Source organism: Corylus avellana, chromosome ca10 (assembly GCF_901000735.1).
Source record: "Corylus avellana chromosome ca10, CavTom2PMs-1.0".
NCBI lineage: Eukaryota > Viridiplantae > Streptophyta > Magnoliopsida > Fagales > Betulaceae > Corylus > Corylus avellana.
In genome coordinates, this window is record NC_081550.1 from 8234154 (window position 1) to 8305001 (window position 70848).

The following is a 70848-nucleotide window of genomic DNA, read 5'->3' on the forward strand; positions in this document are numbered from 1 at the left end:
AGTTATGCTATTCCGAGTTAAATCTCGGGTAGTTCTATTAGGTTTTTGAGTCTGGGTTATGTTACGTTTAAGAGAATGCTCCTTTCGGTTGCATCATTTTAGGGCTCGGAAGAGCCTTTTCAGCCGTCTTCTCCGAGATTAATAATTTAATTTGTACATATGAACTTTATATGCTGCATAACTCTAAGATATTTTTATTCATTGAAATGAAAATAATAAAGTGACAAATAAATTACATATCACAGCATTTAGACATAGTACTTTTTAAGGTGCTCAGCGTTCCAAGGCCTCGAAAGAGCCTTACCTTTGGAATCTTCCAAGTGGTATGCTCTTGCTCTTTTGCACACAATCACCCTATAAGGTCCTTCCCAATTAGGAGCCAGCTTTCCCTCAGCTGGGTCTTTGGTTGCCAGGGTAGCTTCCTTCCCAATTAGGAGCCAGCTTTCCCTCAGCTGGGTCTTTGGTTGCCAGGGTAGCTTTACGTAGGACCATATCTCTAACTTTGAAGCTCCGAGGCTTGACCTTCCTGTTGAAATGTCGAGTTACTCTTGCTTGGTATGCCGCCATAGTCACCTGGGCTTGATCTCGCTTTTCTTGTAGCAAGTTCAAGTGCAGCCGTAAACCCTCGTTATTAGTCTCGGATCTGAAGGTCTCTACACGATAGCTGCCCGAGCCTACCTCGGCTGGAATGACTGCGTCAGTTCCAAATGCTAAGGCGTATGGCGTCTCCTCGGTTGAAATTCTCTTGGTTGTTCGGTATGCCCATAATACTTCGAGAAGGTCTTTCGCCCAGTTTCCTTTTCGATCATCCAGCTTCTTTTTCAAAATCTTGAAGATCGTTTTGTTGGTAGCCTCTACCTACCCATTAGCCTGGGGGTGCCCTGGAGACGAGTAATAGTTCCTTATTTGAAGCTGGGCACACCAGGCTCGGAATGAATCGCAGTCAAACTGCTTGCCATTATCTGTGACAAAAGTATGAAGAATGCCATAACGGCATATGATGTTCTTCCATAAGAATCGTTCTATTGCCTTGGCTGTGATAATCACTAAGGCTTCAACCTCTGCCCACTTGGTGAAATAATCCACAGTAACGACCGCAAACCGTACATTTCCCCTACTCTGAGGCAATGGTCCTACTATATCTACCCCCCATTGAGAGAAGGATCATGGTGAAGAGATTGCACTCAGGTCTTCAGGAGGCTGATGAGTGATATTAGCGAATCGTTGGCACTTGTCACAATTTCTGACTATATCTACCGAGTCCCGATTCATGTTGGGCCAATAGAAACCCGTTCGGACTGCTTTATGTGCCAATATTCTAGCTCCAGAATGGCTTCCACAAATCCCTTCATGGATTTCTCTAAGGATATAATTTCCTTCTTCCTTCGAAACACACTTTAAGAGTGGCCACATGAAACCCCTCTTGTAAAGGATTCCATTTACCATTGTAAACCTTTCTGCTCTTACCTTTAACCAAGTAGCCAGCCTTTTATTTGAGGGAAGTACTCCTCTTTCCAGGTATTCTACGATTTCTAGTTGCCAATCAGGTATGGTCTCGGCTGTCGAGACCGACACCGTCTCGGTAACTGATGATTGTGAAAGAATTTGGATAGGAGTCTCGGCTTCAATCTCTCTACTGGTTGTTGAGGCTATTCGGGCCAACTGGTCTGCTCTCTCATTTTCTGGCCTCGAAATTTTCACAATGCTGAACTTATTAAATAAACTTTTCATTTCTTGCACTTTAGATAAGTATAACTTCATTTTTTCTCTTTTGGCTTCAAATTCACCTCGGATGTGCCCCACGACAACCTAGGAGTCACTCCGCATTTCCATAAATTTGGCTCCCATTTCGAGAGCTAAACCGAGTCCTGCTAGGACTGCTTCGTACTCGGCCTCGTTATTTGTGGTTTTGAACTTCAACTTCAAGGAACTACACAATTCTTCTCCATCGGGAGTAATCATTACTATCCCAACTCCACCATGCTTCTTCGTAGATAATCCGTCCACATAAATTACCCAAGTCTCATCACCCGGCCAACTAGTGATGTCTGGCAGATTAGTGAATTCTGCCAGAAAATCAGCCAGTGCCTGGCCCTTGAGAGAACTTCGAGGGAGAAATTCAATGTCGAACTCTCCCAGCTCAATCGCCCAGTTAGCTAATCTTCCCGATAGATCTAGCTTTCTTAGTACTTTTTTCAAAGGGTATTCAATCAACACCCTGATAGTATGAGCTTGGAAGTAAGGTCAGAGTTTCCTGAATGCTATGACCACGGCGAAAGCCAGTTTCTCCATCTGAGGATATCTTTCTTCAACACCTCTCAAACCTCTACTTATGAAGTATACAGGCTTCTGAATTCCTTCTTCTTCTTGGATTAATGCAGCACTGATAGCCGTTGGAAAAACGGCTAAATACAAATACAGTACTTCTCCGGATATTGTCTGGCTTAGCAAAGACGAGCTCACCAGATACTGTTTTAGATGCCCGAAGGCTTCTTCACATTCGTCCGTCCATTCAAAAACCTTTCGCAAGACTTTAAAAAATGGAAGACATTTATCGGTTGATCGTGAAATAAACCGATTTAGTGCCGCTATTCTTTCTGTCAATTGCTGAAGTTGCTTCAAGTTTCTTGGAGACTGCATATCCAAGACAGCTTGTATCTTCTCAGGATTGGCTTCTATTCCTCGGCTTGATACCATGTAACCGAGGAACTTTCCTGATGAGACTCCAAACGCACACTTTGAGGGATTCAACTTCATCCCGTATTTCTTCAAGGTTGTAAACGTCTCTTGCAAGTCGAGTACATGGTCCTGCGGTAGCACACTCTTGACTAGTATGTCATCGACATACACCTCCATATTGCGTCCGATCTGGTCTCGGAACATCTTGTTTACCAGCCTCTGGTATGTTGCCCCTGCATTCTTCAAACCGAAGGGCATGACTTTATAACAGTACAGGCCTCGGTCAGTTATGAACGCAGTTTTCTCACGATCTTCTGGATGCATGTATATCTAGTTGTAACCAGAGAAAGCGTTCATGAAGCTGAGTAAGCCATACCCAGCTGTTGAGTCCACCAATGCATCGATGCGGGGTAGTGGAAAGCTATCTTTTGGACAAGCCTTGTTGAGGTCGGTAAAATCTACGCACATCCTCCATTTCCCATTGAATTTTTTAACCAATACTACATTGGCTAACCAATCGGGATAATATACTTCTTCAATGAAACGAGCCTTGAGAAGCTTCTCCACCTCCTCGGCTATAGCCATATTCCGTTCAGGAGCAAATTTCCTTCTCTTTTGTTTCACCGGCTTCACACTCGGATCCACATTTTGTTGGTGGAGGATATCTTCAGGATCGATTCCTGGCATATCCTCATAGGTCCATGCGAAGACCTCTAAGTTTCCTCCCAGGAAGGTGACGAGACCATCTCGGATTATGGGACTGAACTGTGTCCCAATTTTCAAAACCTTGCCTTTTGCAACTATCACATCTTCCAGAGGTTCCGCTGGCTCTCCCTTCAGATCATTCCTGCTATTACCACCTACTGTACCAATGACTATAGGAGTCGGATCCGAGACCCTCTTGAGAGACGTAACATCTTCTCGCCTGGGTCTGATAACTTCACTCGTTAGGTGGTACGTCGAAGTTATGGCCATCAACTTATTTAAAGCGGGTCTACCAAGGATGGCATTGTAGGCACCTGGTCGGTCAATAACCAGGAAATCTACCATGACGGTCTTTTGTTTGGGCGCCGTTCTGCCGTTACAGAGAGTGAAATAAGGCCAATCGGCTGGACTTGCTCTCCTGTAAATCCAACTAGGGGAGAGCTAAACGGTTTGATCCTCTCACGATCAATACCCATTTGCTTAAAGACTGGCCAATATAAAACATCAGCCGAGCTCCCATTGTCCACCACAATTCGATGGATCATATGATTAGCCACCGTCATTGTTACAACTAGCGGGTCATCATGTGGCTGCATTACGCCCCTAGCATCTTCTTCGGAGAAAGAAAGGACCACTGAATCCTTTTTTGCAACTTTGGAGGGTCTTTGTACTGTAAAGACTTCCTCGGCCTGCGTTTTCCTGGCGTAGGCTTTTCTGGCTGAGTTAGACTGTCTTATATTAGCTATTCCCCCAGCGATGGTGTGAATTTCACCTACCACTCCTTGATCCCGAGGGGGTCTCGGATCCTCTCTAGGACCAGCATCCCGATCACGTCTCGGCTCTCGTCCCCCTGCATCTCGGTTTGCATCCAACAAGAGGGGCTGTTGGTAAACCGCGTCTCGGTTCCTTTCTCCGGCTAGGAATCTTACTAGCCTTCCATTTCTAATGAAAGTTTTGATTTCCTGTTGCAAGGTTATACAGTCTTCCGTCAAATGCCCGTGATCATTATGGTACTCACAGAACTTCGTCCGATCTCGCTTCCTCGGATCACCCCGCAACTTACTCGGCCACCTGAAAGCTGGGTCTCTTTTGATCTCCATAAACACTTCGTTGACCCTGGTATTCAAAGGTGTGAACCTTCGATCTTCACGTTGCCGAGGTTCTATCTTCGGGAATGATGGAACAGTCTTCTTCACTACTTTCTTTTGGAACTTCTCTTCCTTCAGAGTAGATGCTACAGGTGGCTCCTTTTTGGCGTCCTCCTTTTCTTGGTCTTCTTCCTCCTGACCTTTCATGAGAGCCTTAATCATGTCCTCCAGATTAATATACTCCTCTGTCTTGGCGATATATCGCGAAGAGTTATCTCTGTCGAATTCTTTGACACTTCGGTCATTAGAGGCCCGTTTGGCCTGACTCCGTACCATAATGTGGATAATACCGTTTGATCCCTCGGGTTATCCACCAACAATTTTTCTTTATTGAACCTATGCATGAAATCCTTCAGGCTTTCTTCCTTTCCCTGATGCAATGACAATAAGCAAGCCGAATGCTTCCTCCTCTTCTTGGTTGCCAGGAATTGGCTTAAAAAGAGGCATCCAAGTTCTTTGAAACTGTCTACTGACTTGGCAGGCAATCTGGCGAACCAGTCCTGAGCGACTCCTTCCAAAGTGAGAGGAAAGATTCTGCATGCTATTTCATCTGGAAACCTATGAAGGGAAAAGTGAGTACGGACACTTTCCATATGTTCAGAAGGGTCGCCACTACCGTTGAACTCCTTGACGCAAGGCATCTTGAAGTTGTCAGGAAAAGGGAAACCTAACACTCGATCAGTGAAAGGTAGGTCGGTGTTGTCCATAAACCCTGCAGTAGGGGTTTTTTCATCCTTTGCAGCCAACTTGCGAGTTAGCTTTTCGTACTTCTTCTTCAGATCTTCCATCTCAGCACTCATCTGGCCTTCATTCCGGCCGTGGAGTTGTTCCCGTCGAGACCTCATATGCTGAGACCTTTATGGGTTATGCTGCTCATGATGCTCCTCATTCTGGACAGTAGTATGATGGCTAGCTTGGACTGAACTTGCTTCTTCATCGCGATGCGAACCTGCAGTTCGCTTCCCATCGCGAATTTCCCTTCGTCTTTCCTCACGCCGTTCTTCGCGCCTTCTTGCTCGCTCTTGGTCCCTCTAGCTATTACGGCCCTCAGCAGCTGTGAGCCTTACAGCCAGGTCTTCATTCTGCTTCTTCAGAGCCTTCATGGATTCAAACATCTGCTTCAGGAATTCGGCTAGGTCGGATGGTGGCGGTGCGTTGGAGGCTGCAGCAGTGGAACGGGTAGTCACCATTTTGGATTAGTAGAGAACTAATGAAAATCAAAGTTCCCACAAACAGCGCCAAACTGTTCAAGCACAGTTTTCTGTATAATAACGTGGCACGCCCAACAAGCTTGATTTGACCAACGCAGGAACGATTTGAACTGCACAACAAAGAATAGAGAAGGATCGAAGTGACCGGGGGTGAGCCGGCGTGAGCACTCCGATGCCTAAGTCAGAATGGAAAAGAGAAAGGATATTGTCAACAACTACGAAACTCAGATAATCAGAGTTGTGATTACCTTTGCTTTGATAATATGACTTGTATTTATAGGCAGGGGGAGAATTTGATTTCCCACACATTCAGGAATCTTATCCCTTGATATCAGCTGATCAAACATTTGAATGAAAGATCATGTTTGTTAGTTGCTCCATGATTTCAGTGGCTTGAGATCAAAGGATCAGCTTTGTAATCTTTTAGGCCATGCTAAATTAAAGCGTCCGAGTAAGACTCGATCACTTTTGTGATCTTAGATATCAACTGACATATCTTCATTGATATATGCAGGATCTATATTTTAAAAAAGATATGATAACAAGATTACTTATTTATTAAAAGTAGCATCTTTCAGGATATCAGAGTTATCCCCTTTACCGAGACTTGCGTGTCCTGAGTTAATCTCGGACTTTACGGTCTCGGCTAGAGGGGGTCTCGGATTTCATGGTCTCGGACTCGCGGTCTCGGACTCACGGACTCGGATAAGCAGGTCTCGGATTCATGGTCTCGGATAAGCAGGTCTCGGATTCATGGTCTTGGGCTTGGGCCTTTTCAAGCTGGGCCTGGGAACTGCTGAATAAATAATGGGCTAGTCCATGACCCAACAATCTTAATGAATTGCAATTCCATTTCAATTCAACTATTATCCTATCTAATCGTAACCTTATTCCTATCCGTCTCTAAGATAAAGCAAAATAAAATGGGTCCAAATCTATAAACTCCAAGTTTAAAATTCCAACAAAACAAATAACTAACACTGCTTATTGAAACATCTACTTCTATTTTAAACTCCAAGAACTCACTCCAACATTAATAGGTACCTAAGTATGTTTATTAGGGGAACCACCTGCTTATTTTTGAAAATTTTATAAGAAATAAGGATGAGCTAACACACGGGTAAGTGGCAGTGTTATGAGAGTAGAATTCTACAATAGAGACTAAGCATATATTTTATGAAGCTCTTGAAGTATTTAAAGTTATCTTGTCTCTACCTTATCCTAGAGTAAAGTAGTTTAATAGATATTTTAGAGTAATAGTAGTTTAATTGCTTAAGGAGACTTAGGACTTGTTTGGGATTGCATTTGTGGACCTCAAAAATGCGTTTAACACCCTAAAAACTTGTTTGAACGAAAAAACACTCATTTGGTAAAAAAAATTCAAAGCGTTTTTAAAGGTAAAAAATCTAAAAATTGTCAAAATACACTTTTGGCAAACACTTAAAAATGAAGCTTTTGCCCAAATTTTTTTTTTTTTTTTTTTTACCTAAAAGCTCGATTTCTCAAACGCAATTCCAAACAGGCCCTTAGCTAGTTTCAATTGTTATCCAATAGTTAGTAGTTTTATTTGTATCTTTATCTTTTTATCGTATCCTTATTTGAGGACGTTCAATCAAGAAAGAAGGCATAAAAAAATTAATCTTAAATCTTGTGTTTGAAAAGAGTTTTTAGGTTTTCTTTAAAATATCAAAGGTTTAAGTTCTCTCAGAACTTAAATTATATCCTCATTATGTGTTCACGTAGCACATAGATAATGGGGTCAAGGGAATTTCAAGTTTCAAACAACATAATGTTTCATATTCCAAAATAATATGAGCAAACAAAATTCCCATAAAATAATATTTTTGCAAAAATTTATCCAATGTCACATGATGAGATAATCATTATTAGGAGTGTACATGCTGACGGATATTATCCATCCGCATTCGCTATTTATAGCTGTCTGATATATGCTATCTGCACATTCAGATGCAGATACGATTAGTAAAAGTCACTATTTATTAAAGTATATTGTGCGATATGATAATGTGAGATTTGATATTGTAATTCATTATAATACGATCAAATCAAATTGATCACTCATTCTATTTTGATTCGATCGATGAGTGTGGCTGGCCAACCTGTTTGGCCCAAAATAATCCATGATTTGGATTTTGGACCTCATCACTTAGCCCAAAACGAGTCTCTTCACCTCGGGCTTCGGTTAGGTGACAACTTGTATTTCGTAAAACAAAAAACACTGAGGAAACTTTACAAAAGACTTACGCGATTTGAAAACACCTTCCAAATTTTAAAACCTCACAATTGCACCCCATTGAACTTTCAAGTTGATGCAATCTACCCCTTTATCAATTTTTGGACATTAAAAATGATGAAATAACTTTTTATACCCCTGAAATGTTTATAAAATTACAAGTTTACCCTTAATTTCAAATTGAAAATTAAAGAAAAAACAAATTTTGAAGGATAATTTAGTTTTTTTTAGTAATTTTCGTTAGAGATTGACGGTAAAAACTGATGGAGAGTTGATTTGCATTAAATTAAAAGTTGAAAGAATAAAATTGAGAGATTTTAAAATTTAGATAGTGCAGCAACTAAGAGCATTGCCAATGGAAGAGCCAAATGCTATTTTTATCTAAAATGACTCTTCAAATGTTTAAAAAACTTCCTACGTTGGATTAGCTAAAAGAAAATGTAAAATAAATATATGATCGAAAGAGTTAAAAAAAAAAAGCTAAATGTAGCAGCACTTTTCAATAGAGCTATTTTATTTTTCATTGTTTCTCTCATTTTCTCTTTTTTCCAACTCCTTTCCTACTTTTTCTCTGCATCTTCTATTTTTTTCAAAAAATTTTCCATTTTTCCTCTCCATGTTCTTTTTTTTCAAAATTTTTCTTATTTTTAATAATATTTTAATAGAATAGATAGAAATATAGCTAATCGGATATAGAGACATTTAAAAATAACTTAACTAAACTAGATAAAAGTAAATTTTAAGAAACTATTTTACATAAAAGTATGACTCCTTTATAATGATCTCAGAGTTCTAAAGCTATCCAAAAGCATTGAGTTTGAATTATTCAAATCGATCCGCGTCGTACGATTATCAGTCATCCACATAAACCGATGAACGTCCCCCATCTAACCCCGACCGGGAATGAAATACCTTCACCTAACACTCTTTGACACGTTTGAAACAAATGCTCATCGATTCTTTCGAAGTACAAAGAGACATGTCCCTCTCCCACTCCCGCTCCCACTCCCATCAGCGCTTGTTTCTTTCTGTATACTCTGCTCAGACCTACCCCCACCTACTTTCTCTCCCTCCGTCTCCCTCTCAGGCTCATGGCGATGCCACGTGCTGGAACCTTCGCCCGGTTCATCTTCCTCCTCTTGGCCTTGTACTGCGCAGTTGACCCTTTCAGGCACAGCGCAATCTCCGACTTCCCGGACTTCGAAGCCTTCGCGGTGGACATGCCGGCTTGGTCCGAGGTCCCCACCCAGAGGGACACCCAGAACTTGCTCCAGAATTCCGAAATCAAGTTCCTCAACCAAGTGCAGGGCCCCGAGAGCATAGCGTTCGACCCTCTTGGCCGTGGACCCTACACCGGCGTCGCCGATGGGCGGATCGTCTTCTGGAATGGCCAGTCCTGGGAGGATTTCGCTTACACATCGCCTAATAGGTGAGTTCTTGCTGATCGGGGTTCTGGGATTTTGTGGGTTCTGTCCTGTTTGTGGGTTTTGAGTGTGAACTGGGTGAGTGAAGATGGCGGTTGATTTGTGGGGAATTTAATATATGAAACGTTTAGTAAAAACCATGCACTCCTCTTAGAAAATATAGGTGTTTCCCAAATAGGACTGTGCAGCCATGCACTTCACCTTTTATCCCTATAAATACCCCAATCCACTGTATTTGTTTTCAAATTTTGCTTGACATGTTTAGTGATAGCGAGTAGATCAAAGATTGATTCTTGACATAAGAGATCATTTGGCCGGGGAAACCCTGAATTTGGATTTTGAAAGAAGGAAATAGATATGAAAGAAATAGAAGCGCAACTATGTGAAAGAAGTGGTATTTTTGCTGTTTAGAAGCACATGTTTGTGAGCTCCAAAGTACACCTGCTGTATAATTAAGTTTTAGTATGTTTATGCATACTGGTTAATCATAACTAACTATATTGTTCTGGGAATAAATAATTCTTTCTTTTTTTTTGGTGGGGGGTGGTTATGGAATATAATATATGGATAAAATGTGAAATATTATATTTGTTGATATATATAAAAATGATGTCATTTTTTTCATTGTTTTGGTTATTCCACTTATCTCCAGGATGCAATTGCTTTAGATTTTGTAAAGGAACTATCATGTTTTGACTTCTTCAGTATTCTCTTTTATTTGCCATCAAATTGGTTCTGGGTGTTGCGTGCTCACTGTAAAAATTGATGATTGCATTAGAAATTTTCTCTTACCGTTGGTTGCTGAGAGAATTTACTTGCAGATGTCAGTAGTCTTCATCTTTTAGTTCAGACCTAATAAGCAAACAAATTCTGAAAACATGTCACACAAGATCAGCTAATAGGTTTCATCTGACAGCTTCCTTGATTGAATGAAGTGTCTGGGATCATTCTCTTGTTTTTGCTGGTTTTTAAAATATATCCCCCAGTTGTTTACTCGGTTATTTGATATTATCTTTTCCATCTTTTATTTGAATTCAGGTCAGAACTATGTAATACAAAACCATCGCCTTTGAGTTACTTGAAGAATGAGCACATTTGTGGCAGGCCTTTGGGGCTCCGATTTGACAAGAAAACAGGTGATTTATACATTGCAGATGCATACTTTGGACTATTGAAGGTTGGACCAGAAGGTGGTTTGGCAGCATCACTAACAACTGAGGCAGAAGGGGTGCCATTGAGGTTTACCAATGATCTAGACATTGATGATGCAGGGAATGTTTATTTTACAGATAGCAGCACCAAGTACCAGAGGAGGTAAGCCCTTTGATGCTATTCCTTCTGAGATGTTGATGATGCATTTTTTTTTTTAAGTTTTTACTTCTTTGGATGTGAGTGGACTGGTGATATGGGATCAGGCCAATGCTGAAGAGAGCCACATATTTTACAATGTCCCACCCACAGTTTAAGTGCCACTTTCCCTATACAGTGCAGAGCAGAATGCAGAACACCACTTGATTTGTAATGTAGCATCCTCTTATAATAGATGGCATACAGTGTCTATTGTCCTTTAGGGCATGAAAGAGAATGCAGTTCCCCTTTCTTATTGCAGTTTGACATTGTCTTATTATGGAAGGCATTCAAATGATACTTTGGTGCATGAAACTGAATGCAATTAGAAAGGATAATATTTCTCCATAGTGGTTGTGTAGACATGTGTTCTTATTACTCCAGTTTCCCCTCTCTCTTTGTTGGGATATGGTTAAATCCAATGTTTTTGACCTCTTAAATCAGTATATATGATAATTGAGAGAGTTAATACATTCTTTTACTATGAACCCTGAGATATTGAGCCGATTTGATATAGCGATTTTGAATATCTCCTTTCAGTCAAACTATTAATGGCTGATACTGCAGTGACCTGTCAGTAATTGATATGATTTGAGTTGTCTAAATTTGGATAATGTGTTTTACTTGTTTATTCAAAATATATCGCAATACTTTATAGGTGAATGATGTTGTGAATAAAGGGTCATAGCAGGCTGCATGCAGTGTTTCTTAACAATTGAAAAATAAATTTTAGCTATCAAAGATTTTTCAGAATCTTGAATTTGCAACATCGCCCTTTTTTCCTTTTTTCCTAACACTTGTATTTGTTCCTGGGATCTTTCTCTAGCATGTACTGAAGCTATTGCCTCATCTCCTTGTTCTAATAATTTTCAACTGTTTTAAGAACTGTCAGCTAGTTATTTTCTTGACTTTGAATACTACAATGCTTCTTTTGCTGTATACACCCTCCAAATATGCAGCATCATCCTTTTTTCTTTTTTCCTAACACTTGTATTTGCCCCTTAGATCTTTCCCCAGTATGTACTAAAACTCTTGCCTCAACTTCTTGTTCCAATAATTTTCAATTGCTTCCAGAACCATCAGCTACCAGTCATTTTCTTGACTCTGAAACATGTAGGAATAGTTTCGAAAGTCTTTTCTCTTTTCTAAACTAAAAATACACTTTTCTCGTAACATTTAACAAACAATTCACTTTTCGTTGCACAAAACCCGAAACACTCTTCAAAAAACAAAACACAACACACTTTTTAGAAAACCTTTCACACCTTATAGGAATATTTTGAGAAAATAGTTGTTTAATTTTGTCAAGTGTAGGGGCTAATTTATTATTTATAAAAATATTAAAGGAAAAAAAAGAAAGAGAGGAAGGTGGTCACATAGCCACCCCCCCACGGAGGAAAGGGGTGGCCACGCGACCACCCCAACCAGATAGGGGTGGCCCTGCGTCCACTTCTATCCTGGTCAAAGGGAATGACCATGTGGCCGTCCCTCTCCTCCGCTAGGGGTCACCCCATGGTGACTTTTTTATTATTATTATTATTTTTTAATTAAGAAGTTAGCTTCACACCTGTTTGTGTTTTCCCAAGATAAGTGTGTTTAGTATTGAGTTTCCTTGAAAACACAAAACACTTTCCAAAAAGTTTACCAAACAATTTTATTAAGTGGATCCCCCATAAAACATTTTCTCGAATGTAGACCCAACTCTTCTCAACTTTATATGCATCAAAAACTCTTTCAAATCAAGACACAAAAAACACTCTTTAAAACCACTTACAAAATTTACCCATCATATTCCAACGATTGTCTCAGTCCAGCAAATCATTGGTTTACAAGCCATTCAAAAGTATTGCTGTTGGTGGCCCTTGACAGATCTCTACTGCTCTTATCAAGCTATGGAGAACTCCTTGGTGTTTTCTGCTGCTTTTCATAATGATCACTGGGTTTCTTTTTTTAATAGAAGAGAACCATTATTCATCTGTTTTAACACGGTTATTTCATGCAGGAACTTCATGCAGTTGGTTTTTTCTGCAGAGAATAGTGGGAGGGTTCTGAAATACGATCCAACTACTAAGGAAACCACTGTCCTTGCGAGGAATATCCAATTTCCAAATGGTTTGTCCTTAAGCAAAGATGGTTCCTTCTTCGTCTTTTGTGAAGGATCCATTGGCAGGTGAGTCTATCTCTCTGAGTGTACCACAGTTAACAAATATGTAGGCCATGCTTATGTCTAGAGTCTACATAAAATAAGTTATGTCTAGAGTCTACTTGACATGGAGCCTCATTTTGATCAACTGTTATTCATCCCCTTGTTTTTCTTTTGCATTGATTGTCAGTGGTCACAACTCACAAATATATTAGGTTGACTTGGAATTGGATGTTGAATGACTCCCAGTAAATGCCAATATTTGTTTGCTAGTTTTGGGTAATCATGAGACTACTTTTGTTAAAAAAAAAAAAAATGTAAGAGTATGAGAATACTTTGGCATACAGATTGATTTGACGTCACTGTGAGACTCCTACACAGAGCAAGAGTTGCTTGCTTCTGGGACAGCTTTATAAAGAGTTCTTAACTCGGAAGTTGCAAGAGAGACGTTTCTCAGAATATATGTTCCCAAGCATTATACTCTTACCTTTGTATTTTTGTTCAGTATTTTGATCAATGCTGTATGTAGGACAAGAGTAACTTTGTACCATATTAGTAGAACTGAATGTCCAAAGTAATTTGGTGTGCTACGATCAGAAATTCATACAGTTGCAAATGAGATAACTATAGAGTCCATAGGGATATGCCCCAAATAGGCTTCCTGAGAACAATTTTGGGTCTTTTGAAGCCATTGTTATCTGAATGCCTTTTGCTATCGTTTCACAGTTATTAACGAGTTCTCTTATCATATTGATTATGTAGATTAAGCAAGCATTGGTTGAAAGGTGATAAAGCAGGGACTTCAGAGGTATTTGCAGTCCTACATGGATTTCCTGACAATGTCAGGACCAATGCAAAGGGTGACTTTTGGGTGGCGATCCACTGCCGACGATCCTTGTATACTTATATTTCCTCATTCTACCCTCAAATTAGGAAAATTATCCTCAAGCTCCCAATTCCTGCAAAAATTCAGTTCTTGCTTCACATTGGCGGCATGCCCCATGCGCTTGTTGTCAAGTACAGCCCAGAGGGTAAGCTTTTGCAGGTATTGGAGGACAGTCAGGGAAAGGTTGTCAAGGCAGCAAGTGAAGTTGAGGAAAGGGATGGGAAACTGTGGATTGGGAGTGTTTTGATGCCTTTCGTTGCAGTTTACAGCTTGACTTGAAGTGAAAGAATCCCATTTTTCCTGATAAAGAGCTTTGCTTGCTCATCCTAGAGGCAGTTCTTGTGGCATCCCCCTCCCCAACAAAAAACCAAAGAAAAGTTCTCGTTTTCCCCTTATTTATCCACTTAAAAGAATCAGACACGTTGAGAACCTGGACTACTACAATGTAATCTGGGATCATTTTGATATGTATTGATTTATGTTTTACCTTTGTCCTGACCATATTTCAACATATATTATCAGTTAAAACCCCAATGGGTTGGCTCAATGGTTGGACATGTGACTTTTGAGTATGCTCCTCAAGGTCTTAGGTTCGAAACCCATCGAGTGTAAATTCCTTCTTGGAGCCATTGGACTGTGGGTTCACTCCTTGAATTAACTGATGTGTACTTACGCGAAACTCCTTGCCGAGACCCTCTCAAAGTTTGAGGCGATTTTCAAATCGACTTTTAAAGTTTTAATTTTTGCAATGCACTCTTCAAACTTTTAAATTTTTGCAATTCGACTATTCCATCAGCCAAAGCCGTTTTGATTGACGAAAACAGTTTTCTTCTTTTTCCCCCAAAATGCCCCCACATCCCAAGTTATATACACGTTTTTTTTTTTTTTTTTTTTTAAGGCCAGACCTGTTTCCTTGAGCTTCTTGAAGATCTCCTCGGCATCTTACGGTGGCTGCGGAGTTGGCGATGTCTCCGCCTTTACTTGTTCTTTTTCTTCTTCTGGCTCTTGTTTCACACCAACTCCAACTTCAATTTATCCAGAAATTCAAAGGCGGCTTTGTTGTTAGCAGCAGAAAGTCTTTTGTTATTGTCGAATTTGGGATTTACAGTGCCTCTCAAAGGCCGGTTAGGAATGGGCTCAGAAGTTGGTGGCTATTGCGGTGGCTATAGCCTATTGTTGTCACCATCATCGTCAAATCGTCCTCTGAGGCCGACGGCCTCTTCCAGGGAGCTAGAGCTCAAACGGCATATTCTCATGGAAGTGGGCTAGAAACAAGCTTGGAAATCAATTAATTTGCTTTCATTGCTGCTTATATGATTATTATGTTTTCTTGTTTGCAACGCTCCAAAGTTAGAAAAGCATAAAAGTATATATATATATATATATATATATATATATGTTTTCTATTGTCAATGTTTTTTTCAAATTATAGTTTGTATCAATGTCTTCCAAATCTATTAAAATTGTAATATTTTTTCAATGACAAAAATACTTTCAATAAAAAAAATCAAAAAGTTTATTTAAAAAAATGTTGACCCTGCCATGGGTTCCTGCTCCCCTGCCAATCATTTGTTATCCACTCTCTCTTGGCCTCCTCCAATCCTTCAACTGAAAATTATGCCCCTTCTATCAACTTTCTATCAAGAACTTGAAATATATGGCACACCAGGGTCTACCCTAGCACTTGTTTCCTAAAACATAGTGAAGATAACAATTACAAATGAATGTATTAGAGCACTCACAATAGTTTATACAAATACACAGGAGCTTGTCTTGCGTATGACAGAGGCAGCGGTTTGCACAGAGAGAGATACCCATGTGAAATTGTGATATGCGGGGAGAGAGAGATGAAATTAAAAGGTGGGAAGAGGTTTTGGGAAAAGAGAGAGGAGCAAAGAGAAATACTATAAAATTAAATCAATGTGTGAACAATAACCGCTCCATGTAGTGGGATACTATTCACAAATGCTAAGAAAACCTATTTTACATATATTTTGGCTAATCCAATGTGGGGCTATTTTACAAAATTGGTTAATCATTTTAGATAAAAATGACGTATGGCTACTCTATTGTGTATGCTCTTGCAATCGTTTTGCATGTAATTTCATCTCTATAGTGTAATGTTGTAGGATGTAGAAAACAAATCGCGCTGCCATGGGTCTTCATTATTTTTCTTGTTTTAAAAGAAAATTATAGAATTATTTTTGTCTTTTTTTTTAAAAAAAAAAAAATTGTAAAGGGTATTTTTGTATTTTTGCTAAAAAAAAAATGAGGTACATTGACAATCTTTTATAATTTAGAGTAGACATTAAAGTAATCTATAATTTAGGAGGAAGATTGACAAATAAGATTTTAGTAGAAAGATAAGTTTACTTTTTCCAAAAAAAATACATGAATTTTGAGATACAAATAAATTCCGAATTGGCATTTTTTATTGCTACCTAAGTTTAGGAATGAAAATACAATTATGGTTATTAGCAATATCTCCATCCCCATCATGCAAGTACTATTTGCATTCGTGCAATTATTAAATATGGTTATTATCTATTATTCACATAAGAGGTAATAGGCGTTTTGAGCCTTGAAGTTGTAATTCCTACTTCTAATAAATATAAAAAGGCAATATCTATAGTTGAACTATCTCTTTCAAGCTTATTTGCTATAATATTACAAATCCGGCAAACATAAAAAAAAATTTAAAAAAAAGTTTGAAATTCAAAACATAAAAAGAAAAACATGAAGTAAATTTAAATGTAGTACATTCACAAGTGAATGTTTTTTTTTTTTCTAATACATTCACAAGTGAATGTTGATGGCAACATATCTATGGCACAGCATAACTCCAAATTAGCACACCTACAAATACAAATAATGAATCAATTAAATATAAAATATAATGACAATTGTATTGTAATTAAAATACGACAAAATAATAATCTTCATTACTAACGGACTTCTAAGCAAAGAGAAAAAGATAATTTGATCATTGAATTTGAAGCTTAAATATATATATTATATATAGAGAGGATGTATATGCAATGAATAAGTGCATCTGCACACTCTAAAATCACTATCCATATTTTTGCTAATTGCATAGCGGATGCATGCGATTATTATCGGCACGCATTTTCACTCATAACTAAGGTTTTTTTTTTTTCTTTTCTTTTGCCACTCTCATTTAATACAATAAAGTGGGAGAAGGGCTAACTTAATCCTGCAGCCCAACAGCTAAAGTCCTAATGTCAAAACTAGAAAAAAATAATACTTATGTGGGAATAATCCTATCTGTGTGCTAGAATAGAAATTCCCACCAAGGTGCAACCAAACAGCCTTCTTCTTCCACAAAATAAACGAAACGCATGTCTCCAACTTACGTTTTGAACTTCTCAAAATTGCAGCGCCAAAGGCAACTTCCCACGGTTGCACACCGCCGCTACCGGAGAGAACGCCGTCAGCCACCGGCTCAGCCCAGCGACACTGCTCCGACGTTGCAGCTCCGAGCAACCCACCGCTCAGCATTCTCAAACAGCTCGGGTCCACCTTCTGCCACCACGTCAGCCCGCGGAAAATCGCGCAGCACCATCGCACAGATTTACAACGAGCGGTCTACTTCTTCGCCGATTACCACTTTGCACAGGTAACCCACTTGCACGATGGCTCACCGCACCGTATTGAAAAACACCCAAAATAGAAATGCTCTGACACCAGATGGTAAGAACCGTAGTTCTTATAAACTAAAATCAGAGGAAAACAAAAGAAAAATAGGAAAAGAAACGGATTGATCACTTAGAGGGGGTCTGCCTCCACAATTTACTGAAGTTATTATTTCTTGAATAGCCTTATGGCACTAAAATTGAAATAAGATTGCTTGTTTTGTTGCCCAGGTTGTGTTTGAAACGTGACATTGAAAGAAAAAAATCGCGGCTTTGCGCTTTGAACCATCTACTGTGCAGACATGGTGAGTTAGGGTTTATGATTTTGTTCTTTTTCCTCTTATGGGAAATGACATTGGGTTCTTGGGAAAGTGAGAGAAGAGAAATACAATGCTTTAACCAAGGTTGTGAGTATAAACGAACAGAAGGTTAGGGTTTGATTGCGTTTTCATTAATCTAATACCAGAGTTTGTAATTTTGGTGTGTTGGATTTTTTGTTGGAATTATAGTCTGATAATAGGCAGGCAGATATAAGAAAGTGGTTTATGAAGTCCCATGACAAGGGCAACGGCAAGGAATCCAAGCCTGCAACTCCTGCCCCAGCCAATTCGGAGAGACAGGTGGGCATACTTACATTTTACTTTCTTAAGTTTAATTTTGGGTTTGGTTCTGGGTTTTGGAAAGATAGAATGATTTCCAGTGTTTTGTTAAGTTTTTGCATGTGCATAAAGCTTGAATTTAACTTTGGTTTCTGGGTTTTGGCTAAAAATTTCAAAAATTGAATGAAATCCAAAATTTCGATATTTATGTATCAAGCAGGCAAAAAAAGAAAAGTATATGTTTACATGTATGTGTATTTATGTATGTCTGCAAGTGTTAAATAAGGTATGAATAAGCTTGAAATCTTGATTCTCTTTGGGTTAAATTTCAAAGAATCAAATATAGTACAAGCAGGCCATTGCTTAAGGTTTCTATTTTGTGCTGTGATCCTTTTGTAACTTGCTGCTATTTTATTTGTGTTTTAATAAAGTCAACTAGTGCTATGTTTGGTTGTTGATAAAACAAAGGAAATGAAAGGAAGAAATCATCTGATTGTTTTGGTTCCTTAGAGCATTCACAATGGACTCCTCAAATAAAAGTTAAATTTGAGGTGAAAAATTAACTTTATCAAATTTAGAGAGCCACTTTTAAAATGAGTCAAACATCAAACTCTCTAAACCTTTCTCTACTTTAATTAAATATTATTATTTTATTAGTTTTAAACCAATCAATAGAGAGGATGGTAAAAAATAAGCTTGAAAAATTATATAATTTTTAACTTTTTGGCTCTTGGAATGGATGTTTTCATGAGTTTTATTAAATTTTTGGAGAAAAGTTAAATATAAAGAGCCCATTGTGAATGCTCTTATATCCGCCTTCTTTATTTGAGAAATGAGTTACTAGCTCAGGGAAGAGGTTTTATTAGTCTAAGTTGGCCAAGAGGTTTTATTAGTCTAAGTTGAACGGAGGCATTTATGCCTCGGTCTCTCAAACTTACCAACATACTCCCTATCTCTGTTCCCTATTCCAGTGGGAGTGTCAAATCGTCTCGAAAAACTATAGAGAGACTTCATGTTGGGTGGAATTGGGAATGAATTTAAGTATCATTTGGTTAATTGGTCACAGGTGTGTACACCAATGAAGTTTGGAGGGTTAGGGGTGTGAAAAACTTGATTAAATTTAATCAAGCTTTGATGGGTAAATGGTTGTGGAGGTATGCGACAGAAAGGAAGGCATTATGGAGGAAATTAGTGCAAATTAAATACGATAGTCATACGGGTGATTGGTGTTCTAAGGAGGTAGGGGGAATGTATGGAGTGGGAGTGTGGAAATGTATTCAAAGGGGGTGGGAAGGCTTTGCGCATCATGTGCGGTATGATATTGGAGACGGTACAAAAGTACTTTTTTGGCATGATGTGTGGTGTGGGGAACACCCTCTGAAACTTATGTTTTCGGCTTTATTCAATATTGCATGCAATAAGGATGCGTGGGTGAAGGAGTATATGGAGAGACCGAATGATATTCTTAATTGGAATGTCTAGTTTTTTTGGCCTGTGCATGACTGGGAATTGGAGGAGGTAACACACTTCTTTGCATTGTGTGGTGTGGGGAACGCCCTCTGAAACTTATGTTTTCGGCTTTATTCAATATTGCATGCAATAAGGATGCGTGGGTGAAGGAGTATATGGAGAGACCGAATGATATTCTTAATTGGAATGTCCAGTTTTTTCGGCCCGTGCATGACTGGGAATTGGAGGAGGTAACACACTTCTTTGCATTGTTGTACTCCCAAAAAATCAGACGTGGAGGTGAGGATAAAATGTGTTGGATTCCGTCTAAAAGAAATATATTTGAAGTGAAATCCTATTATCGGTCGCTCTCTACACCGTCACAGGCGTGTTATATGTGTTAACAATGTGGAGAGTCCATTGACCATCTACTCCTGCATTGTGAGGTTGCAACTGAGGTATGAAATGTATTCTTTCAACTCTTTGGAGTGAGTTGGGTTATGCCGCGAAAGGTGAGTGATAACTTGGAAAGTTGGAGGGGTCAATTGGGCAGTAGGCATGCTTTGCGTATATGGAGGCTCGTCCCATTATGTGTGATTTGGTGTTTATGGCGAGAACGGAATGCACGCAGCTTTGAGGATAATGAGAGCGGCATGATTGAGTTGAGGAAGTTGGCATTACATACTTTGTTCTCTTTGAGCGGGACTTGGTCGAACTCGCATGAGTCCACCTTTTCTGATTTCTTAGAGCTTTGTAAATATTTTTCTATTCAATAGGGGTTTCCCTGTATACTTCTTGTATACATGGGTTGCACCCCTCTGCGCATTTGATAATATACTTATTACTTATAAAAAAAAATAATAATAATAAAAAAAAAAAATTATTAGAGTTAAATTTCACTTTCTTTCCTTTCCCTTTTCTTTTGACAATCTGTTATCAATAGAGTAAAGAAAATGGATTGCCATTTGAATACTTCAATGAACAGAGGAATTGTTGTTGGTTTATTGTTTAGAGGAATTTTAAAAAATTATTGTTTCTATAAAGTAGATAGATATCAAAGGTACTGATAATCACCTAGTGCATATATGTAGTTGGTTATTTTAAATTACTAACCCACGAATGCTAGAGACAAAATAAGTGTATCGGAAGCATGTATGACTTGATTTGATTTTAGGAAAACTTCACTTAACCCTTCTAAACTCTTAGCGTTTTTTCAGTCATCTCTCAAAACTTCAAAATCTCTCAATTTAGCGTGTACAACTTTAAAAAGTTTGTAATGTAACCCCTATCGTTAGGGTTTCGAGTTAAATCAGACGGAATAGAGGTAAAATGTCTTTTATACCCTTGTATTTAAAAAATTATTTAATTTTAAAATAATTAAAAATTCTATTAAAAAAATGGAATCCCGGCATGGGTGTGGTCAGTTGTGGGTCACCCCGGCACCAAATTTCTTTCTTTTTTATTTTTTTCATTAGGGATATTTTGGGTATTCAATAGATTTTAACAGAAAATCCTAACGGATTTGTGACATGGTAAACTTTTTAAAGTTGGATACACTAGATTGAGAGTATTTTTTAAGTTTAGGGGGATAATTGTAAAAGCGTTGAAAGTTCATGGGGGTTAAGTGAAGTTTTTGTTTTGATTTTTTCTTTCCTATCTCCCCTTCTTTACCAATCTGGAAGGAGCTGAAGGAAGTTGATAATATATCTGTTTATTTACTTTTCTTGTGAAAAATTCAGGTGCATGGAGGCCAAGAAAATTCAGGCAGGAGGAAAACTAGCAAATATTTTGCTACTGACAAACAAAAGCTGAAAGAAGAGAAGGAAACAGAGGAGCACCTTCCAGCAAAAAGAAAGACTCAGAAGGATAGCGATGAATCGCTGAAATCCCCACCTTCAAAAAAAGTTCACAAAGTTGACGCTGATGATGACGATGACTTTGTCTTGCCTAGTTCTAGGAAGAACTCGGTTGATGTGACTCCTAGCAAGAAGTTGAAGCTTGGGTTGGGTAGGGGAGTCACACAGAAACCTGTAGATGTTGAAGAAAATGATGAGGATGATGATAAAAACATTGAAACTCCTCTGAGGTCTGGTGGAAGGGGTCGTGGTGGAAGAAGTTCCTCAGCAGCACCGGCTGGTGGAAGAGGCAGAGGTGGTGGACGGGGTGGATTTATGAACTTCGGAGAAAGGAAAGATCCGCCACATAAAGGAGAAAAGGTGAAAAAATGTTGATTTTTTTTATTAATTAATTGAAATGATTGTACTGTTCTCAATGTTAACGTTGAATCTTCTTTTGTGTCTCAGGAAGTCCCTGAGGGCGCTCCTGATTGTTTAGCTGGTTTAACTTTTGTAATTAGTGGAACTCTTGACAGGTACTTGTTTACAGCTTTTATTGTTCACAAGCCATTCTTTCAGAAATTAAATATGAGAAATCATTCGTATCTTTATTCTTCCTTTTTGTGGTCTAGATCAGATTTTGCTCAGAATGATGCTTTAAGTTTGTTAAGTGATCGAGTGTTTTATCTTGGGGCTCAAATTTACTTTCTTGAGGATGTTTTATGATGGATGGGTGCCTTAGGCAGCGGTTCAATTGCTTCTTTTTCTTGTTTTTATTGTTTCTATGAATTTTAAATTGTATTTCGGTAATGACCCTTTGGTGCAATTTCTATTTACTTGGTTGTTCCATTCTTGTAATATATATTCTTTTATATATATATATATATGAAAAAAAGAATCAGATTTTGGCCAAAGATATAAAAATATAATTGTCACTTGTAAATGTAATAATTTTCTGGTGATTATGGTTTTAAATTTGATGTTGGCCTAATTTGGTGATTACTTTTGTCCATTGCAAATATCTTTTATAGTTGTTGTTTACTTTTTATATTTTATTGGATTGAGAGTGTATATTGAAGTTTGGCTGGGTTTACAGTCTGGAGCGTGAAGAAGCTGAAGATTTGATTAAACGCCATGGTGGCCGTGTTACTGGATCTGTCAGCAAGAAAACGGTTATCTCATACTTTATCTTGTATATGCATGGATTGACATAACACTATCAGCACGTGATTAACATCTTCTTTTTGCAGAATTATCTTTTATGTGATGAAGATATTGGGGGACAGAAATCCAAAAAAGCCAAAGACCTGGGGTTTGTGATCTCAGATCCATGCATGTGGATTTGCTTATGAGTTCCTTATTTTGTTATACTTCAATAATTCCAAGCTTTTCATATCTTTATATAGTACTGCCTTTCTCACCGAGGATGGATTATTTGATATGATCGGTGCATCAAAGCCTGCAAAAGCACTTGCACAAGAAGAATCAAAGAAACCAGAAGATACGGTTGCTCCTCTACCAAAGAAAAGTCCCCAGAAGATAGAAGCAAAGAGTACGCCCCAAATACATATGTGCTTTTGTTGTAGATGAATATCTCAATGGTTTTTGTTGTTGGTTTATCTCTGTAGGTATGTGTCTGATTTTTTATGTGATTTTGTTGAAAGAGTCTGCTACTGGTTTTGACCTTGGCCTTGGCCTTTGAACTTTGTGTTCTGTTGTTGATGACATTCTCAATCTTAAATTATCAAATAGGTTTGAAGGGTTCTAAGCATGTGAAGTTACATCTCTATCTAGTCGCAGCTCTTGTACCATAATATTGTTTGAATCCCCTTGGGTGCAAACAACTCATTGGGGCCACACGCCTGGCAAAAGCCAGATTTAATCAATCCGTGTGGTGGGGGTGCGGTATACACGGGTTCGGGATTTATCCATCAGGGCTACGTAAACGAAGTGGCCATGCCTTGGGGTCCTCCCTGTCATAAAAATTAAATAATAATAATAAAAAAATGTTCGCATTTCTTAACTTCAAAGGGTTTATAGAAACACACAAACACAAACGCGTGCGTTTTTTGTTTTGTTTTATCTTGTGTTAAACAACTGGAAATTAACATCTGAAGATACATAATGTGGCATAGAGACCAAGAAAGCACTAGCAATTACATAATTGTTATTGTGTTTTTGCATAGGTTGAAAAGCTTTCCAATTATGGGGCTTTTTTTTTTTTTTTTCTAACTTATTGCGGCTTTGGAGGCTGGGTGTTGATGACATATTTTATATTCAAGGTCCATCTCTACATTGTTCTATTAAGTCTCACTAGTGTGAAAACTGTGAGGACAAATCGGAGATTTATGTGTGGCATTTGACCCAGAAGAGTTGCGTGGCCACAAGAGCAATGCAAAGTGATTCCAATATCTTTATGACATTTGATGAATACTACTTGGTTAGAATGTGTGCTCTATGATTAGAACCTTAAAGTCTACTAATTAGCATACTTCAAAGGAAAAAAGGTTACATCTTGTGTACTTAGGGGAGTCTTACGCTTTTTGACATATACAACATTACTAATCAAAAAAAGAAGGAAAGTCTTATGTGGTGCATCTGGACTGAGAGAAATGCTAGATGTTTCGAGGACAAGTCTAGGAATATTGAGGATCTCACACACTTTTTTTTGTACACCCTATTCACTTAGACTGCTGGTTGGCTAGCGCCCTTAGTGATTAGTTTCCCTGATTTCCTTTCTATGTTTTCTTCTTCTTTTTCTCCCTCTCAGTCGCTCTCTTGTATACTCCCTGTGTTCTAGGGTTGCGCCCCTCTGCACTTTGATAATACATCTTTACTTATAAAAATAAAAAAATAAAAAAAAAAGAAGGAAAAAGGTTGCACTGAGGGTGAATTTAGTTGTACATTCTAATATGTGGCATAATTAGATTGTTTTGTTTCTGAATGTTGTTAAATGAGGAGAAAGTCAACTATTGAGTTGCGTTTTAGTTTATGCATGATCCTAGCTCCGCTGGTGTCAACTACCATATTTCTCGGTTCTTCTAATACTTGCAAAAGAAATAGCCGCTGTGGTTTCTTAAAAATATGTTTTTTCCCTTTTGATGAACCTTAGGCATTTCTTTTGCTCCATTTGACTGTTCAAATCTGGTATGGTGTTGTTGATCAGCTAAATGTGAAGCTAATCGGTGTTCCTTAACTGTCATTTGCTTGTATTTTTCTCTATGAATCATGCTAGAGCTTGCAAGGGGAGCCTGGCCTTTTACCATTTTGGAAGCAATATATGCCATAATCAATTGTTATTGTTTGGACTTAGAAATGCTTAAGATAGTGACTTGACATGTAGTTGCACTATTCCTTGGGTTTCCTCTTACATGTGTTGATAAATTGATTATTCCAGAAGATAAGATCAGCAATTCCTTGACAACGAAAGTAGCCGGCAAAGGTTTGATCTCGGGAGCATCCCCAGCTAAGCGTAAAACTCAAACTGCTGAGAAGAATGCTTCAACATGGACAGAAAAATATAAGCCAAAGGTTCCAAGCGACATTATTGGAAATCAGTCGCTGGTGTGTGCATTAGTTCTCATTTTTCTGCCATCACTTTTGAAATTAAATTCATGTCTTCATTTATCTAAGTCTGGACAAGAATTGTAATAAGGATCTCTTTATGTTGTGCAGGTTAAGCAGCTCCACGACTGGCTGGCACATTGGAATGAGCAATTTGTTGATACTGGAAATAAGAAAAAGGGCAAAAAACAAAATGATTCTGGTGCCAAAAAAGCTGTGCTATTAAGTGGAGGCCCTGGTATCGGAAAAACAACGTCAGCAAAGTTGGTCAGTCAGATGCTCGGCTTCCAGGCAATAGAGGTGGTGTAATTTTTTTAGAGATTAATATTTCTAAGAAAGGATCTAGATCATGAGTATCAGTGCCAAACCATATTGTTCAATAGTATGATCTTTCACCCTTATAACTTATCAAAATGATCTCTCACCCTTATATGTCATCTAGGTAAATGCCAGTGACAGTCGTGGGAAGGCTGATTCCAAAATTGAAAAAGGAATTGGTGGAAGCAATGCAAATTCTATAAAGGAACTTGTGAGCAATGAGGCCTTGAGTATTAACATGGATCGGTTGGTCTTGCATTCTTATAATATCTCACAAGAGCATAGAATATACTTGGTTGAATTTTCTTCTTAAGTTAATTGTTGAAATTGCAGGTCAAAGCATCCAAAAACCGTGCTGATTATGGATGAGGTTGATGGGATGTCTGCTGGAGATAGAGGTGGAATTGCTGACCTTATTGCTAGCATCAAGATTTCCAAAATTCCTATTATATGCATTTGCAATGACCGATACAGTCAGAAACTGAAAAGTCTTGTGAACTACTGTTTGCTTCTCAGCTTTCGGAAACCTACAAAGCAACAGGTTTTTTTGGCTGATGTCTATATATTGTTCTTTCTTTTAGTGCTTGTTCAGTATACTTGGGACCTAGTCCTCTTGCCTGGTCAGATTCTGAATGATATTCTCTGTTCATTTGTTTATGTCATAACGTTTAGAAGACCATAGTTGATTTAGTTAGATTAACCAAAATTACCATTCCAAGTTATGTTTATTTGGACATGCCTTTTTTGGGCAATTTTGTAAACTTGAGTTCCTTTTGGATAGGGCTTGGTCTAATAGGCTTAACGGCTGATATATGTGGTATAGTAGTCTGATTTTGTTGGAAAGTATGAAAATAATATGTGCCGAGAGTCAAGGAAAGCTACGACTTTTTTTATTTTATATTTTTTGGGGTGGGGGTGGGGGGTGAAGTTGGGAAGAACTAGTCAGGACTCCAGAATCATTTTTGTGGTCAAAATATGTTCTCCAAGCTTTAACACTGACGCACATATATGCGTTACATGAGTGGCGCATTGGTAGCAAAATGGAACTTTTTCCTGAGATTTGGATTAGTTTTGGTGATGAGTCATATATACTTTTTTAATTTAGAAGATAAGAAATTTTTTAAGCTTCAACGAGTATATTTCTTACTCTGAGATTCTCTCCCTTGCCCTCTTTTATCTTTGGGAAAATTACAGCTAGCTGCCTTGTTTTAATCTACATGATTGATGCAAAGTTTCAAATTTACAAGATACTTCCTCCTAGCTGCAGCTGTGGTATTTTCTGACAGTGCAACTGAGGTTACATCTTTATCACACATGCCACATTTTTGATAATGTGGCACACTCATTTATCTACATGGCATTGAGTGGTTAATGCATCAACCTTAGTAACACCAGACCTCGACAGATGGCCAAAATGTTATGGTTTTATTTATTTTTTGTCGTACTTTCTTCCCACTCTTATATCTGCTCCCTTCTCCCTTTTGTTTTCTTCTATGTTTTTTTTTCCTTCGAATCTTTCCTAGGCCCTTCACTGCAGATTAGGGATTTGCTAATACTATATTTTGTTTATGGTAGATGGCAAAGAGGTTAATGCAAGTTGCAAATGCAGAAGGCCTTCAAGTTAATGAGGTAAATTTCTATGAAAATCTTGATTTATGTTTGCACTTGGTTATAGCTGCTTAAGTAAATGTTCATGGTGATGCATTCATCTGGTTTTACTGCTTTGTGTCTATTTTTTTTATTCTTATGCTTTATGATTCTCTTTTTAATTAATGTTAACTGATGGTTAATCCACTGAATTTTTCCCTATCTATTGTTTTAGATTGCTCTTGAGGAACTTGCAGAAAGAGTTAATGGAGATATGCGGATGGCAATAAACCAGTTGCAGTACATGAGCCTCTCCATGTCGGTCATTAAATACGATGACATTAGGCAGCGTCTTCTAACCAGTGCAAAGGATCAAGATATTTCACCATTCACCGCTGTTGACAAGTATGACATTAATTATCCAATTTTTACTTAGAAGCGTAGCCGTCTGTTCTAGTTCCTTTACATGTTATATATGTCTTCTTATGAAATACTTTTGTATGCTGTGTCTAATTTCTTGTTTGACTGACTATTTTGTGATTGTGATACAATCCCATTATACTCGATATAGTTTGACTTGACTTGACTTGCAGGTATCCTGGTCTCCTCTAATTCATTGCAATCTTTCACGACTTTTCTTTTTTTCCTCTTATAGTCTATGGATGAAATAGGATCTAATATATTCAAACAGGTGCTGCGACCACATAATAGTGTAATGCGTAATCATGTAAACCAAATACATACTCATTTCATGACTCCTTTTATTATGTTCTATTGTGGATGTTGTAGAATTTGCATGAAAAATACTTAGAGAGAGAGAGAGAGAGAAGGATAGCCAATCTTACGTAGCCCCTCTCACCACTTTATTATATATGTTGTAAAATTCAATACAATAACCAAAGTACCCTTATATCAAATCCCTATCACTAGCAAATTCTTCTAATCCTAACAGACTCTTGTACCATTCCCCCTCAAGCTAGAGCATATATATCATATAAACTGTGCTTGAAACAAATACTCACCGATTTCGACACAGTTTTTGTAAACTTGTTAGCTTACTAGTCTCCGGACTTCACGAATGGTGTTGATATATATATATTTTTTTCAAACCATGCCTTCGTGATTGCTTGAGACCAAACAAAGCATTTTTTAACTTACAGACACAACTCTAATACCCCCCTAGCAACAAACCCATGCGAAAGAAATGCTAGATGTTTTGATGACTCCACTAGGACTTTAGAGGAGCTCATTCATTTTTTTCTTCTTTACTCTTTTCACTTGGACAGCTGCTTGGCTAGCTCCTTTAGTGATAAACTTCTCTGATTTTCTTTTTCTCTTCTCTTCTTCTACTTAGGCACTATCCTTTTATACTCCCCGTGTAAATGAGTTGCGCCCCTCTGTGCTTTCGATTTATACAACATTATTTATCAAAAATAAAAAATAAACCTCCTCATGTAAGTTTTCATGTGAAAAAGCATTTTTGACATCCAATTGAAACAAAGGCCTATCTAAATTAGCAACCAAAGAAATAAGTACACAAAATGCTAATAAAGACTGACTTATAGGATGTTGGTTAGTACAAGAACGTTTACCACTTCGAAGAGCAATAGGCAAGGATTCGGATGGAGGCAAGGACACTGGATCTAAAGATGATAATGGTGATGGTGGAGGTGCAAGAGATGATGCTCAAGGGTGATACGTATAGACCTGGAGTGAAGTAATTAAGCATGTGGGCAATAAGAATGGACAAGAAGATTAGGCAGACTCAAGATAGATGTGGAATTGGCAACAGAATGGACAAAACATCAGGCTCAAGAGTAGAATCTCCCAAAGAATTAGTGGGAAAGTACAGAGTAAAATCAACAAAGGTGACATCAATGCTAGTGAAGTAGCGTCAAAGAATAAGACTATAGCAACAATAACCCTTATGGGTTTTGAAATAACTGAGAAAGACTTATTTTTTATTATTATTATTTTTTTTTATGGCGGGGAACCTTGACAAGGTAGTATCCTTCGGACCCATCCCTGCAGAGTAAACCTCAGACCCGTGACCGCACCCTCAAAAATTTTCCTATATGGATCAAGGTAAATTGTTGGCTTTTTACACTAGGGGGTGTGGTCTCAAGGGGGAGTTTGCACCTAGCAAGTCTCGAACTTGGGATCTAAGGGGTGATAACCACAAGCTTCAACCACTAGGCCAACCCCTTGGGGTTACCGAGAAAGACATTTAGTAGCACGATGATCAAGTTTATCTAAACTTGGACCTAAGTTGTGAACATAACACACGCCAAAAGCCTTCAGTAGCCTCTCTCATCCCTTTATTATATATAGTTGTAAAATTCAATACAATGACCAAAATACCCTCATAACAAAATCCTTATCGCTAACAAATTCTTCTAATCATTTTTTTTGATAAGTAATGACTATATATCAAAAAGTACAGAGGGGCGCAACCTTAGTACACAGGAAGTATACAAGAGGAAACGCCTAATTAGAAGAAGAAAACAGAACAAGGAAATCTAAATAACTAATCACTAATGAAGTGGGCCAAGCTGCTGTCCAAGTGAAATGCGACTAGACAGATTATTGGGTTTTTGGCTATACTTGTGGTGCAGAGAGAGAGATGCGACTAGACAGATTATCTTACTCAATATAGCTTATATGTAACATACACCTCGTTTAATGATTTACGTTGATCAAAGATTGGAAAATGGAGAGCTTCTAGACCTAGAATATGTAACTGTAATATGTATATTTTGATATTTCTGCTGGTTCGTGGCATGTTTGTTGCTTCTAGATAAAAAATAGGAAATTGTGTTTCCATGGTTGCATTTCATCCTGTATCAAGTTTAAATAATCACTTATGTATATCTCATTGCAGACTTGTAGTCTGTATACCTTATCCTTTATCAAGTTTTGGCAATTACATTTCATCCTTCCCATGTGCTTGTAGGCTATTTGGTTTTAATGCGGGAAAGTTGAGGATGGATGAGCGGATTGACCTGAGCATGAGTGATCCTGATCTAGTCCCTCTTCTCATTCAGGTTCTTGCACTTTTGTTGGGTTTGAAGTTGCTAAATTGCATATGCTGCATGGTGATCAACTGGTTTGTGAAGAATCTATCAACTGCGAAATCAGCAAAATGTTGTTCACTTTTTTCACTTTGAAACTGTTAAGAGTTACACATATCAGAGTCAACATGGATGATAGCCTGTTCAACAGGTTTAGTCACCAAGTTACTGGCTCAGTTTATGTATTGTACTGTTGAATTATGTCATCGCAAATAACTGATTGGATATACAGAATATTTTGAGAAATACATAGTTAATGGCAACTAAAAGTTTGTATGGAAATTCTTTTGGTGGAAATTTTTAAAACTTCTCTTGTGCACAGAAATATAATTTGCTAGAAGTTCTTTTTTGACACCTTACACCTTCTAAGAGTTGTGTTATCAATTCTTCCTCAAATATTTTTGTAAAAACCATGGTGAACATGGAAACTGAGGCAAATAAATAAAACAATAGATAACGATCTATCCTTCACCACTCACCAACACTTTTCTCTTTGTTTTCCGTTTTCTCATAGATATGTCTAATGTTCCTATGCCCCTGTTTCAAAAAAAAAAAAAAAAAAAAGTTCCTATGCCCCTTATTTCTCTACCAGTTTCTTGCAATTTTACTGTGCCGAGGGTTTTTCCTGCACCCTTCTCATTCTTCATTCATTTCAATCTATAATCTATCAATAAGTAACCTCTTTTCTTTTTGTCCTTTATATTATATTTTTTGCCAAACTTGTTGCATATTTTATTTTCTTTTCTTTTTTCGTTTTTCTTATCTTTGGGTTTATGAGAACATATTCCCTGTTCATTTGTTAGATGCTTAGACCTTAGTAATACAACGAGACCTAAAACCTCAACTACTTCTCAATTACTTCTTCTAATAATGATTTTATTTTGATATGGCAGGAAAATTATATTAATTATAGGCCAAGTTCTGTTGGTAAGGATGACAATGGAATCAAACGTATGAGCTTGATTGCTCGTGCTGCTGAATCTATTGGTGACGGGGATATATTCAATGTACAGATTCGACGATATCGACAGTGGCAGCTCTCTCAAAGTAGTTCCCTTGCATCGTGTATTATTCCGTATGTGCCCTTAATTCAGCTCTTACAATGACAAAAGTTTGTTACTTGGTCTCTATTTTGCAATATCATTGGTGGTCAATTATTTATTTATTGATTTATTTCTGGTTATAATCAGTGCCTCGTTATTGCATGGGCAGAGGGAAACACTTGAACAGGTAAGGGATGTCTATTTGATGCAAGTTATATGACAGGTTCTGTATCTTAGGATTGTGGAATTCATTGCTATATGCAAGGGACAACTTGAGTGCGGTAGAGTTTGTTAATTGCTAATTCTAGTTAGGTGTTCCTTTTTGTATACTTTATGTGTACTTAGAGGCACCTTACGCTTTTAATGATATTTATTGATTACTTATTAAAAAAAAAAAAAAGATTAGGATGAATGAAGTCCTAATGCTTGCAGCTTATATGTACATATTATTCAGCATTTTGAACTTAATTTTCTTCCCTTATGGACTTTCTGAAGAGACAATGTCCTTTTCACTGTTAGCATGAAGCTTGATATGACAAGATGGAATTGTGGCTACAGGGAGAGCGAAACTTTAATAGATTTGGAGGGTGGCTGGGAAAGAACTCGACAATGGGCAAAAATATGAGGCTTTTGGAGGATTTGCACGTTCATCTTCTTGCTTCTCGTGAATCTAGTTCAGGGAGGTGAATCTCTGTTCCATTTTCAACTTTGGCTTATTATAGACTCATGTCCTTGTGTTTTTGGAAGTGTTTTTTTTTTATCAGAAAAGCACATGTACAGTATCTGTATATTATTCCTAAGGCTTTCTTAATGATTTGGTATTCTATAGAATTGGGAACTGACTTGGCAATCAACTGCTGACTCATCATTGTCTACAGCACATGGCTTTATGAAGCTATACTTATGCACCCACATATTTAGTTGTCATTGATAATTTGCAAATTCAAACATGTATGCACAGAGCTCAGTTACTGGGAAGACAAAAAAAAAAAAAAAACTTTGAAATTCTATATTTTTGTTTGAAGCTGTAATGGTTGTCAAATTTCTGTCTACTTTTTCGGTAAGTGAAATAAAAATTCATTGATAAGAGGAGAACCCAAGTATAGAGGAAGTAAGCTATTGAAATAGAGTCAATTAATCAACAAAAGAATGAAAAGAAACATTGTCAAACATGTTAGACCACTCGTGCAACATTTGCGGAAATAAGAATTTCATATCAATAGCAGGTAACTCAATACCGTTGAAGGTAGTTATTTTTCTTTCCTAACAGTCCACTCAAGGCAAAGGGGGTTTCATTCCAAATCAGACTGTTTCTTTGCCAACAAAACTACACAACAATTGCCTTCTGAGGCATTAGCCGTTAACCCCAAATACCCCTAAAAGTGCAAAGACCAAAGGTCTTTAGCAACCATACAATGAAGTAACAAATTCCTGTCTTCGCCTTTCACATAAGGACGTTGCTATTAGTGTAACCTTCAGTGTGGATGCTGATAATACAAAATATGTGGACTACTTAATCATGCAGTTTGGTTTGAACCTTGGGCACCACCTATTGGTTCCTGCTGCAGCAGTTACTGGTCTATAACAGATTTCATTACTAAAATTTATTGAAGTGCTTTTTTGGACTTTTTTAATCATTGTGAAATAATTCATACCAAGAAATAAGAAATAAAGAGAGAACTGTCAAAACGGAAGCTTGGAACTAAGGTTATGTTTGTCTTGTTTAAGATCCAAGGTTTTGTCTTGGTTCCCATTTGTTAGATTCAAAGCTCAAAGTTAGCCTTTTAGAATCCATTGGTAGAAAATCGCCTTTCTAGTGTTAGTGCCAGGATATCAACTTGGTTTGATTTGAAGCCGAATTTACTAATTGAAGACTAATTTTTCTGATTTTCTTAAGAGTGAATGTTAAGTATTTTAAATTAGAGTGTGTGGATATATATATATATGTGTGTGTGTGTTCGTTGTATTATTGATCTTTATGGTACTTTATACATGAGTTATTTTCTTTTGGGCAAGTACCATCTAATTGCCCCCCTGTTCTGAATTATACAGGAAAACCCTACGAGTTGAATACCTTACTCTTCTTCTGAAACGATTGACCGAGCCACTGCGAGTGCTGCCTAAGGTTGGAAATACATTTTTTCTATTATATTTAAATTAGAAAAAGCTGGAGAAGTTTAAGTGGAATATTTGTTGAATGTACATCTATTCAATATGAAATGACCAGGATGAAGCTGTTCAAAATGTTGTTGAGTTTATGAATATTTACTCAATTAGTCAGGAGGATTTTGATACTATAGTGGAGCTGTCAAAATTTCAGGTACCACTACCTACTTAGTGTGCACCATGGTTATTAACACTGCTATAAAAGTTTTAGGTTATTTTATTGTTATCTCTATCCATCAGGGGCATCCAAATCCTCTGGAAGGCATACAGCCTGCTGTGAAGGCTGCTCTCACTAGAGCTTACAAAGAAGGAAGCAAATCAAGAATGGTACGAGCTGCAGATTTAATCTCGCTTCCTGGAATGAAAAAAGCTCCTAAAAAGCGGATTGCGGCAATTCTAGAGCCATCAGATGATGGATTAGTAGATGGCAGTGGTGAACTATTGGCAGAAAATGAAGAAGAAAGCTCTTCAGATACAGAGGAGTTGGGTAAGCCTCTACACCTAACTCGATTGACCTGCACCCCCTCCCCCCCCTCCAAGATCAAATTATACTCTCTTTTTTTGGGGTGGTTCCTGCAATTTCAAAGCAACCTACTATGATGTAAGAGAACAAATACACCATATAAAAATTCATAATATTAAAATGCTCTTCATTCTCATGATACGAATACTTTTGTAATTAATATAAAAACTCAAATTCCAATTAATTCTTCTCAACCTCCCCAAACTCATGGCAAATAGGGAAAAACATCCCCATACTTGAGTGATTTAAGGTTTCAATCCCAAGACCTCTGATTGGTTGATATTATTCAGTTACTGATTCTAAAGGTCTCCTTCAGAGTTTAGAGGAATTCAGGTGGGTTATTTATGGTTAAGTTTTTCCCATCTTTTAAGACTTCCAATAAAACAGATACAAAAGATGATGCACACAGACAGCATAATTAATGAGCAAGAATTTGTTGTGTCATATCTCCTACCTTTATGCTATGTGTGGTTGGCTCATTTGCGTGGCTGGTTGAAAGTCCGTTTTGGAGACAAGGGTTAAACACCCAAGAGTCGTAGACAACAGTAAAGAGGGGGGGTGGGGTGGAGGAAGATGCTACAATTAGGTTTAGGGAAAGCCTTGTCCAAAGCGGGATGCATTTTGAGATCCTATGCTCATACTGGAAATTATGTATTAGTGTAATTCAGGGTTCTGAGCCAAACCATGTGAGGTGCCTTTTTGACCCCTTATCCAAGTAGTGCATTCTTGCAAACAAGTAAGCCCCTTAAGGAAACTTGAGGGCCCCTTTGCTTTTGTGCTCCCAAAAATTTTCTGTTCTTGGAGTTGCAAAAAACCTGAAAAACAACATATTTGAGATAACAATTGTAATGAGGAAGTACATTGGAATGTTCCTTTTTGTCAAGCGGCTCAGGGTTGGGAAGCGGAGGTGGTGGTGACTTTCTATGCGAAATTGTGTGAGATTCGGCGTCGGGATGGGGGGGTGGACCACATTTGGTGGATCCCTTCAAAGAGGAAGCTTTTTGAGGTACGTTCTTTCTTTGGTGTACTTCCTTATTCTGCGGAGAGGTACGAGGTGAGGAGCTATTCTTTCCCGTGGAAGAGTATTTAGAAGGTTAAAGTCCCGCTCAGAGTTAGTTTCTTTGTGTGGATGGCTACCCTTGGAAGGATTCTCACTTTGGATAACCTTCGGAAAAGAGGTTTGATCTTGGTGAATTGGTGTAGTATGTGTAAGAGGAGTGGAGAGTCCATTGATCATCTCCTCCTCCGTTGTGACGTGGCTCATGCTCTCTGAAGTGTTCTTTCTTCCATTTTTGATGTTAAGTGGGTCATGAATGGTAGGATTAGTGATCTCCTTGCTTGCTGGAAAGGCTAAAGAGGTAATAAAATGGCAATGGAGGTGTGGAGAATGGCCCCTTTGTGCCTTACGTGGACTATTTGGAGGGAGAGGAATGCTCGATGTTTCGAAGATAAGGAATTGACAATGGCGGAGCTTAGCAATAGGTTTCTCAATTTGTTTTTCCATTGGGCGGGTGTTTTGAACATTCCTCAAGTTTCTTTAATGCATCAATTTGTAGATTTATGCTCTTCTTTTTATCTTTAAAGGGGTGTCTTTGTATACTTCCTGTGTACTTGGGTTGTATACTTCCTGTGTACTTGGGTTGTGCCCCTCCGTGCTTTTCAATGATATTCTTGATTATTTATCAAAAAATTGCAATGATCCAGAAAAAAAAAAAAAAAAAAGCACTAGCAACATTTGCACTATCACTTCAAAAGGACTAGTTAATTTGGAGCTTTCTTAAAATTACTTATAAAGCCAAGGTTCACCTATTAAGTAAGCAATGTGAGACTTAGCACCCATAAGCACCTTTAATAAACTTCTCACTCTATATGGGTTACTCATCTCTTCCCAATATGGGATGGGGGTGTTATAATAATTGTTTACTCCTTTCCTAAGTTGCATATTCATGCAAACAAGTAGTGCCTTATGCTAACTTGAGGACATGTTTGGCTATGTGCTCCAAAACCAACCTTTTGCTCTTGGAGTAATCAAAAAAAAAAAAAAAAACTGATAAGAGAGCATAAAACATGGTTGGGAATGATAGATATTATGAAGCTGTTTTCTGGAAACTTTTTCCTGGAGCTAGCTTGTCTTCTGAATCATCTAATTTTTGCTAAGTTTTCATTTTTTTTTTTTATTTGTTTCCAAGAAATATGAAAAGATCTAATGGAATGTTTGTTGAGAAAATAAATGGTGGGCTAATTTCCTATTCTTTACCCACACTTTCATTAATTATTTATAGAGGAGATTGCACTTCTGATAAACACAGGGAAGATTATAAATGGTGGGCTAATTTCCTATTCTATAGTCACACTTACAATTATTATTTATCGAGGAGATTACACTTCAAGATAAACATAAAGTCTATAAACAAGATACATTTTATCGCAACTCCTAAACAAGATATACTGCTAACAGTTACATAAGATAAACTACTATTCTAACAATCTTTACAAAATTTCTTTCAAATTCTGTAATGTATTTAGGAAGCTGTTTTCTTGATGCAAGCAAACCGCCATAGACTATTTGTTTCCTGTATGTATTTATGTAGATTGGACTCCTCTGCTGGGTTCCCAATATGTTGATTGCATATCTAAGCATGGTGTATTGGTTCAGTAATTGTGTTTACCTTTTTCTTGTGATTATGTTAGAAGGCACTGCCAATGGTGAGAAGCTGCAGTTGGAACTTCAAAGTTTGAATTCAAAAGGTTTGTGATAGTAATAACACTCTTCAAGTGATATTTGTAGGATTTGCCTAATTCTTATTTTATTTGAATCATTTGGGTGAATGATATTCTTGATTAATGAATTCTGCTGTCTGTGCCTTGTGCTGTAGGAGTGGAAGTAAAATTGGATCTGAAGGGCACAGGAAATTCAAGTGCTAAGAAGACATCAGCTGGCAGAGGAAAAGCTGGTTCTGGACCTACAGAGAAGAAAGGTGCGCGAGGTTCAGGGACTGGTGCCAAGAGAAAGAGATGAAAAATGATGAAAGTAGAGGCTTGGATAAGTTTTTGGCATTGTTCATAATCGTTGTAAGTAGGTTTTCCGAAAAACTTGTACACTGTTTTTGCAGTGTATGAGGTTGTTCCTTGCTAGCATTTCTTTTTGTGGAATGCTATTGGTATCATTGATGTAAACATATGGGTTGATGTTTTTGAGCATATTGTGGGATTCTGATAAGTTGCCCCTTCAATCAGTACAGCAATCTTGAGGTTTCTGTCACTTGTTGGTATGACAAGAAGATAAAGTCTTGAAATTGAAAAAAGCCTTATACGGCTCGAAGCAAGCACCAAGGAATCCAAGGGTTTGGAATTGTAGAACTGATCAATATTTTCAAGACAACAAATTCACAAAATGTTCACATGAGCATGCCTTTTTACACTAAAATCAATGAAAGTAGAGATATATTTTTTGTTTTTTGTTTTTTTGTTTTTTATTTTTTAAAAGCAAATAAGGAGCGGGTACAAGGATTAAAACACCAAATAAGGGGTGGACACCCCAACAATATACTCAAAACGAAAATTACAGCGCAGAAAATACACACAAATAGTAGGCAATGGGTTATAAATGACCCGGGCCTCTCTAGAAGGGCCGCTAAAAGCGGTTTCAAAGGCAAAACCCGAAGCTACCTGAAGATACCTCATGAGCAAGCAGCGAACAAGGCATCCAAAAGGATGCCAATGGAAAGTAGGCACTGAAACCATTTGAAATGGGTTTGTCAGAGAAGCAAACCAGCATTTGGCAATAAAAATCCCCACAAACAAGCTCAAACTAAGCAGTACAAGGCAGTAATCTAATTTAAAAAGCAGAAACATAGATCCAAACCCAAAAACCAGAAACATCAGCAAGGGATTTGGGGAAGTTGCACCGGAACAAGGTTGGCTGGCGGAGGGGCGGAAGGCCGATGCAGACGGAGAAGAAGCGTGATGATGGGCCGATCTGACGGAGGAAGACCACTTTAGCTCCAAAAGAGTTAAAACCGAAACCCACAACAGATGGAAACGTCGATGATGAGGTTTTGGGAGGATAGGAGGTAAATCGCACAAGGCGATGGCAAAGGTGGTTAGAGATAACTCCAAACCAAGAAAAACCGAAAACTTCATGAGAAAGAAAAGCAGGGAAAGGAAAAAAGAAGAAGAAGGGAGGAAGGAAGAAGAAAGGAACTTCTTCCCCTCTCCCAGAACAGGTAACAGGCAGCTAGGGTTTCTCAGAAAAAGAGGAGAGAGGACAGAGCAAAAGAGATATTTTTTGGATGACCTACGAGATATATTTTTTGTTTGTTTGCATGTGTAGTTTGATAAAACTTTTTCATTCTCCAACAAAAATATGTACAAACACTCTAAAACGTAAAATACTTGAAATTACTTTCACATTTATGTCATATCAAAACACTTTTCCAAACCGGATTAACAAATGGAGTCTCATCTTAAGAGTTTGAGAGGATGGAAATTGTTTTTTTTTTTCTCTACTTGCGGGGCGTAGTATGTTGCCCTAACAATACTTGTATGTCAAGAAATTTAGCTAAAAAAATATATATGTTGAAGAAACTTCATGTCACAAGAGCCAACAAATCAACAATAGCATTGGTTAATAATGTTGTGTCCCATGATCGATGTAAGCACATCTACACAAAAATTTATTTCATTTGAGAATGTGTGACTAAAAATGAAGTGGGGTTCAAGTTCATGAAATCACAAGATCAAGTTTCCAATATTTTCAAATATAAATATGCTAAATTTATGGAATAATTGTTTTGGGAATTACATGATATTTATCATGCATATGAGTTATTTGGAATTTATTTGTGGTGTGAGAGTTTCTTATATTGTAAATGAGTGAATTAAATAATGGAAGATAAACGGATAAAAAAATATAAATATAAATTTGGATGAAAGATTATTCTTTTTCACTTATAGATTGTTAATTTTACTATCATCATGGATATTATTAAAATCAGTAAATGTGTTGGCTAGTAGTTTTTTTTTTTTTTTTACATGTCCATACAAAGGAAGGGGGGATGGATTTGAACTAGTGACTTCCGCTTCATTAGACATAGTCCATAGCTGATTGAGCTACCCCTTAAGAATGTGTTGGCTAGTAGTTGGGGTTCATTTGATAGAACTTTTTAGAGATTTGTTTTTTTCTTTTCTTTTTGATTGAAAAAGCGTACTGATGTGACATAAATATGAAAATAATTTGGAATGTTTTGTGAGTTTTTTATATTTAGAGTTATTTGTTAATGCTTTCGCTTTTTTTGAGCATTGTCAAATGAGGCCTCATGGTTACTACTGTTACATACCAATGATATAAGTTTTAAGAGTGCGATTTAAAATGGGCAATTTTAAACCAAATCACAAAAAAACAAAAAATAATAAATAAATAAAAATAATAGAAAAAATGTGTTTTCAAATTACATGCAAGAAGGTGCACTTTTAAAAATACACTATTTTAAAAAGTAAAATACAATTTTAAAGGTCAAACTACAATTTTATTGTTTAAAACAATTAATTACATTTTTAAAAATTATATTTTCAAATCACACATTATTTTAATTCGCACTTTTAAAAATCATAAATCCGAACGCTAACTCTAAGAATTTTAAACATTTAAAATTGGAAAGAAGGACAAAGTGTTATGATGAATCATTAAACTATATGGTCCCAAGCTTTGTCTAATCAGTCTGATCTCCAGACCTGTTACATCTTTACAATGTCAACATTTCAAAGATCAATATGAGGGTCCGTTTAAGATTATGGTTTCAATAAGTGCGATTTTAAAAATATCGTTTTTGAAATTGTTACTTTTTAAAATCGCAAAGGTGTTTGGTAAAACATATTTTTTTATTAAATATTTGTTATGCGAATTCATGATTTTGGTTTAAAATTATACTTTTTTAAATAAGCACCTCCTACCCTACTTATTGAAATTGCAAATTTTTTTCTATTTTAAATTAAGTGTTTTTTAAATCGCAATGTCAAAGGCCTTATGCTTTGCGATATCTTTTAAAAATATATTATTTTTGGGAAATCGCAATTCCAACGTACCCTGAATGTTTAATTTATCCGTATCTTATTTGTAAAGGAAAAATAAAATAAAATATTTAATTTTTGAGATTACATTCATTTATAAAATAAAGTAGAAATGCCACTAACAGTCCACGTGGTGGCATTTGTCTGGTCATTGGACAAGGCAGCACAAAAGCTCACCGGAGAGAGACAACGCAGCCCCTTGTGCAGTCATCACCTTCAGCGTCAGAGGAAAACGAGCTTTTTAAGAGAGGAATCCAGAGAGATTAGACAGAGAAAGAGCAAAATTAGGAGCTGTTGATTGAAGGAAAATGGGGGAATCGTCAGAAGCATCGCAGCAATCATTCCTGAGGAAGCACTGGGAGGGCTACAAGGAGTTCTGGACCGAGAGGTTTTCGTTCTTGGACAACTATACCAGGTTCATCGATAAGCGCCTCCCCTCATGGTCCGCTTCCGATGTTGAAGAGTTCATTGCTTCAGACCCTGTTCACGGACCGACGGTAACTCTCTCTCTCTCTCTCTCTCTCTCTCTCTCTCTCTCTTATTTTGGGATTTTACATTTCGGCTCGTCTTTGATTTGGTGTTTTGTTTCACTTTGTGGATCCGTTTTGTTTTGTTTCTTCCGCTATTCATCTTTTCTGTCGGTTTTTTAGATAGTTTTTGCATTTTGTTCTGGGATGTTCATCTGGAAATTGCTTATTTGATTCTGGGTTTGATTTGCTTTTCACATTCTTAATCCGTTTTCTATTCTTTTTTTTTTTCTTTTTTTATTATCTCTGATTGATTTTGGCTTTGAGTAGAGAATATTCTTGTGGGTAGGTCTTATTTATGGTTTTTTCCTCTTCATTTTATGCTTTACATTTTTTTTCCCATGTTATACGTCCTTTTCCATAACTGATGGTGATAGATAGCTTATTGTATATATAGTGATCTTTATTGGGTGTTTTGTGGGAGATTTTTATTTTGGTCTTTTCTCGATTCTTTCTCATTTGTAGAGGGTTTTGGTTATTTAGTGGATTATAGAATAAGAAGAGTTCGTATGAAAATAACTTATTTCTGGCTTTCGTTTCATTTTACATTTCTATGTTGGATGTGGTCTTTGATGATGAATGAATTTGATGTAATTTTGTTTTATAATGAGTGGTAAATCTTGTTTTGATGTTGCTCCTGGCATCTAAATAGCTTTTGACTCATGTTATCTTGACGTGTTTGTTGTTAGTGCCCAGTTAGGTTCGAGTATTAATATTTGGTAGATCCGTGGATCTGTGGGTGGCTTAGGGAAGATGAATGACTCCATTGGGTTTTACTTTGTACCTGAAATGAGTCTATTTTGTCTCCAACAGCAAAGGGGTTTAATAGATATAAGGGCATCGAAGTTCAAAAAAAGGCATGATATATGTTTTGTGTTATATCTACGAGCTCAGGTCTCATAGATTTTGATTACAAATATTATGTGAGGTCAGAGATCAGAATACTAGTGAAAGAGTGAAATAAGATGTGAGGGAGATAGATTTGTCTGATCCTGGTGCCTGTGAACCACTATAGATATGTAATTACTCTTGCTTATGCTAGTGTGATTTTCTTTGTATCTGCAAAACATGTGATCCACTTCTTTAACCATGCACCTCATTCTGCCGATGCATTAGTAGCCTTTAGCGCTTTAGAGCACCTTGGGACTTTACCCATCTCTTCTCCCTTTCTCTCCATCTTGTCTTAGGTTAGTTAAGAGTCTTCTCCAAAGCAGCGGCAATGACCATGTGCCAGAGGACTGAGGAGATCATCTTTTAAAATAAAAATTAAAAAAAAAAAAAAAAAAAATGGTATAACCCATTAAAATTATCAATTCCACCTAGGAGGGATGACATGTAGGGCTTAGAATTAAAAATAATAGCTGGAATGTAATTATTCTTTTCTCCTAGGGTAAGTGTGGTGCAACATCTGTATATGCTATCAATATTGACTGGGTTTTTGGTCAAAATATGGTTTGGTTGCCCCCATAGAACTCAAAAGGGCTTTGGGATTTTGATTTGGGGTCCCCGTATTTGCTGACCTCTAAACCCATGAAGTGCTATAACCACAAAATGAGGGATAACATATTTTTGAAAGTGGACGATAGCTTGATTGCCGAGAAACTGTTGGCGTTCAGTACCCTGCTTGTCTCTTCTGGCGCGGTGACAGGCTTGGTCCAATCCCAAAAGTGGCCAATTCTATCCATCTTCGGAGTTGGTGGATAGTGAAGAGCAAGACGAAGATTTATGGGGTGGGGAAGGCGGAGATTTTCCTTACCCCTTAGGTGATTTCCCCCTGCCACCTGTTTGGACTGGCCTTTGATGGGGAATCCGTGTGAAGGGATCGATGTCACCTTAGAGGCTACCCCTCGGAAGGTAAAGGGTAGAAGGGAGCTTCTGAACCTAGAATGCCTCATCAACTATGATGTTAAGTGAACATCCTCTAGGCGGGGGAAAGGCAAGACTCACGCTTTCTAGTGTTGAGTGCCTCGGGGGGTTTAGGCTTTGTTGTTTTGTGGGTTTTGGGTTTGAGGGCTTGTCGGGTGTGTGGATTTGTGGGTGTTCTTGCTGTATCATTTAGGTTTCTTCTGCTCATTTAGAGCCTCTTGTGTATACTGCCTGTGTATTTAGGGGTGTCTTACGCTTTTTAATAAAAAATACATTACTTATAAAGAAAAATAGAACTCAAAAAGGCAATACTATTTTAGGTTAGTATGCTGTCACTCAAGTATGAAGCTTGAGCTGTTAACACTTCAAATTGTATCAAAGTGGAAACTAGTGAACTTATTTGCCCTGTGATACCACTGGACTTTACTGTTTGCCTTCATTCTGCTGGTTGAAGTAGGAGAATAAGGAAATAACTTTTGTGTCTGGATGGCTGCTCCTTTCTGTTCTGGTCAATACATTTGGATTGTCTACTTTCCAATCCATGATTGGTTCTTTTGTGGAATTCTCTGACACTGTTCATGGAACTTTGGGAATTCTTGGCATTGGCTGACATGTTGGTCTTTGTCTCACCTCTCAACGCTAATATGTTTCTGGTATTGATCTCCTCAGGCAGTTTTTATATACTTGTGACACTCAAATAACAGAGCAATCTTAGAATTCTTAGCTAGGGAGGTGGAAGTGAAAATTACCTTTTGGATTCCAATGGTGATTTTCGCTGTCACGATAGGGAGTGTGGAGTTGGGAATGCATGTAGCTTTGTTCTAGCATATAATATGCCCTCTTTCCTTCTTTCTGCCCCGTGATATGATAATATTTCCTGTTCTGGTCTTTGTTAATGTTCACTTAGCTAGTGAAATTTTTCCCCTGAACGTTAGTAGTGATTGGTTGTTAGGTATTGAATCTCCAGAAGGCAGGAATGTGCTAATACGATATTTGTTCTGTTATGATTGCTCCATGGTGTTTGTACTGCAAACTAGTTTGCTGTGAAATGTTTGATTTACTTCTTTCGTTCAGCTGAAAACTGCTAGGGAAGCAGTAAACTTTGGTCTCACAGGAAGTGTTATTGGAGCAGTGTCTACTGCAGGTGTTGCCTGGAAGTATTCAAGGAGCGTACATGGTAACTCTTCTGACGACTAAAGAATAATTTGCTTGTCTCTTCAATTTTCTCATATTTTTCTTCTTTTGAAGTTCAACCATGTAAGCTTTTGCTTTTGCCTTTTTTCCTTTCTTTCTTTTTTTGGGGGGCGACAGTAAATCATCTCTTTTTTGAGAGTGTCCCCCGGGAGTGCAAGTAGTATTTCTCTTGCAAAAATGCTTGTATGAAGCAAATAAACTTGGGTAAAATATGAGTTTCTGTGGATGTTGCTAACTGGTGCTTATGGACATAAGGGGATTTGTGTTGTCATCTGCTGAGGTTTTAAGGTTGTTATATTTTGGCAGGTGCTGGGCTGTCCTTTCTAGCAGGAGGTATGTTTGGTTGGACATTTGGACATGAAGTTGCAAACCACTGGCTGCAACTTTACAGGTTGGACACCTTGGCTGCGCAGGCCAAGTTTATGGAGTGGTGGCAAAACAAGAGTGTGGGTAGGTCGTAACTCAACAATACATGCCACAATGGAGGCTGCAGCTTCAACTTTGTTTCTATTTCTACAATAAGAATCCATCCAAGTTCCTTTTTCTCTTTAATGCGTTGAACTTTGATGCTGCTGTTCTTCACGATTGTAATGATCTTTTGTTGAACGGAAATGGTGAGCTCATTAGCAAACAAGAGTGCTATGAAAAGATGCCAAGTGCTAATTCCTTCTTGTAGTTTGTTTGACCTTGTAGTAACAAATAAATTTTTGTGATTTCAAAGTGAACTTTTAAATTTCTGTGGTGTATATATATGCTTGTATAACAAAATAATTCATTCATCCTTGTAAATTTCGGCCACTTTTTGGATGGTTCTTATAAATTTATAAATTTGTTCTCAAATAAAAATAAAAATAAAATTAGGATGGGGTGGTTGAACCGCACTCATAACCAATCGTTAGGGATGGCTGAATCGCCCCGAGGCCTTTTAAGGTGATTTGACCATCCCTTTTGGCTGACTATGGCATGGGGATGGGTGATCGAATCACCCCTACCAGTCAATTTGGGGATGTTTGAACCGTGTACAATGGAACACCCCTTATGATAAATACAATATTTTGCAATAACTACACAGCACCTTATTATTTTCTTGATAAAACAAACTAGTGGAAGTGTTATATAATAATATTCACCAGAGTACTAAATTCTCATATCATATTCCAATAATATTGATACACATCATACCAATTTCATTCTCAAGCCATTCATATATTCTAAGCATTTTCCATATCTGATTGCTATAGAGTTCCTTAGTGTAGTCATCCGCAGAGTGCTTTTTGTCTAAAATTCTGAAGTTGCTTATACATTATCCTCACATAATTGTGGAGCAAGAACTCCGATCTCATGTGCTTCGACAATTTCTTGCAATCATTGATCTTTGACTTGCCTTAATAGACTCTACTTCAACTATTGTCATCACGCTGCAACTCCCTTTCTAAACTTGGTGCTATTTGTTAATAGTCTCGCTACCCCTAAATACTATGTACTTCATTTTCTAAAAAATCAACATTAAAACATTCTCACTTTTTATATCACATTATTCATTTTGAGTAGTGATATTACGCAAGCCAGTGTAAGTGCACAGTGCTTCACGCTGGTAATGACAGTAACCAAAAGTTACTGTTTCAACATTTTTTAAATATTTTTTTGCTACTGTTCACCCCAGCGTGAGGCGCGTAATATCACCATTTTTCACTTTTTACTTATTCAAAAAAAAAAAAAAAATTACTATAAGACAACTTTTCAACTTTTCAATACCACTATTTTACTTTTCTATACCGATCATTATTCTTTTTTTTTTTTGTCACAAAAAATGAGTACAATACCTGGGTTGTTAACAAACAACCCCTTGGAAGTTATTAGTTATCACTAAAGACCTTCTTGAAATCTAAGATCTCTTTCACAGCGGCTTTGAAATTGATCCTCCATTTGTTGCAAATGCCTCAATTAATGTCTCCAACAGTCTCAAAATCTTATAAACCAAACTGAAAGAAAATTTCAAACAAACCTAATTAGCCCTTCACAAAAATCTCAAACTGGCATCAAGATTCTTTGGACCATTAAAATGGAAGATTGTTGGCCTATTCCAATACAAACCACATTGCCTCCAGTAGCTTTTAGGCTTAGCACAAGTTAGTTTGGAGTGGGACAGTTAAGTAATTGTTGAAACTAACGATCTGAAATGGAATTTGTTGTAAGGGAAACTACACTTATTTCCAGCCTTACTTTTGATAGGAATGTGGTAAACCCGGGATACCTACCCTCTCTCGCAAGAGACAAGTATCGCTTAAGACCTGAGTGTTTGTGTAAAAAGTTGAACTTGGGCGTCCCAACTGGAAAGTCACTTGGCTACCCCTGTGTGGATTACTCAATTTGTAGTATTCTTCTCAAACTTTAAACTTTTACAACGTACTCTGCTTAACTATCAACAAAGGGTTGCAATGTCTCCCTTTCGCAACTTTCGCAACCCAAATGACAAAATTACCTTGCATAAGATAATTAAAAATAAAAATCAGGATAAAAAAGATAAATTCAATAGAAAAACAAAAAAACAAAACAAAACAAAAGAAAAATTCTGAAAATGACCCACAGACCTTTTTCTTTCTTTTTTTTTTTTTCCTGAATTTTTTTTACTTTTTCAAAAAAAAAAAAAAAAATCCCGGAATTCTCTCTCTGTATTTAATTAAAAGTAAAAATCTTTTCATTGGCATGACAAACTGAATTTTTAAGTTATTTGAAAACTGTATTATAATTTTCTAAACTTTTTAAGGACCAAACTTAAATTTTATATACTTTTCAAAGACAAATAACTACTCTCCCCTAAAAATGTAATCAGGTTAGATACAAGGTTTTTTTTTTTTTTTTTTTTTTAATTCAACTTAAGGAAAAGGACAAAAACACAAAAACAAATTATAAGGGAGGATCTTTGCCGCTCCTAATTCTTAAAGCTGAAAGGAAATGAGAGATATCAGGAATGCTTCCAAACACAAAGTGAAAAGCAGCCAATTTTGCAATTAAGTGTGCCCGAGAATTAGCACATTTAGAGACCTTGAAGTGGTCCAAGAATTGAAAAAGGAAAGTTATTAACGACAATCGACAATCACAGGAGCACAAGACCAATCCGAGAAAATGTGACCTTGGTTGATGGCCAAGATAGTAAGGAGGGCGTCACCTTCCATAAAAATAGAAGGGCAGCTATAAGAAGTTGTCAAGCGAACAATAAGCACGGCAGCAGAGGCGCATCTCAAGCATGACCCAATAAAAGAATTTAGGTTCACAAACCAAAAAGGTTGGCCTGGTCCACAAACCACAATGCCAGTTTCTGCCAACTCACCTACTTACATCATCAAAACATACTTTTTTTTTTCTCTTGAAGTGGCTAATTTTCAATACAAAATCAAATAGACACTCTGTTTTCTTTAAATATAGGCGGTTTGTTTCACCCTATTCCTTTAAATATATATATTTTAAAAAAAAAAAAAACAATTATTATATTCACTCGTTTTACTTTAACCCTTTTATTAGCTAAATATAACTAATATCATGCACTTAAAGATGCTCTTACCAACCAACTTTCCAATACAATACAATAATGTGCCAAAGTCTTATGGGATGCCTCAAGAACTTTGCATGTGCTAGAAAAAGCAACTTTAATGGGGAAAGAATATATATATATAATAAAATAAAAAAAAAGCAATGAGCTTCTTCCATGGATACATTACTACAGAAAAGAATCATGTTTTATTGTATTTCACATTTTCTCTGTTAAAATGTTTATTCAACAGGTAGAAGACAACGTGACCCCATTACATCCTGCTTACACACGGCATCATAAACCCAATCTCCTAACAAATTTTAGAATAAAAATAAGATACATATTTACTATATTTTATATATATATATATATATATAAAACTAGAATAACTCTTATCCCTTGAGAGACCAAAACCCATAAACAAACAAAAAAAAAAAAAGGCAAAAAAAAAAAATGCATCTCCATCAGGTTCCTTCACATTCCATGACTTTCACATCCTCCGCATTTCTATGAACCTGCATCAACAAAAATGCAATTTCTGTTCAATACATATTAATTGAAGTTCTGCATAATAATATAGGATACGTAGCGATGGAAATGATCAGAACTTAATTATACAAAACTCTAATCTGTTAATTTCATGTTGAGTTTGCAGGTCGTATCAAAAATTATGGACCCTAAATGTTATGCCCCACCAAAAGTATAAAGAGAGAGAGCGGTTAGAACCTTTAGTCTCTTCTTTTCGTGCCGTCGGCCAAAGGAGTGCAAAGGATATTTTATTGGCAAGTGATGAACCGAGAATCCTGTCCAAAGGTTCCGAGCATTCGGCATGCTACCTCCATCAATTTTCCTGCCATATTCACCAATCATGAGATTTAAAGCAGAAATTAAAGGAAAAAAGATGTTGATGTGTACCCAACTACTCCTAAACAAACAATAAAAACATTAACAAAACAACCTACTCTAAATGATTAACTTCTTTGTGTGATTTCAGCCTCATAAAGTAATGTTACTATTCACACCCATTTACCACACCGATTTCATATCGGCTGACATAACGTGTTCCCACTTAAAATACGCCACATCAACCGGTGTGAAATAAGTATCAAATAAATAGGTGTAAAGTAGGCAAAATGCTTTTAGGTATAATGAGGTTGCCCATGCCCACCAGACGGCATCATCAATCATGCATGGTTGTGTTGGAAAGGTCTTTGCTTTAGGGTTAGGTCTTGAGATGCATCCCCAAAGCTATGCCTAACTTTTGATCTCAATCTATCTCAATAGTATTTATTAATCAAAGAAACTGCATGAAGTGAAAGAAAAGCAAAAAGATAAAAAAGAAATAGCAAAAATATAAAAGCAGGATAATTATTAGAATAAAGTAGAAGCTGGAAAAAAGCTCAAATATTAGGTAAAAGAGAGGGTACACATTTTACTCTTTTGGGTCAATTCACAAGCACATATGGACATGCAGTACCAAAGTTGTTGGCTGGAGGCAAAAAATAAAAAAGGGATAAGGAAAGATACCAAAGGACAAAATGCCATTATCACCACCAGCTGGCTGGATTTTGTGCTGTTTTCTTGTTTAAAGGCTGTGTTTGGCAAAGGGCCGGACCAAACCGGACTCAAAAATTTAAAAACAAAAAAAAAAAAAAAATCTCAAAATCAACTCTAATATTCTTACTTTTTATATCATATCAATCACTTTTTATTACTATTCAAATAAAAAAATCACTACAAAACAAATTTTTTAACTTTTTTATACAAAACATTCATACTTTTTTATCTCATATCAATCAAATCTACTACAATACCGTTCCACTCCCTTTTTTCTTTCTATTGCCAAACACAACCAAAAATCATGCCCAATGCCCACTGTTAAAGCCATTTTTTTATTTTTTTGGTTCTTGTTTTGGGCTTTTTGACAAAGTCAATTATGGCTCCATTTTGTTTATTACTTTTTTATTTTTTGTTGTCTTTTGTCTTCTTTTCTCAAAACAAAATCCAAATCCAAACACCCCTAAAAACACAAAAGCAATTTTCACATTTACTTCATATAAGAACACTATTTCAAATTTTTTTTTAAAAAAAAAAAACAAATCACATTGACAAAAAGAGCCTATGCCTATATTATTTCACCCAAAAAGGGTAGCCAATAATAATAATAATAGCAATTATATTTCATTAAGGTATTGAAAATTCAGTCACTCAGTCACTCTGGAGAGAGTGACTGAATTTTCAATACCTTTAAAAGAGACTGAAGAGTTCTATATTATAATTGATGATAATGACACTAAAGAACACTCAAGGAGCATGAGAAACACATAATAATGTATTTAATTATCAGATCTGAAATTAATGAGCCTTCTTTAACATCCAAGTTGGTTAGCAAATTTCATGTTATTTTTTTACAAAACATCAATGTAATAATAATGTATAAGAAATCTAATTAAAATGAAAAACAATCCGTAGTGACACACAAATAATGCCATATTAATCTCGTCCTTCACGGATACAAATTTCTTACGAACTGGTTTGCACGAAACTCTTACAAAGTAGCCTTTAAAATACGCATATGTCCCTTAATATGAAAAAAACACATATTTTTCTAATGAGTCCCTACTATCAAGATGTGTAAAACTTCCTCTTACAAATTTCAATAGAAATTTAATACATCAGGTAAAAACAACAAATGCAATGGAAATGGAAACACTATATCTTTAATTCAAATCATTCACATGGGCTTTTCCCTTTGTTCTAACCCAACGTCCACCACCCACCTCTGAGCCCTCAACACCAGAGTCTTCAAAATCAACCAAAATTGTGGTTTTAGTTTTATCAATGAATATTTTGTCAAGAGAAGAAAAAATATTTGGTATAAAGGATTATATTTTCTTTGGTGTTTCAAGCTGAGGTTTGCTTCCTATTGAAGGATATAAAACACCCCATTTACACCATAATGTAATTGAATTTTTTTTTAATACCTTGTATTTTTCACGTGCTAAAGGGTCGTTAATCATCTTTAAAGGCAGTTTGTAGATGTCCATCTTTCCCATCACTCTCACCGCCTCAATCTTTCATACATTACCCAAATTTCTACACAGTGATTCCAAACTCCCAGTCGAAGACACTACTACTTTACAATTACTCCACACTTTCTTTCTTTTTTTTTTCCTTAAAAAGCAAATATCACATTTAACACAGTGACTGTCATTTTCACCCTTTACTTTCCCATTTGGACCCATCAACAACGACAACAACAACCACGAGTAACTTTTACTTAACCACACCTAAGGCTCAAAAATTAACTTTTAATACTTTTCTACGCAAAATTAGTAGGTTAGAGGCGATGCGGCGACAATTTAATTATTTGATATACTCAATGGACTAAAACCCGACACGCAACATAAAGGCTTATAATATTTGACAATATCAATAAATTCAACACAAAATTTATGAGTCTGATTTATTTAATTAAATGAGCCGGGTTAAAATTTACCAAAAATATATATATACCACAAACAATTAAAAAGCACAGCCATGAGTCCATGACCAATTTGTAACACAACCCAAAAGGAAGAGGAAAAAATTATTTAAAAAAAAAAATTAAAACAAAAAAGCAGCAGTAAAAAATAAATAAACATTTATTTACATACCTCTCCTGGGTTTGGCCACGGCCTTGGTGGGCTGACTCGTCTTCACCGCCGTCTTGAGTTCCAACTCCTCCAGCGGGAACAAAACCCCGTCGATCCCCTGCACAGAGATCCGACCGTCCGTGTAGATATCCGGATCGAACAAGTACGCCGACCCGTCACCCTGCCCGAACTTGACCGACCCGTCCGCCTCCTGGGCCAACACCTTATTCGGCAAACGCAGCGTATCGTACTTCACCTTCCCGAACCTCCTCACTGCATTGTACATGCTCTCCTCCGTCTGGTACTCCGGTATCAGGTGGTAGTACATTATCTGCTCCGGCGCCCCTGGTTCGCTCAGCTGGTCCGTCGTCAGCTTAGCCATGGCCTCGTCGTTCGGCGCCAGAACGGTCAGCACGTACCCCTCCGAGACCAACCGGCCCATCTCGGTCGCCAACGAGGTCAGGTTCACCAAAATATCGGCCATCTCGTTGTACCCACCGTAGTGTAGGAGCGTCTGGATGAAGTCCTTGACCTGGGCCTCTCCGTTGAAGTGGTGGTGAGGACCCCCGGGTCCCGGTGCCGGAGCCGGAGCCAGCGAGGGTCCGGGCGCCAAAGCGTCGTAGATCGGAAGAACCGGAGGAGAACCGGGTTTGGCCGGCGGTGCCGGTTTTTTTAGGCGATGCGTCCTGGGGTCGACTTCTGGGGCTCCCTCGGGTTTGACGGCAGAGATGGAACGGAGGCTCCGACGGTTGTTGAAGTCGTCCTGGACGGACTGGGGAATCAGGAGCCGTTCGATTCCATGGATCACACCGTCGGGTCGGGTCACCGAATCCGGGTGGATCACCCTAGCGCGATCCACAGTTCTTTCCCCGCCGGGACGCGCCAGGCGGAGATGGTCATTGGAGAGAGTTTGGTGCTTCCGCGTCGAGTCGGACTCGCTAGGCCAGTGTTCGGATCTGATCCGGGTGGGGATTACGTGGAACATCAAGAGCTTCTGAAGCGACTTGAGATTTCCAGGCTCCAGCAAGAAGCGCTTGAACTCCGGGTCGAGATCGCGCTCCAGAGCGTCGTTCCGGGGAGCGAAGATGGTGATGTTGTGCTTGCCGACGGTCTCTTCCAGCGTCTGCAAGAGCATAGCCTTCTCGACCAGCTCGGCCAACTCCGTGTAATGCGAGTCCAGCAGAGCCACGAGGACCGAGTTGGAGCTTATCTGGCCGGTACCCGACGACCTGGGGTTGGAAGATTCAGGCAATGCAAGGCATATTCCGGCGAAGAGACAAAGATAAGAGACGAACAGTAGCTTTGAAACGCCACAGATGCGGAAATCCATGGCCACCGACAAATGCGGTGGATTCAGAGAGAGAGAGAGAGAAAAAAAAAAAGAAAGGGAGAGAGAGTAGTGGGTCGTGTGAGTGTGAGACAGTGTGATATAGTTTATGTGGTTGCGTTTTGTGTTTTGTGCTTTTCTTTTGTTTTTACTGTTCAAGTGTTTAAGTGTATTTTTGTTGCGTTAATGGTTTTGCTGGATTTGGTCAGGGTGAGAAGAGGGGGGTGTCGGTTGAGTTAATTTGTACACGTGGGACTAAACAGTGGGTTCGGACAGGCTGGAAGTAGGGTCCAGCAGCCAATAAAAAAAATATATAAGCTGAGCTGAAGTGGCGGCTTATGGAAGTGGCTTCGAAGGCTCTCTTACCAACAACCACCAACGCCTTTCCCGCTTTGACTGTCCTATCCATTGCCGCTTGCCGCGAATACGTGGAAACGACACCGCATTATCAACTAATACGGCTTTTTTTAAAAAAAAAAAAGAAAGATATGAGTTGTTAGAGTTAGGTTAGGTTAATTGATTTATCTTAGGGTGTTAAGGTGAAGGCATTAGGTTGTAAGAATGTTCCTTTTGGCTTTTGACTTCTTTGAAAGATAAGCTCTATAAATAATCTTAAGACATGTAACAACTCTAGGGAAAAACTAATACAAGTGTTCGGAAATAATATTTTCCCTAGGGTTGAAATTTTTGCTCTCACACTTACAACATACTATACGACTTTGTTTTGTTGGGTTCTAAGCGAATGACATAAATTATTCATGGTTGAAAACATAGTCTAAATCCATACCACAATTGATTGCTTTAGTTGTACATGAGTCTATGTATTGACCTGTGCCAAATGTTCAATCAAGTACTTATTCTATGGCCATTATTTTTACACTCTCAAAACATAGATATTACTTGGTCTCAACATAATGTCTCTCAGTGGACTTTACATTTATGTAAGTTGCAATACATGTACCTCAAGAGTGACATCTACCTTTTAACTGACCGATTATATCCCTTTAGGCAGAAGTGCATAGTATTATTCATCTAGACGTCTTTGGATCCTTCCGACTTTACGTTAACCCATGTAACTATCACCTAAGTGTTTCTTAATCTCATTGTCACTACATACTCACTGAATTTTCTTAAGAGTAATCAAAAGAACGGCAACCATCTTGATCAAAGGAATAAATTCAGACCGCATTACTTACTTTGTGCTGCATGATATATAGTTAACTTCCATTATGGATTTAGCCACACAATTATATATTTTTGCTTAACCAAGAAACATTCATTCCACTGAAAAAGAACACGTAATTAAGTGAGAGAATAATCAATTCTTCTTTTTTTCTTTTTTTTTTTCTATTATAGAAAAAGTAAGAGAGCGTTACTAAAATGACTATTCTACTTATGAGTGATTATAGTAACATATGTTTAATGGGAACTCAACTCTATCAAAACATCAGTTACATTAATTAACACGAAAATTTTCATTGCGGGAGTCAAAATCAAGCCCTAATATTTATCTAATCACATAAAAATTACCATGAGACCGATTACTTATTAATCCTTGTTTAATCATCCCTTAAAACACATGGTGACGACCAACATGTAATGTTGACTCTGTAGGTTCATGAATTAGCTTATGCCGACAGTGGTTGCAAAATAGTAATGCAAAATTGTTTCGTTTATTGTACCTACATTCTATTTCTCTCATATAATGAAACAATGAAGCTGATGTCACAAATGCCACGCTGTAGGCCCTCTGCATTTAATATCTGCAGTATGGCTCGGCTTAAAGCTATGAAACAGAAAAAAGATAATTAAAAAAAAAAAAAAAAATTATTTTGGGGACCATGTAGACTTCTTCTGTTGCCTAAAGTCCTCAGATATATATATTTGCCATCAGAAGCTGAGCTGTTGCTGTCTGCAATGCATCAGCCTGGTCTCTAGAAGACACAAGGACCATGATTTTCTTTAAGGAACACCCTTTACTGCCCAAGAAAAGCAAAAAAAAAAACAGCCTTTACTCTTTATTATACATTTTTAAATATTAATAGAATTCAAAAAGAAAAAAAGAAAAATCAATCCTATAATAAAAAGTTAGTTATATTATAACTAGTACAAAATGGATATAAGATTTTGATAACATTCTCTAAAACTGTTTAGAATTGTGTTAATGAGTTTAAAAAATATTTTTAGTACATAAAATATTCTGTAAAATAAAAAAGTTGGTATGTTTAGTAAAAAAATTAAAAAAATTACTTAATTTTTTTGTTTTAATAATGGTCCAAACGCATTTGAGCATTTGATTTGGTTTAGACATAACACCACGTTTCTCTATCAGTCCTGTCTGCTACAAAACTTTCTCGGCTAACTCTGTCTTCTCGTCTCCATCTGACCCAAAGAAACCTTTACACACGCTTCCATTACCTTTTGAAAGGCCTATGCCCCATTAAAACTGTCTACTCGAAACTGTCCTTTGGCCTTAAAGTTCTGACACAAAATTAAAATTCTAGATTTTTGAGAAAAAACCTTGAAAATGATATTTTTTTAAAACCGTTATTTCTAATTTTAAAAGCTTTATTTCCGAACACAATATCAAACAGATTCTTACTATTGTTTCTCTCCAATTACATTTGGTTTCTACATGAAATTGAAGTTAATTAATAATGTTTATGAACCTTGCTGTAATATATATAAATAAGCAGAAATAATAGGGAAAGATCTTGCCCCCCTAATATACATATATAAAAATGGCATTTACTTTTGTTTTGCTTTGAAGGCCAAATAAATGTGGCACATGTATGTCCAAACGGCGATGCTGACGGCGACGTGTCTCCAGCCGGCGGGCTGTTTGTCTCCGTCGGCATATTCTTTTAACAATAGTTTAGTCCACTCTATTCAATGAGTTAGGTCTTCCGCAAACCTCAGTGTTAGGTATTGCCGTAATAATAAACGACAAAGATTCGTCATTTCAAGTGAAATGAATCGTCAAAAACATTTCAAAAAAAAAAAAAAAATAGCATATGGAAAGGAAGTTTTCTACTTAATTTTCATTAGCCTACACAACAAGTTGCCAAAGGAAACGAGAGATTGCCAGAATGAAAGCAAATTACTTAATTTTCATTAGCCTACACAAGTAGCCCGACGAAATGGGGGTTTATTGGAAGGGAACCTCACACTCGTACCAGCCCAGTGAGCAACCAGCCCAAACACGTACAACTTACTTAAAAGACACATTTCATAAGAATCATATATGGAAAACAACGTATAATGAAAATTCTATTATCAAGTAACGATTCACTATAGAAAGCAACGTATAATAAAAATTAGTGAAAGACAACTCATTAAAGAGTGGTAGGATTCATGACAATTACCTAATGAAAGCATACGACATAAATGATATTTAGCCTATATGAGGTTAGTAGAAGGCTAGACTTAGGCATGCTCTCAGGCCTAATATCCATTTATTTTTTTCATTTTCACCTTTATATTTCATTGACTTTAGTATTGGAAGTGGCGCTGCCACCCCCTCCCCCTTCGCGCGGGGCCACTCTTGATGTTTGGTTGTTTTGCATGAATCTTAAATCAAAGACGAGTTGTGGGTGGTCATTGGTTAATTTCTACATCAACAATGTAAATTAAAATTTTTAAATAAAGTGACAACATATTCACTATAAGACATCATGTACATCATTCAATTAGTAAAATTAAATCTTTAATTATAAATTGACTCCAATCCATTTTCCAGATGATGTTATTCTTAATCGAGTAATGCTATTCTTCACACTCATGTCACACCGGTTAATTTGATGTGTTTTAAGTACATTTTTATGTTAGTCACTTAAAAAAAATATAAATTATTTAAAATACATCATGTCAACCAACATATCAGCCAATAAGACATGAATGTGATTAAGAAAAATTGTGGGTTGGAAAGAACTTTTAGAAGAAAAAAAAAAATCATTTTTAAGCTTTTTTTTCAAACGTGCATTTTTATTTTTCTTTAGAAAAAAAATTTTCAAATAAATATATTTTTCTGTCTCTTATTAAATAAATAAATGTTTTATTTGATATTAAAATAATTACTTTTTAATAATTTTAATGCAATTCAAAACATGTTCTCGTTGTTCTTTCTGTGAACCCGTGGGCCGTGGGCCCGTGGGTTTGGTTCTGACAGTCTCAAAATACGAATATGTCTAATGTCGGTGGCATGCCTTTCAGTTTCAAGTTAGTCCAATCTGGGTAAAACGAAAAGACTAAGACAACCTATAGTTATAAAATTTATGTATGGTTAAATGGGGGGGTATATTTGACTTTTCGTAGCTTAAATAGACCGAGAATGGGCCCCCCTCCGGTGCCCTTTGCATTTTTTTATTAATGAATGGTGGATTCTTTGCGTGCATTATTTTGTTTCGTATGATTACTTGGGAATTGGGAGAAAGCTATTTTTGGAGAAACAGAAATGGACCTTTGCTTTCCCTCCTTTTGATTTGTCGAAAAGAAATAAAGAAAAAAAAAAACCCCAATAATTGTTGACTTTTATTAATTACTAAATTAAATGATTGCATTATTAGAGGAAAATAAAAATGATTGAACTTGTAAATAGTATTTACCGGATGAGAATCCCAATTGATAAGGTCTTAATTTCTTAGATACATAGAAAGAAAAAAACATTAATTGGTAAGTTGATTCTTAAAAAGAAAAAGTTCTAAATTCTCATGTGAAAACTAGGAATGCTAACCGATGACGAGTTTTGTATTAGACTAGTTTTCATTCCTAGTAGCCTTCGATTTTAGGCACTGCAAGGAAGACAAATAGATCAGTTGTGAAGGGCCGCCGCGTTATGTGGGGTGACGACCACTCCTCTTCCGATGTCTAAGTTGAATAACAAATCAAGTATAATGGTGAAAATAATATATAACTAGCAAAAGAGCATAAACAATGGAGTGATAGCACCCATCTTCTTTCTCCTAATTCGTGGGGTTTTATAGCTGGAGGTAGGGTTAGAGGAAAGGGACTCATTGTACTGTGAGGGACGTGATTGGGAGAAGGGGATAGCCTCTCAGTTTCCTTCCAAGGGTGGCATGCCTTTCCCTGATCTCTGGTGTTCTTCTTTTTTCCCTTTTTGGGGCTAGATATATTGCCGGGTTGCCATATTGGGGAGGATCTTACGTTCTTGTTGCTTTATGTTCGAGAGATATCTTTTGAATGGCAGGATTTGCGGGAATGATGCTTGCTCCTTATTCCACGGGCTTGGCTAGACTGAAGGCGAGACTACATTGGGTTGTGTAGGTCAACGAGAACTTGTTGGGTCGCAAGTTGGGCCCCTCTCCGTCGGCCTGGTTTCGCAGGTTGGGATCCACTCTATGGGCCTAGTTTCATGGGTTGGGTCCCTTTTGTGGGCCTTCTTGAGGGCCCATTCCAGTAGTTTGTCATTCCAATGGGTCATGGTAGTGGCAAAACAGGTCAGCATAGTAAGCTTTCTTGAGGGCCCATTCCATTTTGCTTGTTAGTGTGTTTTGATAGATATTTTTTGTGTTTTTTTTTTAAAAAGTGTTTTGATATGACAAAATAGTGAAAAATATTTTTATGTTTTTAGAAATATTTTTTATATAGTTGTTTGTTAATGTTTTTTATTTAAAAAATAAAAATTATAAATAACAATGGAAACCAATTATATATCCGGTTTGATTAAAAATTGAATGATAAAGTTGGTCATGGCAAATAATATTTCGTGTATGTACAGTATAATCGAACCTTTTATTTAAGTGTAGCTAAACGACGTCACATCAGGAATATCATGAAAAGATGTAACAAGAGTGGTCCAATTATTTGATGTTTCTGTAAATTGGTGGACTTGGACTGGGTCCGTTTGGCATTCGCCTATTACTGGATCAAAAATTGATTGATGTGAAAAAAAAATGTAAAAACTATATATATATATATATTAAACTTTAAATAATGAAAATGTCCTGACCAAGTCTTACAGGTATCCGAACCGAGTCCCGCAAGGACTATATATATATATATATAACAAAATTTTGTGATTTTTCCTACATGCCAAACACCGTAAAATGATTTATAGGAAATTATTTTCGAACGGAAAATATTTTACGTCGAACCAAACGGAGCCTAAGTTATTTATTATATTCTAATCTTAAAGTCGTTTTGAAATAATATATCTCTTATTCAGAGTCTTGCTAGTTGCAACTACAAGACTCTTTCCCCGTTTTATTGTAAACCCGTAATACTTGACTACCCTTTTTAAGAAGCTTTTGGTGGTTTAGTAATTTAGTAAAGAATTAAAAGTATTAACAAACACCTCTAAATATAAATTATTTTTTTAAAAAAATTACTTTTATATCACGTTAAAACACTTAAAAAAAAAATTGTAAAAAGTTTTATCAAATGAACCCATCATATTTTCTCAAATTCTATTACCTTTGAAGGCCTCCTATTCTCACGAAATTCTACAGTATGATAATGCGAAAAATAAAAAATAAAAAAAATTCAAAAGCATTATTTGTTTGTGGACATAAACAACTGAGTTAGTAGTGACACAAACTACGACCCATATTTTCATGCGAGTAATGCTACACCATACACACTCTCACAACCGCAATTATTGAAAATTATTACTGAATTTTGGATGGGTCACTATTAAATTTTCAAATGTCGCAATATTAAGGCATAATAATATATTCTTTCTTTGGTAAATTAACTTGTATGTTTCAATATATTAAGGTTATAGAATTTATAGCATTTATGAAATAGTGTTATATATACTTCATGACGATATAGTGCTTTGGCAATTTTTTTTTTTTTAAATGTGAGTTTGTGGTGTCATGAGTTATTGTGTATTTATAAATTATAATGCTATGATACTTCAATAATTGTGGTGTATAAAATGAAAAAAAAATTAAAAATTAAAAATTAAAAATTTCTCCCAATCGTTCTATCTCTTTTAAATAAATGCACGTGTGTTACAATGATAACACCTTGCTTGTTGGTAGAGTACTAAGTGTAGAGGATCTAGAAGATGAAGGACTTGTTTGGATGTGCGTGCAAGGGGTTTAAAAGTCCGTTTAAATAAAAAAAAAAAACTCATTTGATAAAAAAAATTGAAAGTGCTTTTAATTGTCCAAAAAACTTAAAAATGACAAAAACGTAATTTTGACAAAATCTTAAAAATGAAGCTTTTGCCAAAAAATATTTTTTTACTTAAAAACTCTATTTTTCAAATACAACCTCAAACACGCTCTGACTCATTGTTTCGAAGTATATATGATGTGCCTACTTCCTATAGTGCTAAACTTGACCATATTTTGAGTTCTCAAAGAGCCTATGGTGGCAAGTGTAGACATGGTTTTAACAAAGAGGCTTTCACTTCAAAAACCACACCTATCTACCAAGGAAAATTGAGGGCAAGTGAGAGATTGTTAAAGAAAGTGCTATAAAACCCAATTTGATTTGTGTGGCATTTTCGGTTTAATAATAAAGTTGTTTATTTTCAGAGATAAATTAGAACATTGTGCATATTTTTCTATAAATGTGTGTGACATTTATGTATTTGTAGTCCTTAAGTTACAATAAATGTGTTTTTGGTGTATTAATGAGATTATCACACAAAAAAATCAAGCCATAATACCTTGTGACTTATATATAAACTGTAGTTCATAGTCGGTGATGGGAATAGGCATTCTATCCGATCATAAGACTAATATATAAATAATGATGATTTATCTTGATAATGGAAGTGGAGATTCTAATCAAATTTAACATTGTGGAAATACTACTCCTCTATAATAATGACTTGAATCTCTTAACGTGTAAGAAACACATGATACATTATATATAATAGTGACATGGGTCTCCAAAGATACCAGATACCCATATGGTATCTCGGATATCTTTTTTCAAATGCAACTAAATAAAATATTTTTTTTAAAAAAAATTCCAAAAATTATAATACATTATATATCCTCCATTATATATCCCAACCAAATGCGACAAAAAGGGTGACCAAGATTCAAGACCAGCATTGCACTTTACATGTCATGCAAGCATTTCTGATCAACTTGTTTGGACCCTTAAAAAGATATTTAAAAATGTTCCTAAAAGGAAAAGCTGATGCTTTTTAACTTATCATATAGTATCTTTCAAAAAAAAAAAAAATCATATAGGAACATTATGGTTGAGACTTTTTCAAATGAATAAATATTTCCCCCCTTTCTTCTTTCTTATCTATAAATAAATAATTATTATTTTTTTCTTTTTTACATAAACTAGAGTAGAGGGTGCCTCATCATAGTTTGCAAGGCTATAACCATTTTTTTTTTTAAAAAAAAAATTATTATTTCTACTCCTTTTTTTAAAAAATATATTTATTCATTGAGTAATGATATATACTTAGTAGATTATTATACGATTCTTGTATAATTGAGATAATGTAACAATAGAAATCAACCTTTGTATAAGTAAAGATTTGTAAAAAGTAATGCTATTTAGTTGAATGACTGTCATACAAGTTGATGAAGTGACCGTGAAAATCAGTCATTAGATAAAAGGAAATGCTAGGTGTTCTTTTAGTGTTCTCTTAGTGTCCTCCCAACTATGATGTGACTTTTAAAATTACCGTTGAATTTGAGATTATAATTATTGACTTTTAATCTATTGGTGATTTTAAAAGTCATATCACAGTTGAGAGGACACTAGGAGAACACTAGAAGAACACCAAACATTTCCCATAAATAAACACTTGTAAAAAAAAATAAAAAAAATCGATGTCTAATTTTTACAATGTTATGAACTTAATTGCTTAAATAAGTAACATGATAAATTTGTAAGAGTAATTCAAGAAACCCTAAAACCTCCTAAATCAACTCGATCAAAAGCTAAATTATAATAATATTTGCTTAGCATAATTGAAATAAAAGACTAACATGAATAAGTTACTTCTAATGATATATTATCTCTAATATTTAAATCTTAATTCTAATCCTAATATTATCAATATTGATAACTTATTATCTATAGCTTATTCTATTCTAATATAATCTTAAAGTCCTGCTTAAATAATAGAGTAATGCTATGAACCATCTTTTTATTCTTCTAAAGCTGACGTGGCTTTTAAAATCATCATTTAATCAAAATTCAAGTATGCTTCATTTAAAATTTAATGATGATTTTAAAAGGCACATCAACTTTAGGAAGATAAAAAGAGGATAAAAAGATGGTCCCTAACATTGCTCGAAATAATATATCTCTTATTGAGAGTGTTGCTACTACAAGACTCCTTTTGTCGTGGTAGATTTGTACCACACAATCACATCATCCCAGACTCCCAGTTATATGACAATTGTATATCAGTTATATGACAATCACATCTTATCCTACTTTTATTCTATTGGATTGATATGATAGTACTCATTAATCCTTGAATCAACCTTTATTTAAAAAAAAAAAAATCAAGTGCTGATAAACAATACCACATTAATCGAGTGAGATGAGACCTGAGTATTCAAAACTACTCAAAAAAAAAAAGTAATAATTAATTTCACTGTAATGTCATTTTAATTGTATTATATGAAAATCGTATAACAATATACTAAATACAATTTATATTATTATTATTAATATATTATGAAAATGAAACTGAGAAAGACAAGACAAAAGGCAATAATATAGAATAAGTGGGCGGGGAAACTGACAGGGTTGTCAAAGGTGAAAGATATTCCTCGGGAGTGCCACGTGGTGGAACCGTAGTGAGTGGAAGACCGAGCTCTTCCCTCTCTCTCTACATAGTCTCAAGTCTTCGCCTGCTAGCCTCATCGCACCCTTCGCTCTCTTTGGGTGCGTAATCTAGGGTTTCTTCAAATCCGAGCTTAATCCCCACTATTTCTTCACCAAGAACAATTCGCTGATTACATACGCCTGTCAATCGCGATTTTAATGGAGGAAATTCCGGTGCGTTTTGATGTTTGTGTTAGATTTTATTGTTTTTTCTAATTGTACTGTTTGGTCGGTGGGAAATTTTGAGAAGGAAATTTTGGGAATTAGTTGAATTGTACTGTTGAGGTTCCGAGTTCTCATTTTGTTTCGGCCTGTTTTTCTCAGAAATAGTAGAAGGTCGAAACCTTTAGTTCTCAGTGGGTTTCTTTTAGTTTTTGTATGGTTTATACTCTCTGATTTTCTGGTTGTTGGGTATTTTTGAAGTGTTTGGATGTTTTGTATTTCTTATTGATATCTTAAGAGCTGAATTTTTGATTTGATTTTTTTGTGAATTTGATCCGATTTAGTGAATGGGTTTTACGTCTTTGCTTCCGTTGTTAAATGATGCTTGGGACTGTGTGTAAATTATCGAATACTAATATTGGGGATGGGATTTTTTAGGATCAGGGGATGGAGGAGACCAAGAAGTCGGAGCCCCATTTGACATCAGCCGCAGCTTTTGTGGAGGGTGGAATCCAGGAAGCCTGTGACGATGCTTGCAGCATTTGCCTTGAAGCCTTCTGTGATAGTGATCCTTCCACGGTATTGTATACCTATTGCAAATTATGTATCTTTATTTTCCTGAGTTGATATTTGATGTATCGTTTTAACTATCCTATCTCTATCTTTTACGCAGGTGACCAGTTGCAAGCACGAGTTTCATCTGCAATGTATTCTTGAATGGTAGTGCATATGAATTCAATTTCCAGAGCATCAAGTTATTTGTTTTCTCCTCTCTTATGATCATTTGTAATAATCAAGGGTTGGATGGTCTTGGGCTGAGATGGGAGTGTCAAAGTTATAACTAACAGTAATCATTAAGCTTTGATTCTGCATATGTGAGTCAAGTGATGGGAAGAAGATTATATTTGGGGGCCATGCTATACATTTGTAAGGTGTTAGGTGCTGGCTTTGCCTCTGGTTCCTTACTTATAGCTATGATTATTTTTTTTTTTTGAAGAATTATAGTGCGTATGAGTTCAATTTTAAGAGCAGCGACTTATTTGCTTTAGACTATTGTGAGATTCTTAGTAATAATCATGCGTTGGATGGTCTTGGGCTGTGATGGGGATGTCAACTCATAATTCCAAAATGATAGTTGGACTCAGCCACATCATATGTTAATAAAGTCATGTGAATAAGATTAGCTCTGTGCATTTGTAAGGTTCTAGGTGCCGTCCTTGCCTATTGTCCCCTAGCTATAGCTTTGAAATTTATTTTTCACAAGATATGCTTAGGAGAACTAACAGAATATGGTACAGTACATGAAATGCACAGGACATGCATAAAAGTTAATGTATAATGGTTAAATTGTTATAATGGTCATGAATTAGTTTAAGTTGGAACATGATATGGCTAGAGTTTTTAATGGCATAAGTTGGCATTTTAATGTATTGGTCACCAAGTGATGTGATTCACAGTGGGCTTGGAGGATTTGGGTGGAAAAGTGGATAAGCTGAATTTGCTAAGTATTGACCTCCAAACTCTTTCTCATATGGAAATTCATAGTGGTCATTGGAAGAGGATACTGTATCTGTCAACATATGGAGAATGTTAGATGGTGTTTTCGGTTGCATATAAGGTGGGATTTTTACGATGGGTTCTTACTATGGTTGTCATTTGGTAGCTGGGACTTTTTTGGAGGAGTGGCTTGTGTCGAACATGGATTTTCGGAAAACTGATGAGCATGATGTGGTGTTTGATACTTTGACATGGGCAAGCAATTGGGTCAAACAGTGTGAATATTAGGAAGAGAACAATTAAAGTTGGCAGAATTGCTCCAAGCAAGGTCACTGCTTGTGTGAACCAATTTATCAGTTGGTTGCTTACTTCTTTTGTTGGTCATATGTGAGAATGATTAAGTAGTTAATGTTAGTTTTATTTTCAAAGTTTACTTCATCTGAACTCTCTTTTACACCTGTTTTGGTGAGAATGGGTTGTGTGATGCTTTTGAAGAGTATGGATCTATTGTAGAGAATAGTTTATCTTGAAAGAAAATAAATAAATAATATATATTGCCAATTTTTTTTTTTTGAAAATAATGTTAAATGTTGAAACATGTTCATCATGGAGTGATATGGACGAGCTTGCTGAATCTTGGACTTACCTTCATAAATTGTAACTTTGTCATCTTGGACTTGACAAGTGGCGTAGCATTTTGTGGGAGTCAAACAGGGTGGTGATAGTTTCTGACTTGTAATTGTAATCATAAACATGAGTTTTTGTGTCACTAATGACTAATACTACCAGTGTGTGATCTGGTATTTACATGCGTTTTTCTTTCTCTATCATCCTTAGGTTCTACTTACCACCCCCACCACCACCAACCCCCCCAACCAAAAAGAAGAAAAGAAATAGAATCCTCTAGTTCTTTCCCTTGTACTATATTTGCATACCACCATATGTATGTATATATAAAAGTTTGTATAACGTTTTACCCTATTTTGTTTTTACTTCTCTCCATGCTTTGTGTGTGTGTGTTGTTCTATTTACTCGAATCTTTTGTATCTTGTGTGATTGTGTGATTTTTGGGTAGCCTTTGTAGATTGGGTGAATAAATAATTATCGTTAACACCTTATGCTGATTAATTGCTAGTAATTTGTCTCCACAAAAAGTTTGGGTATATGAGAGTCCAAACAGTGGTCACTAACTGATTTTGCCATATGTGTGGTTGTCTATTTAACAGATGTTGCTGTCGTTAATCACTTTATGGTTGAGACTTGTATGCATATTTGAAATCTTGTTCCCATTATTTTCCTTTTCTTCCACTGACAAGAAAATTTCATAGGAAGCATGATTGCGGTATGCTATGATAGGGATATGCAAGTACAGTGAAACAATGAAACTAGGATACAGACACACAAGGACAGGCTATTATGAGGAAGGATGTAAGGATTTGATGGGATCTTCTTTTGAGTTCCACATTTCTAAAGTTCAAAGTGGCTGATGATTAATTTCATGGCATGATTTAGGTGTAGGGAGAGGCCCTTCTAGTGTGTCTATCCTGCATTTATGATATATCTGATCATAAAGATTTGTTAGTAGCTGCTTATTTGGAAGGCTGCGGGAAAAATATCAATTGGACTTCCCTTTTTCCTAGGGCATTAAATGACTGGGAGTTAAATTCAATTGTGAATTTTTTGAGGTTCTTTGGGGCTAGTGCCAGAAAAGAGGGGAGAATGTGTCTATCTAGAGTTTGCAAATGCTTTAGGTATTTGAGGTCAAATTGTTTTTCTGTAGCTCTGATAAGCCATATTAACGCTTTTTATCTGAAGCAGATTTGGCATGTCTGTCCCTAAAGTCAATTTCTTTGTTTGAATTGCCGCCTTAAACCCGATGTCAATAAGGAAGTTCTTCCAAGTAAATTGGTGTGTCATGCGTAGGAGGGAAGATGAGGCAGTGATCCATCTAGTTTTGCAATATAACATCCATGGAGACCCAAGCTGAAGAACTTACATTGTTTTCAAACATGCTGTCTTAAATCAATTGTGTTGCAATATTTGCCACCATACTTGAGATTTTTACCATTTCCTGAAATTTGTTGCATACAAAATGATTTGACTCTAGACATTCTAGGGACATCTAACTTCTCTTTCAGTCATGTTGACTAGCGACAGAATATGAACTTCCTATTGCAGACCTAATTGTTTTTGTGAAGCATATTTGGTTCTTGGACAATCTGCACTAATGTTTTTGAGTACTTGCTTGATATCTGGTTCCATTTTTGCATTGTTGTCATGGTTAAGATTCTTACATGTCTACAGATGTTTTTCTTTTTATAAAAGCTCTTTTAGTTTCAGAGTGTCCATGGAATCCTAACTTCCATTTAGAACATTTTGGTTGTTGGTGGAGTCTGATTAAATTTCCATGTCAAGGCTCAGATGTTATATTGAAGCGTAGTATAAATATTTAGTGAAACAACTTGATTTTCAAATTTTGCTTTAATCTTGCAGGTGCCAGAGAAGCTCCCAGTGCCCCATGTGTTGGCAATCCATCAGCCTGAAGGATCCAACCAGGTTTTCCTTGCTCTTTGAATTTCTTTTGATTTTTCTTTCCACTTGTCACATGGAAGGTATTTACTTGTTTCTTTGTTTACTTTTCTTTCAGCCAGGAATTGCTTGAGGCAGTAGAAAGAGAGAGAAGTTTTAGGTTCAATCCATCTAGAAATGCCACTATATTTCATCATCCAACTCTGGGGGATTTTGAGTTACATAATGTTTGTACTCTGCCTACGCAATTGTGCTTCTTCTCTTCTCTTGTCAACAAGTCACATATAAACTAAAGTTTCTGGGATAGAGTCATATGTAAAACATTGCTTTTTGTGTTCTAAAGCAGTTACCAGTAGGTGCAAATGATGCCGAACTCGAGGAGCGTATAATCCAGCACTTAGCTGCTGCTGCTGCAATGGGACGAGCACGCCATATTGCAAGAAGGGAAGGCCATAGGAATAGGTCATCAGCTCAAGGTCGTCCACAGTTCTTGGTATTCTCAGCTCATCCTAATTCACCTCCTGCTGCTTCTGCTCCAGTTCAGAGGGGGGAAGGTGAAAATGCTCCTGCAGCCACTGTATCTGCTGTTGGAGAAGAACCATCACAACTCTCTTCTTCAGTACCTCCTCTCGAAACTGACCAGATTTCTGCCTCAGCATCAGGTTCAAGTGGTCTAGCTGCCAATCAACGCGGATCAGATAGGTACTCTTTTAATGCTACATCATTACTATTCTTCAACATCATTCTCAGATTACTTTTATTAGTTAATATTTCATAAAAGGAATTTTTTTTTTTTTTTTTTTTTTTTTGTCTTTGATTCTTTTGTTCTTTGAATTATATTTACATCATTTCCTCTCCAGCAGGTCTCCTAGTCAACCATCACCAAGTAGTCATGATAGGGCAGGACCATCAGATCTCCAATCTTTTTCAGAATCGTTAAAGTCTCGGTTAAATGCAGTGTCAACAAGGTATTAATTTTTATTGACCATTTCATTTGTATGTGGGTAAATGAGCTTGCTGAGTTCCTATTTTAAGATCTGGTGTATTTCTGTGTTTCTTTCTTTTCCAGATACAAAGAATCCATTTCAAAAAGCACGAAAGGGTGGAGGGAGAGATTATTCTCTCGTAACACTTCTATGGCAGATCTTGGTTCTGAAGTTAAAAGAGAGGTAAATGCAGGGATTGCAACTGTATCACGCATGATGGAGCGTCTGGAAACCAGAGACAATAGTAGAACAGGTGCTGCTTCTGTATCAAATAGTTTAGATAATACTTCAGTTGCAGAGTTAGACAACCAGCATGCATCAGAGACTGGTGGTGACAATTGCTTGAGAGACACAAATAAGCAAGCTTCATGTGCTGCTGGCTCCAGTTCAACATAAGCATTATTGCTGCTGCTTAAAGCATTTCCTTATATAAAGGTTAGTTGGTATATTGAACTTTTCTGCACTGAAGATTTACAAAATTTTCCAAAACACTTTTTAAGGTTTCAAACACCAAAAAACACTTTTCAGACAATAGTTATCAAAATGCGTTTGTCAGATATAGCCCCACATTAAAAAAAATCAGTTTTTATTTTTGAAAACACTTTTCAAAACGCAACATTTCTCACACATTTGGTAACTGGTCTGAACTAATTTTAAAAATAAAAACTAGGAACCAATGCGTGTGTGTGTGTGTGTGTTTTTTTTTTTTAAAAGGAACTAGTGTTAGATGTGTCAAACCCGCTAGTTTTGCATGACAAGCCCACATGGCGACCCTCATGGTGGCTGCCAGATCTGCCTAGCCTCTAATGGGTCCAGAGTTTTTTGGCCTTTAATTTTTTGAAAACACTTTTCAGTTTATTACTAATCAAAAACACTTTTAAGTTTGCTAAGCTAATTTTCTTTTGCGGACTCACCGACAATACTATTTGAAATCCCAAAACCTAAAACGCTTCTCAAAAACTTTACCAAACAAGCTCTAAGATGTTTCTCATTCTGTCCTGTATTATTTGATTATTTTGTGCTGGTTTTCCATGCCTATTATATATCTCTTTTATCATTTTCAATTTAATGGCATATTTGTGATAATATTCAGTGTTATGAATAGTTTGTAGTATTATTGTTCAGCTATATCTTACATATTCTCTCTCAATACGTGGGTGATAGTTCTAGAATTTGGTTGAGAAAAACACTAAACAAAGATTGTTTTGGAGCTTTGAGTATTGTGCTTGGTGCCAACTACTCTTTCTTGATTCTTTAGATGCCTATTGGTCAGTGTAGTCAAAGGTGAAAGCTCCTTGAGGCATTAGGACCCTAGACTGCGTGAGAGACAAAAAGAATACTTGAACCGAGTGCAGCAAGGAGCCAATATCGAAAGTAGTGATAAATATATATGAAAAATCACTATTATTTTTATTATCTAATGAACTTTAAGCATCGTCATCACCACTACCACCACTATAAGCTTTATTTTGCATAAAAGACTCCATTTTGTAAGTTTATCACAATAAAAAAAAATGCTATCTACACCGCAAGAATTAGTTCAAATAAAGAGAAAATCCTACAATTTGTAACATGGCCTTGTCATTTACATCTACATGGGAAATGTAGTTTGAGAAGTACAATAATGTTTAACTTAAAACTTATGTTTTGGTTAAGGGTTATGAGACCTAGGATCCTTAGTTTCGAAAGTAATAGGGTCTTATTTGTTTTTCTTTTATTCAGGATGGTAGATTATCCTTTGAACAAGAATGATCTGTTTTAATGAGTATGGGATTATGAGATTTCAAGAATTGATGTTATTAAGAACATTTAATAATTGATCCATTTGTTTAGTGAGGCACCTAATGATGCACAAAAGGAGCATTTCATTGAAGTCCTGTTGCCTCGAGGGTCTTAAAGCTCCAACTGTCCAAACAGTTTATCTATTGCGTCACTGGTATTGCCAAAGCATCTATCTTAGCTCTTAGCTTGCCTTTGGACTACAAATGCTACACATAAGGAGATGATGTCTGAGATAGAAATTTTTATTATACATATGCAGTACTTCAAAGGAAGTGAATGGTAGCCGAGCCAAAGATGTGCAAGCTTGTTCAAATGCATGCTCTTCTAGTTATCCTCCTAAAAAGTTTTCTATACCAGAAGTTGCCTCTGAGTTGAATGGGAAATATCAGTGTGTTTGTCGGCCTAGAGAACTGTGGCACAAAGCGTAGAGCTTCTCCAAGATCTTAAGTACTAAATAAGTGCCACTGTAGGTTAGAGAAGAAACAAGAGAGGAAGCAAGTGGTACTTGACATAAATTGGGAGTTGGGGGTATAAAATGTGTTAAAATATTATAATTAGCCCAGAAGAAATAATGTATCTCTGAGCTATAGTTCTTTGAGCTTTTGGCATAAGAGATAATATGGTTGTAAATAAGAACATCATTGTCATTAAAAATCTGATATTGATAAGTTGTTTCCAGTCACCCTTATCTGGGATTAGGTTTAGGTCATTAAGTAGCCTGCCCTTCCAGCTACTACTAAGACAGAAATGGGAGGTATTTCCAGGTCGAAGGCAGCGTTTAGTCAGGTTCAATTTGTGGTTGGTTGGCTTGATATAACTCATCCTTAACCTGCCCTAGTGTGCTCTTTTCGATCGATTCCTAGATCTCCTTTGCAAAATTTCATGGCAATACTCCTTGACCCTTGTCAAGAACAGCATATATTCTTTTGCTGTATTTATAAGAATGGCTAAAGTTGCTTATCCAAAAAAATAAAAAAAAAGAATGGCTAAAGTTAATCAATCTAACAGCAACATCCCTAACTTGGTAAATGGATAATGTCAAAACAGACAGGTGGCCTGTAGAGGTCTCCCCATATAATTGTTGAATATGAGGTGTGATGTTATAGCCTTATTTTTATCAAAATGTGCTTACTTTTGTAATAGATACGTGCATCTTTCTTTTCTTTTTTTTCTTTTTTTTTTTTCTCATTTTTTATTGGTTTCACGTTAGAAATGCATCCAATGGAGATCTTAAATGATTTTTCAAGCATTATTTGTGAAAAATATGGATGTATATTGACTGAGCATGGATATCCGCGTATTCATTGTTAGAATCCTGGTTTTCACTGCCTATTATATTGTTACTGTTTATGTAGAATTCATATTTCCATTTTCCCTGGAGAATTGCAAAACTCATGAAAGATGCGATGCTTTTTGATATCCAGGTAGAACTGGCCTTTTCCAGATATGAAATGCAGTGGATATGATGCTTTTCCATCCTCTCAAGGCCAATTTGATTGTCCCGTTACATGTGAAAAGGGCGTAGGCAACTGATATCTAATTTGGAATAAAGGAACTAGAGGGACATAGCTCCTGCAGTAGAAATCAGTACGTGTTCTGTAAATTGATTTAATATAAAAAGACCTTTATGAATTTATATTATACAGAGTTGCACTGCTTTTATAGACTTTATCAATGATCACTTGGAACATGAGTATTTTGATATGGTATAGTCTTCCTCGTATACCTTAATAAATCTTCAATCATTTGGTATTTGAATCTAATCTCCCATTCAATGCTTTATTCATTTAAACCTTTGGCTTTATGGAGTTGCTTTAAACACGGACATATGAAACTTCCTTTGAATGGGGATGGAGAAATGGTGGTCACAAGCGATCTTATGAGGCCAGTGCTGATAAAAATGTTGTGTTTTATTTGCCTCACTTCTTCCAGCAATGATCATCCAAGACATGGTTGAATTTTTCCACGAGTTTAATCTCTCCAATGCAATTGAAAGCTTGCAAAGATAACAAGAGGGTGCCATTATTCGAAAAAGAAAAACATGTAAATGCTTTGGAATTATATCTCCTATAACTATAAACTTCTCTACCTTTCAACCTTTCCTTTGGCACGGATAAGAATTTTCTTAATTTTATGGTCAGGATTTAAAGTTGGTGTATATAATTTTATATTAATTAATTTTTTTTTTAAAAATTCGTGCTAATATTGACTTTACATATACGATTAAATGCACATGCACTAATGTTAAATCATATATAATATACAAGAGTTCAACTGTAAGGAATGTTGGAAAAAAAAAACCTATTAAAAAAAAAAAGGAATGTTGGAAAAAAAGAGATCAAATCTGAGTAGAG

General features: G+C 36.5%; 6 protein-coding genes across 11 annotated transcripts; 4 read left to right on the forward strand and 2 right to left on the reverse strand.

Moving 5' to 3' along the window:
• Positions 1 to 3722: 3722 nt before the first annotated feature.
• Positions 3723 to 4694, reverse strand: LOC132162861 (uncharacterized). Its single transcript, XM_059573081.1, has one exon. The coding sequence runs from the start codon at positions 4692 to 4694 to the stop codon at positions 3723 to 3725; it is 972 nt and encodes a 323-aa protein (XP_059429064.1).
• Positions 4695 to 8956: 4262 nt separating this feature from the next.
• On the forward strand, positions 8957 to 14287 carry LOC132163560 (protein STRICTOSIDINE SYNTHASE-LIKE 3-like). The gene is made up of 4 exons (XM_059573881.1): positions 8957 to 9426; positions 10460 to 10735; positions 12771 to 12938; positions 13674 to 14287. Exons 1-4 carry the CDS (start codon positions 9089 to 9091, stop codon positions 14074 to 14076), a joined length of 1185 nt encoding a protein of 394 aa, XP_059429864.1. The 5' UTR covers positions 8957 to 9088; the 3' UTR covers positions 14077 to 14287.
• A 2867-nt stretch (positions 14288 to 17154) lies between these two features.
• Positions 17155 to 36862, forward strand: LOC132163425 (replication factor C subunit 1). 2 transcript variants are annotated; one of them, XM_059573708.1, is made up of 23 exons: positions 17155 to 17434; positions 17682 to 17755; positions 17960 to 18070; positions 21238 to 21714; positions 21802 to 21869; positions 22430 to 22505; positions 22584 to 22645; positions 22740 to 22885; positions 24731 to 24897; positions 25009 to 25197; positions 25340 to 25461; positions 25549 to 25756; positions 26791 to 26844; positions 27038 to 27207; positions 29756 to 29846; positions 30767 to 30948; positions 31064 to 31103; positions 31475 to 31599; positions 32969 to 33041; positions 33144 to 33236; positions 33323 to 33569; positions 36297 to 36353; positions 36482 to 36862. In XM_059573708.1, exons 2-23 carry the CDS (start codon positions 17753 to 17755, stop codon positions 36622 to 36624), a joined length of 2904 nt encoding a protein of 967 aa, XP_059429691.1. In that variant the 5' UTR covers positions 17155 to 17434; positions 17682 to 17752; the 3' UTR covers positions 36625 to 36862. The 2 variants fall into 2 exon arrangements, with proteins under 2 accessions (XP_059429691.1, XP_059429692.1); XM_059573709.1 differs by having other exon boundaries at positions 36300 to 36353.
• Positions 36863 to 39856: 2994 nt separating this feature from the next.
• LOC132164656 (succinate dehydrogenase subunit 6, mitochondrial) lies at positions 39857 to 44007 on the forward strand. The gene is made up of 3 exons (XM_059575199.1): positions 39857 to 40171; positions 43142 to 43244; positions 43568 to 44007. The coding sequence occupies exons 1-3, from the start codon at positions 39983 to 39985 to the stop codon at positions 43720 to 43722; spliced, it is 447 nt and encodes a 148-aa protein (XP_059431182.1). The 5' UTR covers positions 39857 to 39982; the 3' UTR covers positions 43723 to 44007.
• A 3223-nt stretch (positions 44008 to 47230) lies between these two features.
• Positions 47231 to 51874, reverse strand: LOC132164632 (fasciclin-like arabinogalactan protein 16). Its single transcript, XM_059575172.1, has 3 exons — positions 50450 to 51874; positions 47520 to 47643; positions 47231 to 47308 (listed from the first exon to the last, which is right to left on the reverse strand). The coding sequence occupies exons 1-2, from the start codon at positions 51756 to 51758 to the stop codon at positions 47570 to 47572; spliced, it is 1383 nt and encodes a 460-aa protein (XP_059431155.1). The 5' UTR covers positions 51759 to 51874; the 3' UTR covers positions 47231 to 47308; positions 47520 to 47569.
• A 9626-nt stretch (positions 51875 to 61500) lies between these two features.
• LOC132163352 (E3 ubiquitin-protein ligase RHF2A) lies at positions 61501 to 70198 on the forward strand. Of its 5 annotated transcripts, none has more exons than XM_059573609.1 (9): positions 61501 to 61712; positions 62145 to 62279; positions 62374 to 62420; positions 65691 to 65753; positions 65845 to 65953; positions 66070 to 66428; positions 66587 to 66694; positions 66796 to 67147; positions 69919 to 70198. In XM_059573609.1, the coding sequence occupies exons 1-8, from the start codon at positions 61698 to 61700 to the stop codon at positions 67106 to 67108; spliced, it is 1149 nt and encodes a 382-aa protein (XP_059429592.1). In that variant the 5' UTR covers positions 61501 to 61697; the 3' UTR covers positions 67109 to 67147; positions 69919 to 70198. The 5 variants fall into 5 exon arrangements, with proteins under 5 accessions (XP_059429592.1, XP_059429588.1, XP_059429590.1 ...); XM_059573605.1 differs by having other exon boundaries at positions 61502 to 61712; positions 62139 to 62279; XM_059573607.1 differs by having other exon boundaries at positions 61502 to 61712; positions 62139 to 62279; positions 66073 to 66428.
• Positions 70199 to 70848: the final 650 nt, after the last annotated feature.

Coding starts and splice junctions, on each gene's coding strand:
- LOC132163425 (XM_059573708.1), top strand. Junction 31,104..31,474: donor AGAGGGAAACACTTGAACAG/GTAAGGGATGTC, acceptor TTGTGGCTACAG/GGAGAGCGAAACTTTAATAG. Junction 33,570..36,296: donor TTCAGATACAGAGGAGTTGG/GTAAGCCTCTAC, acceptor TGATTATGTTAG/AAGGCACTGCCAATGGTGAG.
- LOC132164632 (XM_059575172.1), bottom strand. CDS start 51,758: ATGGATTTCCGCATCTGTGGCGTTTCAAAGCTACTGTTCGTCTCTTAT. Junction 47,644..50,449: donor CGTGGCCAAACCCAGGAGAG/GTATGTAAATAA, acceptor TGAATATGGCAG/GAAAATTGATGGAGGTAGCA.
- LOC132164656 (XM_059575199.1), top strand. CDS start 39,983: ATGGGGGAATCGTCAGAAGCATCGCAGCAATCATTCCTGAGGAAGCAC. Junction 40,172..43,141: donor ACCCTGTTCACGGACCGACG/GTAACTCTCTCT, acceptor TCTTTCGTTCAG/CTGAAAACTGCTAGGGAAGC. Junction 43,245..43,567: donor GTATTCAAGGAGCGTACATG/GTAACTCTTCTG, acceptor ATATTTTGGCAG/GTGCTGGGCTGTCCTTTCTA.
- LOC132163352 (XM_059573605.1), top strand. Junction 62,421..65,690: donor CTGCAATGTATTCTTGAATG/GTAGTGCATATG, acceptor TTAATCTTGCAG/GTGCCAGAGAAGCTCCCAGT. Junction 66,429..66,586: donor AATCAACGCGGATCAGATAG/GTACTCTTTTAA, acceptor TTTCCTCTCCAG/CAGGTCTCCTAGTCAACCAT.
- LOC132162861 (XM_059573081.1), bottom strand. CDS start 4,694: ATGATTAAGGCTCTCATGAAAGGTCAGGAGGAAGAAGACCAAGAAAAG.
- LOC132163560 (XM_059573881.1), top strand. CDS start 9,089: ATGGCGATGCCACGTGCTGGAACCTTCGCCCGGTTCATCTTCCTCCTC. Junction 9,427..10,459: donor GCTTACACATCGCCTAATAG/GTGAGTTCTTGC, acceptor ATTTGAATTCAG/GTCAGAACTATGTAATACAA. Junction 10,736..12,770: donor AGCACCAAGTACCAGAGGAG/GTAAGCCCTTTG, acceptor TATTTCATGCAG/GAACTTCATGCAGTTGGTTT.